Source organism: Cyprinus carpio, unplaced genomic scaffold (assembly GCF_018340385.1).
Source record: "Cyprinus carpio isolate SPL01 unplaced genomic scaffold, ASM1834038v1 S000006642, whole genome shotgun sequence".
NCBI classification, from domain to species: domain Eukaryota; kingdom Metazoa; phylum Chordata; class Actinopteri; order Cypriniformes; family Cyprinidae; genus Cyprinus; species Cyprinus carpio.
This window is the reverse complement of record NW_024879269.1, coordinates 48,428-120,516: the sequence shown is the minus strand read 5'-3', so window position 1 is coordinate 120,516 and position 72,089 is coordinate 48,428. Positions and strand designations below refer to the sequence as shown.

The following is a 72,089-nucleotide window of genomic DNA, read 5'->3' as shown; positions in this document are numbered from 1 at the left end:
AGCTCAAAGCTAAAAGCAAAATTTGATGGTGTCCTGAGTATTTAAAACTGGCCTTTTGGCCACACCTCAAATGTTGTCTTGACCAATTGGATATTGTCTTTTCTCGGTGTGTTGCATTGTTTGTCCCACCCATTCATAAATCATATGTTATCTTATCAAGCACGAGGTCCGAATTTTCCCGCTCTTGCAGGGTATAATTTGGACATGATTCCTATAACAAGAATATGATACATCTGATAAATAACTGATGGTCAGAAACGTTTCAAGCAAGAAGATTCGAACACACACATACTAAACATGAATATGATCCCTTAAGCTATTCAAGAGTTATTTAAAAAGACATACACAATAAGTGATTAGAAACATTATAATCAAATGTGTGGGTTCATGTATGATATGGAGTTGAGCAATGGACTGATATCCATTTAGAAGTCTTTTTTGAGTTCATTTTGGTGCATATATGCATTGGAAGGCATTCTCTGTGCCATTCTTGGGAGAAAGGATATGTCCTGTGAAGACCAGAGGGGTTAACAGGTCTCCTTAGGAATTTCAGTCTGGTTTTGCTAGGTGGGGGGGAAGTCAATCCAACGATCTTGTTTACTCTCATGGCTTTACATGTGAGGGTCAGACTGTCCATTTCTTCGATTACTTGCCCCAAATTAGACAATCTCTTCTTCGAATTGAAATTGTCAATAATTGTTCTAATGGTGTTAATGTTGAAAGCTGTTCTGTGAAAGAGTTGGTTGGTTATCAAACTGTGGTGCTAGGAGTTGATTTACAACATCCTGCCTTTCTGTGGAATTCGGCTCATGTTTCAACCAGGCTCCCGATCGAATCTTTAATTTGTCTGGTTCACGCTACATATCCCCCCTTCGATCGGCGAGGTGTTTAGCTGAAGACATCGTCGATCGCTGGAGAAACAAAGGCAGAAGAAGCAGACAAACACAGCAAACAACAAGAAAACACCTCCATGACAGTTACTGTACTGGTGCAGGCATCAGGTTATTTAGGTACACGTGGTTAAGTTCAATTAGTCAATGTAGTTTAGTACATTGAGGATAGTTTAGATCATTTTGGAAATCATTGTTTTATTTTGATTCGCCAATCAAATTTGTGGTTAACTTTGTTTGGTTCTTCTAGGTTGTCTTAATTTAAACATTTACCCTTAATTTTCTAGTAACATCATTTGCAATGAAATGAGTTGACCTATCGTGCATGGAGCTCTCTGGCTTCCATTCAGTTTAGAGTGGCTGGCGGATATTAGGTGTGAGTCAATCCTAATATCAGACCTTCAACCCTTGCAGGGTGTCTAGGTGTTTCACCTACTCAGGAAAGAGGGGAAGGAGAAGGATAGGTAAGAGAAGAACAAAACAAAACAAACAAAACAAACCTGCTGTGGGTTTTCCTAGCATGGTTTACAACTGCTGTTGAGCTAGGATGTCATGTGCAGCTAGTGTGTCATGCACCTTAACTTAGTGTCAGATGTTATAACCTATTGTGAGGATGGCTGCATGTTTCTTCATGGAGGTTATATGTAACTTTGTTACACTAAAATTTGGACATTCTACCTGTGGGAAGAATATGTTTGTTGAATGTGTTATCAGTAGATGTGGTTACCTCTGGGTGTAGGTAATGTTGTGTGTGTTAAAGGTGTAGTGTGTGTGTGGTCAGATCTGTTTCAGTCTGTGTTGTCTCCCCCCTTTGCTTGTATGTCACTGAAGACTGGCTCTCTGCATCCTTGGCTTGGATGAGGGCATGTCCATGGTCTAATGGGGGTCAGTCCAGCAAGGCAGGAAGTTCTTTGGCAGACAGTCGGAGGTAGTTTGGCATGGCTGTGTGAAGCTGGGTTGCAAAACTTTATCTCCTATGTTGCACTCTTCTTGTGATGCCTTCTGGCTGTGGCAGACTTTCTGACCTTCTGTGCTCTGGTGGTCGCTGTTGCACAGACAGGAATATGGTTCTTGGAGTTGGAGTTCATTTGACAGTTTGTTAGTGAGCGTTGGGAGACTGAGGTGATGTTCTTTAGTACCTCAGATTTTTCATCAACGGTTGGCCGTGAAAGACTTGCTCGTTCCGGGTGGTTGTTGAACAGGTGCTTGTCATCTCTGATGTGGTGTACCAGGTGATCACCGGCCCTTCCGTTCTGTCGCTGGTCACAGCAAGCATGACTCAACTTTGTGGTCATAAGTGTGAAACTGGTCTTGAAGGAACTCTTTCAGTTGTCTCATGACTTGTTCCATGTCTTCTGACGGTTAAGCTTTCATGTTCTTGTGAATACTCAGCACTGTGCATGTCTGAGTGGTGCTGAGGTGGGTTTCGTTGTCGCTTACCCACATGACTTGCTCTTGGATGAGTCAGGTGATTATCTTTGGATGTCTGGTTAGGTTTCCAGTTGTTCTTATCCTTTTGGTTTCTTGAGAAGCGTGGCTGGTCCCATGGAATTTTCCAGCGGTTGGGCTGAAAGCGGTTGTGGACATGGGTGTCACGTTCTCTGTGCTCTTGATGTAAGACTCTGGTGTTGTGATGCCACTGGGTGTCGTCCAGTGCAAGGCTTGAGTCTTTGTTGACAGAGTTCAAGATTGTGGATGTTTTGTTACCTTTCTTTGAGGCCATCTTTTGCTTGTTATAGGCCTTCTGTGTTAGGTCACGCAACTGTTGGATGGTCATGGAGTGTGGACAGGCCATGACACCTAGATGGTGGCTGACTCCAGGGTGCAGATTCTTTAGGAAGAGGCTTTTGAAGTTCACATCCTCTTCAAGGTCAGGCTTGTTGTGTGCACCAAAGTAGGCTTGTCGGAGTCGGTTGTAGTAAGCTTGTGGAGTCTCTTGTCGACCTTGTTTGGTTTCCAAGGCAGTCAACAGTCCATGTTCAGACTCTGGGTCTGTAAACTCTTTAATCAGGACCTCACGAAGTCGCTGGTAGTTTGACTTTGTTTGACTGGGCTGTCGATCTAGGAAGTTTCGTACCTCGGGACTGGACGTGGCTCTAAGGATGTATAACCTGTCTCTGTCAGTCACATGAGGTCTCATTTCCAGATGAAATTCGATATCTTGCAGGTAAGCCTGGATGTCGTGGCCCTCTGTGGAGTTCGAGTTGAACATGCTGAGGTTTTCAGACAGCTTGTTGAGGTCTTTGATGGTCATCCCGTGTGCAGCTCCAAGGTCTTGGACGGGAGGTTTTCTTTCGTTGGCAGGAAAGGGTTGTGTGGCGAAGGCAGGTGAGGTTTTGGGTTGTGGCCCTTCGCTCCTTTCATCATATGCCATTTCTTGGACGTGGGACTCTGCTTTGCTCAGCAGTGATGAGGCTAAGAGATGTTTCTCTTTCCTTGGCTCTTGTTTCTGCTTGTAAGCATATTGGAGTTCTTTTCTGACCATGTAGAGCTCATCGTTGGTATCGTCTAGTTGTTGGGTCAGATTGTCCATTTCAGTTCTGTACCTTTGAAGGTGGTCTTTCAAAGCACTGATTTCAGAATTCTTGTCTCTGATGTCATTCTTGGCTTTCTCTAGTAGCTGTTCGGCATACTGGAGTCTGTTTACCAGGTCTCTCTGGGCAGCTGTTGCATGTTGCTGTTCGAGCTGAGCTGCTGCCAGGGCTGCTTGGAGCTTCTTAACTTGTTCCGTTGTTTCCTGCTCCCTCTCGTTGGGTGCTTTGAGTTGATCTTGAACGTTCACTTCCAGCTTGTCTATGCAATGTTGAGCATATGTCAGCTCCTCTTGAAGGTGGGTGATGTGCTTGTCGCTCAGTTTCAGCTGGGTTGTGAAGGCATAGCTTAGGGTGCTGGTGATCTTGACTAGCTCCTCGTGGTTGTTGTTCTGGCTTGAATCTTGTGTCAGGAATCTTCTCATGATTAGGATTATAATTAAAAATAATAACAGTTCAAATGTCTTGGGGGTGAGGCTGTCTGTCATGCCTCTCAGCCAATTGTTCACATCTTCCCCATGGGTGATGGGGTCTGCAGTCTGCGGCATGTTGGCACGCTGGGGAGAAGAGAGACTGACACAGATCTGTGTGGAGTAAAAGCCTATGTGTGGTGGGGACAACTAAGTGTTGTGTCAGTGATTGTGAACCACTAGTGAAGAGTGGTGATGACTGTGTTGGTCTCAGGGCGTCTAAGTAGACTAGAGATGCGAAGACTTTGTCACTCTAATGAGGAAGAGGGAAAGAGAGAAAGAGGTGAAAAACAAATTCAAATGACAAGCAACAATTTTTGATTTTCAAATGAGGAAAAATAATTTTCCAAATTAAATGTTATCAAGAAGGTTAAACAATATTATTAAATCTCTTGTTTTGGACAAAAGAATACAATAATAATGCTGATATCTCTTTCCTTAGTCTGACAGGATTGACACCGTACACCTTACAGTTGGACCGCTCACCAGGGAGGCTGCGAAGGGATAGTTGTTCAACATGTATCTCTATTTAATTGATCTCAGCGTTGGATGAGATGCTAAAACTTTGATTGCGTTTCCAAATGTAGGGAGGTTAGGAAGAACAAAGGAGGGCTTGATTACAATCAAATTCATAAGGGTGATTCGTCTTCTTTGACACGATTGTGTATTTCATTCACTTAGAATTGATTGATGGTTCTTACATGTCCCTACAAATGTTAAAAGTGAAGAGGAAAGGAAAGGAGAGAGAGGACGGAAATGGTAAGTCTCAGTAGAGGTTATCTCAACTACGAGGAGAGCGTTGTTTTAGTTGCTGCACAACTAATCAACAAAATAAACTTTAAGTGAAAGAGAGTTGTCTTTCTAATTTATTTGAACTCGTAGTGAGGGATAACAATGTCTCCTTTTAGGGCTCAGGTGTGTCGTTCCCAAGTTAGGATACACAGAAATTAAAAAGTAATAAATGGGCAAAAATTAAATTAAATAAAGGAGAAAATCTATAAATAAAACAATAGTGGTTAAGTGTATAACCAAAACAGGAAGCAAGAAGGGTTAAACGCAATAAAATAAGTACAGGTCTGAATAGAATATATTCAGATGGGTAATAAATAAATTAGGTAGAATAAGTTTAAACTTTCAAAGTTCAAGTGTTGTTCGTACCTAAAATAATTAAGCCCAAAAAGAATACCAGAAGTAATGATCATATGAAATGATCTAAGAGGGAAATCTGAATGATTCAAAATCAATTTAATGTTTTAATTAAATTTGAATTTGAGAATTAATAATTGTGAGTCAGTATTTCCCTTTCTAGTAAAATGCCAATAAATGGTATCGTGAGAAAAGAGAAATAAGAGAGAGAAAGAGACCAACAAGTGTTAGTTGAGATGTTTAAAGGGTTAAATCACTTCAGCGTTGCCCACACAGACACAATTCAACCACTGGATGTTAATGCTAACGCTAACCTTTGAGGCTAGTGGCTTTAGCATAGATTTCAATGTAAATACAACTGTTTCGTTAGCTTAGCAACACCGTGGAGTTTGTTTACACTAGCGTCGATGCGCTGCGCGTGCGCAGTTCAAAGTTGCCCCGGAAGTAGGTTAAGACTTCCGTGTCACGGTCGTAACTGTGGCAACCAAAACAAACTCTAGTGGACTAGCACATGAATCATTGCATTGCAAGTACAGTTAAGCATGTTACATGAAATGTCGGCGCATTTCAACACTGTACAAATAACAACACCGCGTTTAGATGGTTCTGCGATGTGGCACTTAAACTCTCAGTTCGTATAGAGTTAAATTTAACTTAATTCAAATAGCAGCTTCGTGCTGTAGTTAAGGGAAAAGTGAGGGCGATCTCGGCGGATCTGATCCTCCGTGCCAGTTTCTCTGGACACACAAACACAACAGGTTTTCTTCGCTGTTGGGACAAACTTAAAATTTATTTGATCAAGCTTTTAAAACACTCCCATCACACTCGGACAAACGCAGTGTTAAGCGAGATTGCATTCACCTTGTGAACAGGGAAACATTATTCTCTAATATTAACCCAGGGAGTCGAATAGCATTTGATTCAGCAGTGGAACACGCACTGGCAATCAAACTATGAATAACGAGGTTTTGATAAATAGATTGAGGAACACGCTCAAAACTATTCTTTATTCACCGATTTATTTCCCTTTGAATTAACGTTACAGCAGTTTAGCTCCGTTCAGCGAACGGTGACTGAGATTCCCTGCCGGGAGTATATCTTTTGAGAGGCACTGGAGAATGCAGTGAAATCAACTTAGCTATAAACAATGCATTACAAAAATGAGGAACACGCTCAATTTCTACCTTATTGTACGATCTCAGACGATAACTTTAAGTTCACTTACTGCCGTTTAACAATGGAGAGGCGGACTTGAGTTACAGCCTCCTCTGCGTTCATTCTATTCAAGCGGTCGCGCGCTGCTTACGTCACGGATCACACACACACACGTCTCGACTCAGCTTCTCATCTTTCATCCGCAGCAAAAGAAAAGATTAAATAACTTGGTTTATGCTCACAATTTAGATTAAACTGCCCGAACATTCTCCACCATAATACTGTAAGGGAAACTTAGCTCAAAGGGAATCATTTAAGATTTTAAAGGGAATTTGAACAGAATCACTGTTTCACGGCTGATCAATGAAACGGCCAGCGATTCACTGAACGAGCCGTATAACATCAAATCTGCGCTGGATATTAATATCCAAAGTATAGGGACAACACTATTAATAAGCACAGTAACAAGATCGGCAGTTTAAGACATTAACTTGTAAGCACAAAACACAAGATACTTCTCTTTTCAATATAAATAAGGCTTTATTAGATAAATCTAAGACATATAAACTAATCTAACACATAAGCACACGCACTCACACATTCACACAAGTTGCAGGAGGATAGAACGTTAGGAAAGAATGAGTTTAAAAGAATGAAAATGTGAAATCCCAAGTTTACAGCAATACGTGAAATTGCATAGACATGAACAACCATTAATCACTTAATTAACCCTCGCACTGAGTTCCTCAATGAGGTTAAAATTATATTAGATAACACCAGTACAGATGTGAGTCTGGAGGTTACTTGCGTTGCCTGTTTAACGGGGTTCCCTTTGTTGTCGCTGAAAAGGGGGTTTCCCGAAGTTGCTGATTGGCTGGAAGTTCAGTAGTCGTTGAAGTGACGTCTTGGGAAGCCCGTGGTTGGGCGTTGTGGGCTGGTTGTAGTTTCAGACGGGCACGCGAGGTCAGACTCGGAGACACGGCATTACAAAACTTAACTCAGAACACGAACTCTCAAATGGAAAAGAAAAGAAACTAAAGTAAAAGAATAGAAGTAAAGTTTGACGAGACTAGGTGGTGTTTCTTCTCATCGTGTCTAAGTAGCAGCAGGTGTGCAGGCCGAAGCACGCTGGAACAGCGCTCGAAGAACGCTAAAAGTGATGACAAAGCATGACTAAAAGCAGGCTAAAAGCCGGCATGACTGATAGCAAAAGCTAAACGCAAGCTCACAGCTAAAAGCTAAAAAGCATGACTAAAAGCTTAAACTACAAGCAAAGCTAAAAGCAAAAGCTAAAAGCCGGCATGACTGATAGCAAAAGCTAAATGAAAGCTCAAAGCTAAAAGCAAAATTTGATGGTGTCCTGAGTATTTAAACTGGCCTTTTGGCCACACCTCAAATGTTGTCTTGACCAATTGGATATTGTCTTTTCTCGGTGTGTTGCATTGTTTGTCCCACCCATTCATAAATCATATGTTATCTTATCAAGCACGAGGTCCGAATTTTCCCGCTCTTGCAGGGTATAATTTGGACATGATTCCTATAACAAGAATATGATACATTTGATAAATAACTGATGGTCAGAAACGTTTCAAGCAAGAAGATTCGAACACACACATACTAAACATGAATATGATCCCTTAAGCTATTCAAGAGTTATTTAAAAAGACATACACAATAAGTGATCAGAAACATTATAATCAAATGTGTGGGTTCATGTATGATATGGAGTTGAGCAATGGACTGATATCCATTTAGAAGTCTTTTTTGAGTTCATTTTGGTGCATATATGCATTGGAAGGCATTCTCTGTGCCATTCTGGGGAGAAAGGATATGTCCTGTGAAGACCAGAGGGGTTAACAGGTCTCCTTAGGAATTTCAGTCTGGTTTTGCTAGGTGGTGGGGAAGTCAATCCAACGATCTTGTTTACTCTCATGGCTTTACATGTGAGGGTCAAACTGTCCATTTCTTCGATTACTTGCCCCAAATTAGACAATCTCTTCTTCGAATTGAAATTGACAATAATTGTTCTAATGGTGTTAATGTTGAAAGCTGTTCTGTGAAAGAGTTGGTTGGTTATCAAACTGTGGTGCTAGGAGTTGATTTACAACACTCCTGCCTTTCTGTGGAATTCGGCTCATGTTTCAACCAGGCTCCCGATCGAATCTTTAATTTGTCTGGTTCACGCTACAAGTCCTAACCTACAGGTATAAGGTATTTTTAAGACCGTTAACATAATGCGCACACACTTAATGGTCTGACATTGTGCTAAGGTCTTTATTATCTATAGGTTGTCCTGTGATAGGGAGGTTGTAAGACTGATGCAGGGGCGCACGCTGGGGAACAGTGCCACAGCTCTGTACAGGCACCTGTGCCTCAGGCATAAAGAACATTTCCTGGGCCAGTCATCAATGCACCTGTCTGTGCTGAGGAATTTTGTGACCCAGAACACTGATCTCAGCAGTCTTTTTTGCCCCACAGATGGTGCTTGTACCTACAAGTCCTTCTCAAAAAATTAGCATATTGTGAAAAAGTTCATTATTTTCCATAATGTAATGATAAAAATTAAACTTTCATATATTTTAGATTCATTGCACACCAACTGAAATATTTCAGGTCTTTTATTGTTTTAATACTGATGATTTTGGCATACAGCTCATGAAAACCCAAAATTCCTATCTCAAAATTAGCATATTTCATCCGACCAATAAAAGAAAAGTGTTTTTAATACATAAGAAGTCAACCTTCAAATAATTATGTTCAGTTATGCACTCAATACTTGGTCGGGAATCCTTTTGCAGAAATGACTGCTTCAGTGCGGCGTGGCATGGAGGCAATCAGCCTGTGGCACTGCTGAGGTGTTATGGAGGCCCAGGATGCTTCGATAGCGGCCTTAAGCACATCCAGAGTGTTGGGTCTTGCGTCTCTCAACTTTCTCTTCACAATATCCCACAGATTCTCTATGGGGTTCAGGTCAGGAGATTTGGCAGGCCAATTGAGCACAGGAAGAGCACAGTTTTTTATGTTTTTATTTATTTAATTTATTTTTTTTGTGACGCCGATACAAGTACGACTATGTTCATTCAGCTGTGTCTAGTAGTTGCTGTACTGGGATATCTGGCACGGTGCCAAACACTGCATACAGGTGTGTCAACATGGACGCCAATCAGCTACACCAGAGACGCACTGCTTGCCCTTCACCATGACGGGCCACCTCCCTTGAATCTGCCTGTTTGCGTGAGGCCGTCATCTGAACGCAATAGAAGGCATAGAAGGCATAGGAGACGGGGCCAACGAGGCGGAATACGGCAACGTCTTCGACGACGAGGAAACAGACCACCCTTACCAGCGATGATACTGTGCAACGCTAGATCATTGCACGGTAAAATGGAGGAACTTCGAGCTAACTCCAAAGCGATGTCCCGGACGCTGCTCTGGGGTTGGAAGGATTCTCGCTGGTGCGGGCGGACAGGAGTGCACAGTCAGGGAAAATCAGAGGCGGCGGTCTGGCGGTGTATGTGAGTAACGCTTGGTGCAAACAGTACACTATTAAAGACATAATCTGCTGCCCGGATGCTGAGGTTCTGTGCTTGAAAATGAGACCTTTTTATTTACCGAGGGAGTTTGGTAGCGTCGTTGTTTGTGCGGTTTATGTCCCTCCTAGTGGAAATCCAGCAAGAGCAGCAGAATGTATAGCGGACTGTGTTCACCAACAACTACAGTGCTCTCCAGAGGCTCCAGTATTCATTTTAGGTGATTTTAATCAGTGCAAGCTTGAACTGTTTTTGCCTGGTTTCGAACAATATATCAAATGTGGGACAAGAAAGGACAGAACTCTAGACAAGTGCTATGGTAGCATTAAAAAGGCTTATGAGGCCAGAGTGAAACCACCGCTGGCTAACTCCGACCACAACACTATCCATCTAATTCCTACATACAGGACTATGCTCAAGCGCAGTAAACCATGTATGAGGGAAGTAACTGTATGGTCGGACGACGCCACAGAGAGACTTAAAGGTTGTTTACTCTGTACAGATTGGAATGTTTTTTATGATCCGGACATTGACACAACTACTGAGACAATAACGGATTATATTAATTTTTGTGTGGACAATGTACTTCCTAAAAAGAATGTTATTATATATCCAAACAACAAACCCTATATAACTAAAGAAATTAAGAATTGCATTAACAGGAAAAAGGCTTGCTGGGTTGAAAATAATACAAAAAGAGCTTAATCATCAGTTAAAAGAAGCAAGGGGACGACAGAAAGACCTTATTGAGGGTCAGTTTTCCACTTCAAATTCGAAAAAAATGTGGAACACAATGAAGGCTGTTACTAATATGGAATCAAATAGACCATTTATTAGTACGAGTGATGATTTACAGAAAGCTAATGAACTTAATAAATTTTACCTGCGGTTTCAAACTCATGATTTTTCTGATAAATGCAGATCTGTTATTGGTTCTCTGATGGATGTTATGGGCAGCAGATTACAGGTAGACAGTTCTAAGGTGCAACTGCTATTTCATCAGTTATGCACAAGGAAATCTAAGGGACCTGATGGGATCTCCGCCCAGCTTTTGAAAACCTGTGCTGCAGAACTTAATCCAGTGTGGTGTACACTCTTTCAGCGTTCATTGGACACAAACATAGCAACTGCAAACCAAAAAAAAACCAACAACACTCCTATTCCGAAAAAACCACACCCGTCCGAGAATAATGATTTTAGACCTGTAGCATTGACATCAATAATAATGAAATGTTTTGAGAAGTACATTGTGTCAATATTGAAAAGTGAAGTAATATCTAAACTAGATCCGTGGCAGTTTGCATACAGACAGGGCAGGAGTACGGATGATGCAGTAGGAAGTATCACCCATCTAGTATCTAAACATCTGGACCACCCAAAGGCATACGCACGCCTACTTTTTATCGATTTTAGTTCAGCTTTTAATACTTTGCAACCCTATTTATTATTGGAGAAATTAAAAGAGATGGATGTAAATCCTTTTATTATTAAATGGTATTTTTATTTTCTAACGAATAGAACACAACAGGTTAAGGTTAACAAGAAGATTTCCGACCCTCAGGATATTAGTACAGGAGCCCCGCAAGGGTGTGTCAGCTCCCCAGTTCTCTTCACACTGTACACAAACAGTTGTGTGAGGAATAATAGTAATAACTATATTGTGAAATTTAGTGATGATACTGCGATTCTGAGCTTATTATATAAAGATCAAGACATTTCGTCTTACTGCTCTGAGATTAATCAGTTCATAGAGTGGTGTGATGCCAATCACCTGATTGTAAATGTGAAGAAAACTGAAGAGATGATATTTGATCCAAAGTCAATCGGAAACCATAGCCCTATATATATTCATGATGTTCCTGTCACACAAGTGTCCTCCTAAAAATATCTTGGTGTTTACAATGATTGTTCTCTAACATGGCAGATTCATATAGATACTTTGTGCACTCGGCTACAACAAAGAATGTATTTTTTGAGAAGGCTCAGATTTTACGGTGTCAGTAGTAAGATTATGATGATGTTTTACCAGGCTGTATTGGAGAATGTGATCAGATACGGAATACATCTTTGGTATGGTAATTTATCAGTACATCTGAAATCTAGGCTTGGACATCTTATTAAAACGGCCATGAAGATCATGGGCAGAACACAACCTTTTTATCTCCAGACCCTATATGAAAGATCTATACTGAGGGAGGCAAACAAGATTCTGGATGATACAACACATACCTTGTATTCTGAGTTTGAATTGTTGCCATCGGGGAGAAGATTACGAATGCCTAGCTGTAGATTAAACCGTTTCAAGAACTCATTCATTCCTTCAGCTGTTAAGTTATTAAATAATATCAAGTAGAAATTATTATTCTAAGTTTAATATTTGTGTAAGTTTATTTTTTTTTTTCTTCTTCTAATTGTGTACTTTTCTTCTCTATTATTATGTTATGTGTTTGTTTTATATTTTTTGTCAATGCAGTGGTTGTATTCGTGAGCCTAAAACAAATTTCCCATTGGGACAGTAAAGTATACCTAACCTAACCTAAATACCATGGTCAGTAAACCATTTACCAGTGGTTTTGGCACTGTGAGCAGGTGCCAGGTCGTGCTGAAAAACGAAATCTTCATCTCCATAAAGCTTTTCAGCAGATGGAAGCATGAAGTGCTCCAAAATCTCCTGATAGCTAGCTGCATTGACCCTGCCCTTGATAAAACACAGTGGACCAACACCAGCAGCTGACATGGCACCCCAGACCATCACTGACTGTGGGTACTTGACACTGTACTTAAGGCATTTTGGCATTTTCTTCTCCCCAGTCTTCCTCCAGACTCTGGCACCTTGATTTCCGAATGACATGCAAAATTAGCTTTCATCCGAAAAAAGTACTTTGGACCACTGAGCAAACAGTCCAGTGCTGCTTCTCTGTAGCCCAGGTCAGGCGCTTCTGCCGCTGTTTCTGGTTCAAAAGCACACGCCTGTGCACGGTGGCTCTGGATGTTTCTACTCCAGACTCAGTCCACTGCTTCCACAGGTCCCCCAAGGTCTGGAATCGGTCATTCTCCACAATCTTCCTCAGGGTCCGGTCACCTCTTCTCGTTGTGCGGCGTTTTTGCCACACTTTTTCCTTCCCACAGACTTCCCACTGAGGTGCCTTGATACAGCACTCTGGGAACAGCCTATTCGTTCAGAAATTTCTTTCTATGTCTTACCCTCTCGCTTGAGGGTGTCAATGATGGCCTTCTGGACAGCAGTCAGGTCGGCAGTCTTACCCATGATTGCGGTTTTAAGTAATGAACCAGGCTGGGAGTTTTTAAAAGCCTCAGGAATCTTTTGCAGGTGTTTAGAGTTAATTAGTTGATTCAGATTATTAGGTTAATAGCTCGTTTAGAGAACCTTTTCATGATATGCTAATTTTTTGAGATAGGAATTTTGGGTTTTCATGAGCTGTACGCCAAAATCATCAGTATTAAAACAATAAAAGACCTGAAATATTACAGTTGGTGTGCAATGAATCTAAAATAGATGAAAGTTTAATTTTTATCATTACATTATGGAAAATAATGAACTTTTCCACAATATGCTAATTTTTTGAGAAGGACCTGTATTCTATCTTGACTGCTGTCAGTGTAAGCTAAAGACGTACTGAAACACCTTCCTGAACTAAAGGCCCCGGTCACCTATGTCTATGGCTCCAATTTAAAGATGGATTCAGCCAAGAAGGTAACACTTAATTTAGTGTTACATTTAGTGTTATTTTTCATTGCAAAACAAAAATGTTTTGTTTCTTTTATAATACTTCTCATCTTGTAATTTAGGTCACCAAGAAGCTAGTTGGTGATGCTGCTGGCACCGTTGTGTAGTTGACGGATGTGGGGAATGGAATTCCTCATGTGTCCTCACAGAAGAGGTAAGGGCCTGCTTCCCATGTGTTCTGGACTTGTGGATCGCTACTGCAAAGCTGGAGAAGCTTTTCCGCAAGTCCTTTATGTGGAGTGGGACTGCAGCTACGCAGGAGGTAAAAGCAAGATGGCAGTAATGTTTAGCCAAGTGAAACCAGCTGGTGGTCAGGCTGGATGTGTGGCATTTCATGAAGCGTATCGCAGTTTTGGTCAGCACAGACAGCCGCCCACTGTACCCATTTTTGTGACGCCTCTCGGCCTCTTCGAGTGGGATGCTGGTGATGTTAAAAGGCTGAAGAAGGCCTGTGGCTGCAAACCCACTGCTAAAAAGCTGGCAAGGCACTGTCGGCCCAGGAGACTAAGAAGCTGACTGAACAGCTCCTAAAGGACTTCATGGAGGCAACGGACACAATGTGAGTCAGGCTCTTTGACAAGGACAGGATGAAAGAGATCTGGCGGGCACAGCAGCGCCACATTGACTGTATCCAGGACCCACCAGGTGTGCAGCTGTACAGGAAGAGGGCAGGTGACCAAAGAGAGGGTAATTCTGCACCAGTATCGCCGTGCACATGGCTCAATGTCCTTGGAGTCCTTCCACCTGCACCTAAACCGCTTTGTACCATTTTTAAGTTTTGTGTTCATGGTGCCAAGTTCTTTCTGCCTGCTTTAAGGAACAAGTGCAAGTGACCTTCACTTTCAGATATACCTGCTGGAAGGGCTTGTACAATGGAATGAGGCTTGTGTGGTTTCTACTGTTGAAGGTGGCAGCAGAAAGGATATCTGCTACGGTGGCCAACTGCAGCAGTACACCAACATCCTGAACCAGCAATTTATGGGCCTTAATATGGCAGAGGACTACATCAGCCCTGGCGAATACACAGGTAACATGTTTGTGCACACATGACACTTGTGTAGTAGCTGTGACACCTGCATTTCACCCATGTGCTCATCACACTTTGATTGTCTACAGGTGAACTCACTAGTGTGGAATACTTGTATTCCCAAACAAATAAAACTTGAGGAAGACTTCAGTGCGCATACTGATATTGCAGATGGGATTCATGATGAAAAGCCTGGAGAGTGATCTGGAGAGTGATGAGGGGTTTTAGGATATGGACTTGGATGGTAAGCCCCTCGAAATCATGGAGCTCGCTTCCCCAGAACCCATTTAGCATCAGGCAGAGGCCATACAACTTCCTGGTCAATCATCGACACTACTGCCTACTGCAACTGATACAAAAAAAAAAAAAAAAAAAAAAAAAAAAAAAAAAAACCTTTTTGTCCCATTCACCAAATACTGCAGCTGCTCTGCAATAACCCATGGGAGAGCAGTAGTTGTTGAGGAGCACTGCACCAGTCTAGAGCACATGAGGAACCCTCTGCTTTCATGAGGGGGACACAAGGACCTGCCTAAATTCACTGCCTATGTCGTGACCCATATTGCTGTGCCACCAGCCTCACCAGCAAGGTTCTTTGTGACCCATATTTGGATGAAAAGAAGTATTAATATTAAAAGTCCAAAACTTGTCTGTTTATGATGGAAAAAACAAAATTACCCAAAATGTCAACTGAGTCATCTTTCTTTTTGGTGGAGTCCATTTTTAGGATGTGGCCATAGATGAAAGTCACTCATCCCCTTAGTTCCAGAAGCCATATCAGGACATTTTTTGCAAATACTGACAGCAGTCATGCTGGATGAAAAACAAAATTATATTGAAATTATATTGAAAAAGTATTGAAAAACAAAATAAAGCATTGTAAACACTTGGAGATTTACAACACTATAAGTGTGTCCCATCAGGCAATCAAAAGTTCTACACACAGTTGCAGTCTTCACACCCACTTGAACCAGATACAGTTTTTTTGTTTCTTTGTTTATCTTTACACATAGCAGAATGACAATTAAGTTCACTTGAAAGCTCAAGTCCTTATGAAAATATTCACATCTTGGTATGTTCAGATAAGATATACATGTAAAATTAGAGGAACATATTCTGTTTGTGCCCTCTTGACTTCATTCTTTGCTTGCCCTTGCATTGGTACAGCTCCCTCCAAAAGCTGAAGGGCCACATCTCCCTCATCCCACATGAAAATGCAGGCAGAAAGATTTGCCATCAACAGCGCACAGAGCAGGTGGCCATCAGTGTCATGAAGTGCAGCCTATCAAAACGAACCACCAGATCATTCATGCTGCTGAACATGGCAGCTGCTCTGTTTTTGTTCAATTTCATTGTAATATCATAAAAACAGCTACAACAGCTGCAGCAATAATATTAATATTAACAATAAGCAAAATAAATTGACAATGTAATATTTTCAAATGGAGAAAATAAATAATTGAAAAAGGTCTGCAGCTAATGATCAAGTCTCTCATTGTTGCCTGACAAATTTTTAAACATGTTTGTGAGTTGAGATGCAGAACATGACAAAGGTTACATATGACAAAAGGGCTGCCTTTTAGCCACTTAAAAGATAAGTTCACTTCCAGAATAAAAATTTCTCATTTTTCCTTACCACTATTTTTTTGATAGTTGTTTAATGATTTTAATGGAACCGCAATCGGAACCGGAACCGTTAGGCGGAACCGGAAAATTCCCAACCCCTCTCTGCTATTTTCCATATAGCTGCAGTTAAGCCATGTACAGGAGCATAGAATTGCCATGTGGCCACAGTGTGATTCACAATTCCTCACAATAGAATTATAAACCCTGAAATTTGCACTTTATCATGCTCATTAACAAAAGAAGAAAAAAAAAACACATTGGTATGGAAGCATTTTGAGCCAGATCACACCTCATACTCACATTCTCATGCTTGCTCCCTGTTACTACAGGACTAAATTTGCATCACAATTGTAAAACTTCCTCATCTTTGTTTGGAGCATGGTTACACTGACACGTAGCCTCTGCCAAATACAGACACATCGATAACACCATTTGAGCTTCACACACAAGAGTCAAATCTACATCGGTCTGATACTGCCTCATATAATGTTAAGTCTATACATCTAGACTGTATTATAATTGTGAATTTCATCCAATTATTGTTTGTTTTGGTTTATTTGGGTTTACCTAATCACTTTTTATCTCACCAAGTTTCAGATGTAAATTAGTATTTCTCATTCTTCCCCAAGTCCAAAAATTTAAGTTGAAATATGTATACTTTTGAAACATTTCTGAAACTAATTTGATTGTTGTTTCTTTGTATGCTGTCCAATTTTAGTTGAAACGATTGTTTTAGGACATTTAAATCTCTGTATTTGGTTAAACTGAATATTTTGCTAACACTCTTAATAATGAAGGGGGGTCTGAAATCAATAATTGTTGATTTTGTTGTAATGCAATTTATTTTAACGTTTCCAAAACAGTGTAAGAGCTTTTTAGATCATATTTTGTTCTCACCATGACCATCTTTTTAAGTACATCGATTTAAGGGCTTTTTGTCAGAGACAAATTCAATCTGAGCACATCAAACCTCTGACCAATGATAAATGCCATGTATACTTTTGCTGTTTGTTGTGCCATATGCTCTTCTGAAATCACAGGATTCCTGCAGCATAAGTTCACATCCTGTGTACTGCCTCAGAAAGAGGGACAAGTGGGTTCTACCATGTTCAGTGCCTGCTCTTGGGGAGGTGTGAAGTATTCAATGGATGATTTGCATATCTATGAAGGGTGCAACACCATTTGATGAAGATCTCTCACACAGGACTGAAAGGAGAACAAAGACTGACCAGCTGCAACTGCAACAAGTCTGGACCAGAAGTCTGAAGATGACATCTGCACACAACAGAAATCATGTTTCTATGGACTATATGTCACCTTTTGCCTCCTTTAGGTATGCCCAACGGTGCCAAGGGGGTACTTTGTAGGGTCAAAAATTATCAAAGTTTTCCTGTCCCAAACCTATCTTGAGTAACAAAATGGCTATTTGGCATTTCTGAAGGCACAGAAGTGCTGATATTTGATATAGAAGTGCTGATTTGGGGAAGTCATGGCCTAAGGGTTAAGAGAGTTTGACTCCTAACCCTAAGGTTGTGGGTTCGAGTCTCGGGCCAGCAATACCACGACTGAGATGCCCTTAGCAAGGCACCGAACCCCCAACTGCTCCCCAGGCACTGCAGCCTAAATGGCTGCCCACTGCTCCGGGTGTGTGTTCACTGCTGTGTGTGTGCACTTTGGATGGGTTAAATGCAGAGCATGAATTCTGAGTATGGGTCACCATACTTGGCTGTATGTCACATCACTTTTATATCGATCAAGGACTGTAGGCCAGCATGTGTATACATCGGGGGTTTGCTAATTGTCACACCTTTTGCCCAGTGGGTGAAGTTGAATCTGCTGATTGGTCAGTTTGAATGTCTCACATTTGGTTTTTAGTCACACGGTCAAGGAAGGGATAAAAGAAGACGGTAACTGTTGCTCTGTCTCTTTCTCTTTGCTGCCTCTTTTCTTTGCTGGCATTCTCTTCTCTCCCTCTTTTTTCTCCCTCTCTCCATCTTCCCCTCTCTCTTTCTCACTCAGGTAATATTTTACATACATGCTGGGTACAATTAACTGTTTACGTTTTACCATCCTTCATCTATTTTGTAATCAATTCAAGTGTAACCATAGCAAAATACTGTAATTAAACCATTTTAATTATTAATTATGTGCTAGCTAGTCTTGGTTCAAGGTTTATATTAAAGTGCTACCTATTGCAATACAATATAGTCACTTAATAGCAACGCTCTCCCACATATTTACCTTTTCTAACTGCACTTATTTCCGTCATTGGTATAAGTGGCAGTGGGTGGTTATAGACTAGAATTGTACAGTTTTATACCATCGTGCTGACAACATTTCTTTAGTCATTCGGCAGTCATACAGCCTGAACCACTGTAGGGACACCACCCTTACACCGTGCTCAGTAGTAAATCTCCATCACCTGCTTTCAGATTAAGTGGCATTCACTACACAGAGCCGTAGTTCACTGACAACTAGACAATATCGCGTTCATAATCGCATTCAATTTTGAACGCGATATCACCTAGCCTGTTAGTGAACTATGGCTCTGTGTAGTGAATGCCGCTCAATCTGAAAGCAGGTGATGGAGATTTACCTCAAATCACGGGACCGGCTTTACTGACAAGATGTGCATGACAATGACAAATTGCACAGCCCTACAAGGTATACAATTAACAAAAGGTTAGCATTTAAAGGAACATGCACTAAAACAGCTGAAAACAGAGCTGATTTTGACAAGGTAAAAAGGGTGCTGTTTTACACTACCATTGAGCAATTTTACTGAAGTATGACCCTAAAGAATCATATCAACTTGTGGTAAATGGGCATCTGATGACCCCTTTAATATTTATGTATGCAAAAAGATATATTCATATTGGTCAATCATACAGTTATGGTTCAGAAATTAACAAGATTAGAATTTTTCTTCAAGTTTGTTGTTTGCATTAATTTACCCTTTTTATGATGTTTCATCATTTGTCCAAGAGGTCTGAAATTTAGGGAGAAGGATGGTAGCGGTGATGACCTCAGCATCTTCAAACATGTGCTCGAATCGTGTTTGGATTCCTTGTTGAAGGGCGTCCACAAGTGGTCCACAGTACCTGAGAGAATGGTTGAGTCGCTGAAGTTTCAAGCTTAACTGATGAACACTTGGCATCAGCCACCCCAGCTGTGTATTTGTTTCTGCTTGCAAGATGTTCAGTACTTCTGCAACTGGATGCATTGTGCTGGCCCGCTCCATCAAGAACAGCATTTCTGCTGGATTAAACCTACAGGAGAAACTGGAATGATCAAAGAGTATACATCAACCCCAAAGCAAAGTTGTTTACAACAATAAAGTGGAAAAACACTTACACTGGTACCTCAAGAGAGATGCATATATTCCTAAGTGCGCCTTCTCCTGCTTCTTTGCAAATTTGGAGGATTCTGTCAACAGCCATAAAAGTTGAATTTTTGTAGTGTTCATTTGAGAGAGCTCTTTGGGCATCAACACTTGAGTCTAGGTTAAATATGTGGCAGGCACATTTTTGATGTTTTAGTAGCTGGAATTCAAAGCCATCATCTTGGTCCAGAAGAAGAGAATCTTGGGATTCCACATCATCAATTCCCTCACCACAGCCTTCAGAATCAGTGTTGTCATCACTTTCACACTTGCCTGCTTCAGTTTTAAATTAATAGTTTTCTGCTCCTAAAACTCTGAGCCTTCAGAAATTGGGACCACTGTCTGTGGTTGTGCAGACAACCTTGTCGCGTATTTCATACTCTGAGTGGATATCATTTAAAGCACTAGCCAGTACCTCAAAAGTATGAGAGCCCTTTAATCTTTTGCAGGCAAGTGCAGCAGAATATCTTGCCAGACTTTTAGGATTTATCCAGTAAGCAGTTACACCAATGAATGATTTTCTATGTGCAGTTCAACAATCTACTGTGCTTGCAATTACAGATGCACTGATCTGATACTCAGTACTTTTACTTGCTTACTGCTGGAAGCATGGGTGAAGGTCCTGATCTTTCTCTTCTGTGCTGTCAATTTAGAGTAGTTTTTGAGGTGATTTGGGTGCATTCTCTGTAAAACACAAAGAAGAAAAAAAACAATAACAAATAAATAAACATTAATAAAAACGTCTTTATATTGGTATGCAATATAAATGTAACTTATTTACACTTTTGCACTCTCTGCAAAAGGGTTGGCATTATTAAAAACTGAGCCATTTGCAGCCAATTGCACAGTTTAAAATGTTAAACACTTGTTGATTTTAGAGGTAAAATATAATTTAGTGACTATCGAACATGAATTTATATTTCTCAATGACAAAAACACGGAACTGTAAGGCTGACATGACAGTGTGGATTGATTTGATAGTCATTTTCAATGATTTACTTGCATTACTTTTGCATTAAGTACAATGTGATTTTCGGTAATCCAGATCTTGTTGCAGAAAAACATTTTCTCGCTTGGGCAAGCAATTCATGGATATCTTTTCTTGCGCATGAATTAAACCACAATGAGATCATGGGACAATAATGTTGATTCAAAAGCAATTAAGCTAATGTTATAAGCGCCAAAGTTTCCTCCCCCCTCAACAACTGCCACAAATGGCAGACAATTACCATAGCAAATGTTTTAGTTATGCATTAAGTTATAAATTATGCATTCCTAACATTTTATTATGTAAGCCTTATATCATCAACTGCATGCATTAGCGAACATAGGCCTAATACACAGAAAAGCAGCTTGCCAGTCAAGGTCAAAATGTGCAAAAAAAAAAATTGCAGTAAAACAAAAAACTAACTTACCTCAATAAGCTTCTTTACGTTTGATGGCGAATTTTTGAAGGCAGGCATTTCCTTGGTGAGTGGGAGATAAAGATACATTTCATCTTGTATGAATCCTTGCTAATATCACTACAAGAAAATAATTTGCTAAGGTAAAGCCACGGGTGCTCTTGATCCTGTAGATGATTTTGGACTGTATTCACAGCTGAATCATGCTCCTTCATTTTCTTCCACATATTGTTTTAATTTCTCTCAGGTCAAGGTGCTGTGCATTGTGGTAATTGATGCGACATGACGTCACTTTCAAAGGACCAATGAAGATGTCTGGCCAATTTCATTGAATGTTAAAACGAAGCTCATTGGCAGAATAAATAACATTTAAATTAAACTGGGAATCAGCGCAATTCAATTGGTTTGTTATTAGTAAGGGAAGAACGGCCTTCTTTCACAGCAGGCTGTTCCTCTGGGTTCCCTTTCGCATGTGGGCATACAAGCTGCTGTGGTCCCAGCATAAATGCCATCGCCTTGGGATCCAGCTAACAGCTTCTGGCATGTAAAAGACTGTCCGGAGGGTCTTGGACTTAAACAGGTGGTACTTTATGGCGACTGAATGCCGGTCCTGTAAAAAGAAGCTGGCAGCCTGGTCACAAGACATTCTGGACCAATAGGATCCCAGCCACTGTGAACAATTTCCTGCAGTCCTAACCTACAGGTATAAAGTATTTTTAAGTCCCTTAACATAATGTCCACACACTTGGGGAAGTTGTGGCCTAGTGGTTAGAGAGTTTGACTCCTAATAGGTTGTGGGTTCGAGTCTCGGGCCGGCAATGCCACGACTGAGGTGCCCTTGAGCAAGGCACTGAAGCCCCAACTGCTCCCCGGGCGCCACAGCATAAATAGCTGCCCACTGCTCCGGGTGTGTGTTCACCGCTGTGTGTGTGCACTGTCTAATTAAAAAAAACACATCAAGAATACATACAATTACTCACCACACTAATATTTAAGTCACGTCACTTTCATTTTGCTATGGTCTTCTTTATTATCTATAGGTTGTCCTGTGATAGGGAGGTTGTGAGACTGATGCAGGGGCGCACGCTGGGGAACAGTGCCACAGCTCTGTACAGGCACCTGTGCCTCAGGCATAAAGAACATTTCCTGGGCCAGTCATCAATGCACCTGTCTGTGCTGAGGAATTTTGTGACCCAGAACACTGATCCCAGCAGTCTTTTTGACCCACTGCCACAGATGGTGCCTGTACCTATTCCATCTTGGCTGCTGTCAGTGTAAGCTAAAGACGTACTGAAACGGCTTCCTGAACTAAAGCCCCCGGTCACCTCTGTCTATGGCTTCAACTTATAGATGGATTCAGCCAAGAAGGTAACACTTGATTTAGTGTTAAATTTAATGTTATTTTCATTGTAAAATAAAAATGTCTTGTTTTTTTTATAATACTTCTCATCGTGTCACCAAGAAGCTAGCTGGGGATGCTGCTGGCACCGTTGTGTGGGTGACGGATGTGGGGAACGAAATTCCTCATGTGTCCTCACAGAAGAAGAGGGAAGGGCCTGCTTCCCATGTGTTCTGGACTTGTGGATCGCTACCGCCGAGCTGGAGAAGCTTTTCCGCAAGTCCTTTATGTGGAGCGGGACTGCTGCTACACAGGAGGTAAAAGCAAGGTGGCAGCAATGTTTAGCGAGTGGGACCAGCTGGTGGTCAGGCTGGATGTGTGGCATTTCATGAAGCGCATCGCAGTTTGGGTCACCACTGTACGCCCCATTTATGTGACGCCTCTTGATCTGCATCTTCAAGTGGGAAGCTGGTGATGTTAAAAGGCTGAAGGAGGCCTGCGGCTGCAAGCCCACCGCTAAAGAGCTGGCAAGGCACTGTCGCCGCCGCACTCATGGGGCCCAAGAGACTCTTTGACAAGGACAGGATGAAAGAGATCTGGCGGGACACAGCAGCGCCACATTGAATGTATCCAGGACCAGGTGTGCAGCTGTACAAGAAGAGGGCATTTGACCAAAGAAGGGATCATTCTGCACCAGTATCGCCGTACACATGGCTCAATGTCCTTGGAGTTCTTCCACCTGCACCTAAACCGCTTTGTGTCAGGTATGTATTTTTCCTTAACAATGTGAGTTGTTTGTTCATGGTGCCAACTTCTTTCTGCCTGCTTTTTTAGGAACAAGTGCAAGTAACCTTCACTTTCAGATATACCTGCTGGAAGGGCTTGTACAATGGAATGAGGCTTGTGTGGTTTCTACTGTTGAAGGTGGCAGTAGAAAAGATATCTGCTACAGTGGCCAACTGCAGCAGTACGGCAACATCCTGAACCAGCAATTTATGGGCCTTAATATGGCAGACGGACTACATCAGCCCTGGCGAATACACAGGTAACATGTTTGTGCACACATGACACTTGTGTAGTAGCTGTGACACCTGCATTTCACCCAAGTGCTCATCACACTTTGATTGTCTACAGGTGAACTCACTGGTGTGGAATACTTGTATTCCCAAACAAATAAAGCTTGAGGAAAACTTCAGTGTGCATACTGATATTGCAGATGGGATTCATGATGAAGACCTGGAGAGTGATCTGGAGAGTGATGAGGGGTTTTAGGATATGGACTTGGATGGTGAGCCCCTCAAAATCATGGAGCTCACTTCCCCAGAACCTATTCAGCAGCAGGCAGAGGCCATACAACTCTTGGTCCATCATCGACACTACTGCCTACTGCAAGCAATACAAAAAAAAATGTTTGTCCCATTCACCAAACACTGCAGCTGCTCTGCAATTACCCATGGAAGAACAATAGTTGTTGAGGAGCCTATATCTGTAACCCACAGTGCTGTGCCACCACAATCACCAGCAAGGTTCTTTGTGACCTAAAATTGGATAAAAAGAAGTATTAATATTAAAAGTCCAGAACCTGTCTGTTTACAATGGGAAAAAATAAAATTACCCAAAACGTCAACTGAGTCATCTTACTTTTTGGTGGAGTCCATCTTTAGGATGGGGCCATAGATGAAAGTCACTCTTGCCTTTAGTTCCAGAAGCCAAGTCAGGGCATTTTTTGCAAATACTGACAGCAGTCATGCTGGATAAAATGCAAAGTATTGAAAAACAAAATAAAGCTTTGTAAACACTTCGAGATTTACAAGTGTGTCCCATCAGGCAATCAAAATTTCTACACACAGTTACAGTCTTCACACCCACCCAAATACAGGAAATGTGTCGTGTAAGTAAACAAGTAGACAAGTGCAAGACTGCGTGGGTATTTGCACAGGCCCTGACTAAGGCAGACACACATTGGGCCTCATACATCAATCTTACATAGAAACGAGCGCAGATCCGTGCACACAAATCAACTTACGACAGTTCACGTGTGATTCATGAAACATTCGTATGCCACCAATCTCATCATACGAATGATCGCACGTTGATAAATGTGGGGCCAGAAAACAATCATCATTTGAATATCATGCCCCTAAGCCTTGCGCCTAGAGTTTACGACACGGAGAAACGAAACCCAGCCAAAAAGAGGAAGTACTTTCATGAAAGAGAAATCGATCTTACTCCAAAAACACCCGTTAACCTTGTAATTGCTAGCAATTAGGCTACATTAATTTATGTAATTTATATGTACAGTGGTGTGAAAAAGTGTTGGCCCCCTTCCTGCTTTCTTATTTTTTTTTTTACATGTTTTTTTTACATGTTTTTTACATGTTTGTCACACTGAAACTTTAATGTTTCAGATCATCAAACAAATTTAAATATTAGTCAAAGATAACACAACATGCAGTTTTTAAATGAAGGTGTTTATTATTAAGGGAAAACAAAATCCAAAACTACATGGCTCTGTGTGAAGAAGTGTTTGCCACCCCCCGCCCCCGTTAAAACTGTGGTTTATCACACCTGAGTTCAATTTCTCTAGCCACACCCAGGCCTGATTACTGCCACACCTGTTCACAATCAAGAAATCTCTTAAACAGGACCTGCCTGACAAAATGAAGTAGACCAAAAGATCCTCAAAAGCTAGACATCGTGCCGAGATCCAAAGAAATTCAGAAACAAATGAGAAAGAAAGTAATTGAGAACTATCAGTCTGGAAAAGGTTATAAAGCCATTTCTAAAGCTTTGGGATTCCAGTGAACCACAGTGAGAGCCATTATTCACAAATGGCAAAAACATGGAACAGTGGAGAATCTTCCCAGGAGTGGCCGGCTGACCAAAATTACCCCAAGAGCACAACGACGACTCATCCAAGAGGTCACAAAAGACCCCACAACAACATCCAAAAAACTGCAGGCCTCACTTGCCTCAGTTAAGATCAGTGTTCATGACTCCACTATAAGAAAGAGACTGGGCAAAAATGGTCTGCATGGCAGAGTTCCAAGACGAAAACCGCTGCTGAGCAAAAAGAACATTAAGGCTCGTCTCAGTTTTGCCAGAAAACATCTTGATGATCGCCTTTTGGAAAACTCTGTGGACTGACGAGACAAAAGCTGAACTTTTTGGAAGGTGTGTGTCCCATTACGTTTGGCGTAAAAGTAACACCGCATTTCAGAAAAAGAACATCATACCAACAGTAAAATATGGTGGTGGTAGTGTGATGGTCTGGGGCTGTTTTGCTGCTTAAGGACCTAGAAGACTTACTGTGATTAAATGCAACCATGAATTCTGCTGTTTACCAAAAAATCCTGAAGGAGAATGTCCGGCCATCTGCTTGTGACCTCAAGCAGAAAGCGAACTTGGGTTCTGCAGCAGGACATTGATCTAAAACACACCAGCAAGTCCACCTCTGAATGGCTGAAGAAAAACAAAATGAAGACTTTGGAGTGGCCTAGTCAAAGTCCTGACCTGAATCCTATTGATATGCTGTGGCATGACCTTAAAAAGGCGGTTCATGCTCGAATTCTGCATAGATGAGTGGCCCAAAAATTTCTCCACAGCGTTGTAACAGACTCATTGCAAGTTATCGCAAATGCTTGATTGCAGTTGTTGCTGCTAAGGGTGGCCCAACCAGTTATTAGGTTTAGGGGGCAAACACTTTTTGGGCCATGTAGTTTTGGATTTTGTTTTCCCTTAATAATAAAAACCTTCATTTAAAAACTGCATGTTGTGTTTACTTGTGTTATCCTTTACTAATATTTAAATTAGTTTGATGATCTGAAACATTAAAGAGTGACAAACATGCAAAATAAAATAACAAAGCGAAAAAACTAAACCTTGCGATTTTTTTTTTAATTTTGGGGTCCATTCGACTCGGCATGAGCCAAGGATTCAGAGGAAAAAAGAATTTTCCTTCTGTGTCTTACGGTTCAAAGGTTATTAGCATAAAGATATTGAAACTTTGGACAAGTGGTGGCGCTAGAGAGTTAGAGACTCCAAATTTGCTATGGTTAATGTTGACATTGTCCTCTATCAGTGTGCCAAATTTCACAACTTTCCCACAAGCGGTTCTATGGGCTGCCATAGACTTGCTCCGGAAAAAAAAATCACGCTAACGGATTCAATAGGTGCCTAAGCACCTTCGGTGCTTGGCCCCTAATAAATGTAAATGTTAACAGAATTTAGAGACTTTTCAGAGTGGATCTTGTTAAAAGGTACATCAAGTGTTGGATGTTTAACATCCCTGAGCATCAACCTGGGGAACAACAGCTTTACGAGACTAATGAGCACTCTGTGTCTTCATCTCAGTTTCTTACTTAAGCTTTACTACATAAAGAATTTATGTATGCCTCTCATTTAAGCAAGAATAGCTGTTAGGTTTACCTCCGTGAAGTTGACACCCCATAAAAAGGAATAAATACCCAAAACTATGCCATTCGTTTTTGCTACGTTTGTGCTGATTTGTGCCGCAAAAATGAACGTTTGTGCTGGTTTGGTGTTTGAGATATTAAACATTCTTTTTTTGACCATGTGACGTCACTCTCCACCCCATGTTGCCCAAATCGCTCCAAACCAACGCAGTTCGTTTGTGCTCGATTTGTGCTTGTTTGTGCCGTTAAATCAAACACTGTATCTCTTTTGCTTCGGTAGATATAACCAAAATATTTTCGGAGGCCGTGACGTCACTCTCCACCCCAGTTCGTCTAAATCGCACAAAACTAGTGTCATTCGTTTGTGCTCGATTTGTGCCGGTTTGTGCTGTTGAAATGAACGTCAAATATATTTCTCCTTCTTAGAAATAACAAAAACAATTCTGGGAAGTGACGTCACTCTCCACCCCATGGCGTCCAAATCTCTCCAAACCGGTGCTATTCCTTTGTGCTCGATTTGTGCTGGTTTGTGCCGTTAAAAGAAACCCTGTAACTATGACCTCTTCTTTAATATAAAAAAATAACCTTTTTACGAACAGTGACGTCACTTTCCACCCTATGGCGTCCAAATCTCTCCAAACCGGTGCCATTTGTTTGTGCTCGATTTGTGCTGGTTTGTGCCGTTCAAATTTGCATTGTATCTATTTCCCGTCCTCAAAAATAACAAATACAAAACAGGCCAGTGACGTCCCTCCAAACCGGTGCCGTTCATTTGTGAGGTATTTGACCGCCGTGAAGTTGGCTCCCCACCCAATGCAAAACGTCAGCAAAATAGTCTCAATCGTTTGTGCTCCGTTTGTGCTGTAAAAATGTTCGTTTGTGCCGCTTTGGTTTTTTAGATTAAAAAAAAATTTATAGGTCAGTCTGAGGTCACTCAGCCCCCCCACATACTCCAAATTCAGCCAAATCATTTGTTTGTGCCTCGTTTGTGCTGGTTTGTGCCGGTAAAAGTTCCGTTTGTGCTGCTTCAGTTTTTACAATATTAGACATTGAATTATAGGCGATGACGTCACTCAGCCCCCCATATAGGCTACTCCAAATTCACCCAAAACAGGTTCAATCGTTTGTGCTTCGTTTGTGCTGGTTTGTGCCGGTAATATTTTCGTTTGTGCTGTTTTCAGTTTTTTAGATATAAAAATAATATTTATAGGTCATTCTGAGGTCACTCAGCCCCCCCACATACTCCAAATTCACCCCAAATAGACTCGTTTGTTTGTGCCTCATTTGTGCTGGTTTGTGCAGGTAAAAGTTCCGTTTGTGCTGCTTTGGTTTTTAAAATATTAGATAATGAATAATAGACGATGACATCACTCAACCCCCCCACATGCTCCAAATTCACCCAAAATAATCTTCTTTGTTTATGTTTAGTTTAGTTTAGTGCCGTCAAAATGTTCGTTTGTGATGCTTCGGTTTTTTAGATATTTTTAGTGATCATTCTGAGGTCACGCTCCAAATTTACTCCAAATAATCATAATATTCTTATAATATTCACTAAATAATAATATATTTTTGTGCTGCGTCGGTCTTTTAGATATTAAAATAATATTTAGTGATCATTCTGAGGTCACTCAGCCCCCCACATGCTCCAAATTTATACCAAATAATCTTGTTTGTTTGTGCTTCGTTTGTGCTAGAAATATTTTTGGGTTTGCTACTGTTTTTTTAAAGATTTTTTTTTTCATAGTCAACTAGTCCCATGTTTATATTAAATTGATTAATATAAGAACCTATTAAACAATCCTAATATCTCAAACAACAAACCAGCACAAACGTTCATTTTTGCGGCACAAATCAGCACAAACGTAGCACAAACGAATGGCATAGTTTTGGTGATTATTCCTTTTTATGGGGTGCCAACTTCACGGATTGTAGGTTGTAAATGTTTTCATTTTTAAAGAATTTGCCACTGATGATTCAAACGCGAGTTTTGAGCAGTGTAGAGTAGCGTTTGTTGTTTGTTGTTTGGTGTTTCTCAGACCAAAAATGCAGAAATGGTTTTGCGTTTACGCGGCGCGTAAAAACACAGTATAAGTCATTATAATCAGTAATTATGTCCCCACTGGATACAACAAATGCCTCCTTTATAATGGGTTTTATTGGTTTTGTCTCTGCGCTCCGGGACACACAGCATCACAATATGTTAAGGGGCGTAACATTTCCATCAAACGCTTGAGGTATTCGGCCAATCACAACACACTGGATAGCTGGCCAATCAGAGCACACCTCGCTTTTCAGACCGATGAACTTTGTAAAAATCAACGCGTTTCAGAAGGCGGGGCATAGAGGAGAAACAATAATGTACAATATGTGGAAAATAATGTGTTTTTGAACCTCAAACTGCATGAACACATTTCATTACACCAAATACACAAAATAATGTTCTTTTTTAGCAACGTCATATAACCCCTTTAAGCAAAGCAATGCAGCTGATGATATGATCATCAATAATACATTACAAAAGCCCAAACACAATTAAATATATTCAATTAAGTGTTTATTCAATTAATCCCAGTCCTCGCACCCCCCTGCTCTGCATATTTTGCACGTCTCTCTTAGTTAACACACCCTGATTAATGAAGTGAAGTTTACTTCACTTACGAACATTCATTCATGGATTTGTGCTGCGCTGCTGCCTGCAGCGTCTTCTCACACAGACTAGTGTGACATCATATACCTCCGTTTGAATCATCAGTGGCAAATCCTTTAAATATGTAAACGTACTCACAAGCTTTGAGTCAGAAGCGCTAGACTGTCCTTGCAAAGTTGGAATTGCCCCACTTTATAGAAACAGACACCGGCATTGTAGGCTACTCTCACAGGACACAGTCCTCGTCCTCCGTAAAATGCACTGCACACATCTGAACATCTGAAATTGCATCATATAACCCCTTTAATTCAGTAGATATTTCCTACTAAAATCTAAAAAATAAAAAAATAAACATTATTTATAAAATTAATATTGTTGAATTGTATTCATTCTTTAAAACCGTTCCAGCATACAGCACAAATTTGAATAAATATAATAACCTTAAGTTTTTCATAATAAAAGCTTTGTTTGTTGGATAGTCAAGTTGTCAAACTGAAAACTGTATTACACACGTTATTGCACATCATGCATGCAGTTCCTTGCAAATGTGTTCTTGCCACAATCTCAAAATCACTGTAATGATAACAATAAGACACTCAAAAACTCCTTTTGCATGTCCATTAAACCAGGATATTTTTTTATTTCCCACAAAATTTCTAAATATTATTAGCCATTTTGTCATCTTCCTTTCTTTATATTTTTAATTTTAAATAAACAAAATCAGAACAAACTTAACACTGTGTGGTAGGGCTATCAAAATGGCTGATTTGGAAAGACACAGAGGAGAGGAATTGTTGAATAAAGTCGTTATTTTTTTGTTTTTGAAAGTGAAGTGAAGTGAAGTGACGTGACATTCAGCCAAGTATGGTGACCCATACTCAGAATTCGTGCTCTGCATTTAACCCATCCGAAGTGCACACACACAGAGCAGTGAACACACACACATACACTGTGAACACACACCCGGAGCAGTGGGTAGCCATTTATACACTACGGCACCCGGGGAGCAGTTGGGGGTTCGATGCCTTGCTCAAGGGCACCTAAGTCATGGTATTGAAGGTGGAGAGAGAACTGTACATGCACTCCCCCCACCCACAATTCCTGCCGGCCCGAGACTCGAACTCACAACCCTTCGATTGGGAGTCCAACTCACTAACCATTAGGCCACGACTTCCCCACAACAGTTAACTTTGAATAAACTACTTTCCACTGTAGTACTGTAATATTATATCCAAAGTATCTGCCTATTTAGTATAAGTGGCAGCAGAAGATTCCCCCTCTCAAAGGTTCACCTGCTCAAAACAATCATTCAAGTCCAGAAAAGATGCTGTCTCAAAGATCATTTTTTGTTCAATCATTGATCAATCATTCAATCATAGTCTGTGAAGGTTGTTCCAAAAAACTGGGGAAAAGAAAATGGTTGAAAACAGCACTTCAGCCATAAAATTAATTAATCTCCGAGATTTAACGGTATACTCCATCGCAAAATGAAAATTTTGTCATTAATCACTTACCCCCATGTTGTTCCAAACCCGTAAAAGCTTCGTCCGTCTTCAGAACACAATACTTCGTGTACAAAAAGTATTCCCATCGCTTCATAATGTTATGGTAGAATCACTGATGGCAGATGGACTATTCTGATGATGCGTTTCATACTTTCCTGGACCTTGACACTGTTATTTATTTGGCAGTCTATGGGACAGTCACAAGCCTCCCGGATTTCATCCAAAATATCTTAAATTGTGTTCTGAAGACGGACGAAGCTTTTACGGGTTTGGAACAACATGGGGGTAAGTGATTAATGACAAAATTTTCATTTTGCGATGGAGTATACCGTTAAATCTCGTAGATTAATTAATTTTATGGCTGAAGTGCTGTTTTCAACCATTTTCTTTTCCCCAGTTTTTTGGAACAACCTTCACAGACTATGATTGAATGATTGATCAATGATTGAACAAAAAATGATCTTTGAGACAGCATCTTTTCTGGACTTGAATGATTGTTTTGAGCAGGTGAACCTTTGAGAGGGGGAATCTTCTGCTGCCACTTATACTAAATAGGCAGATACTTTGGATATAATATTACAGTACTACAGTGGAAAGTAGTTTATTCAAAGTTAACTGTATTTTTCTAGTAGCGCCCTCTACTGAGCAGTATTGTTAATTCAAGTTAACGTCACTGATTTAACTTTCAGGTACTATAAATGATTATGTACACATCTTTGACCTTTAACCGATTGTGTGCACATCTTGTACCCAGGAGTTGTTTCTGCTCTTTTAAGGGTGCAGCTGCCAGCATTGAGTCAGTAAGGGACTGTAGTCGGTACTACCTAAAAATGAACAGTAAAAGAAAGACTGCTGTATTTTTCTATTTAATGCTCAAATGGTCACATTGCAAGGGTAAAAAAAAAGAACTTTATGTAGTTGTCCTTAGTTTGAAGGGTTTTTTGTTTCTTTTCTGTTGACACATAATTTTTAACAGTGTTCTTGTGTTTACAGAGACAATCAGCAAAGTTCACACTGCGAGACGGGGAGGATCCGGGGCTCCTGGACTGTGTTGTACTGGGGTGCTGCTCCATCATAAATAAATGGTGAATAAAATGCCTCCACACTGTCAATTCACAAAGTTTGATATAGGTGCATGTTTTAGGCACTTTCTATGGACGTCAAAAAGCCTTTTTTTAATACAGCTTAATCTTAATTACGTTTAACGATTAAAAATCATTCAAAAATGAGGAACGCTTCACGAATTTGCGTGTCATCCTTGCGCAGGGGCCATGCTAATCTTCTCTGTATCGTTCCAATTTTAGTATATGTGCTGCCGAAGCAAGCACGAACAAGTAGCCTGGACGTCTGCTATATATAGCAGTGTCTCCGGGAAGGTTTTCACGAAGGTGGTGAGTGATTAAACCATGATTTAGTCATTTACAAGGACATTACAAGCACATTTGATGTGCTGCAACATACAGATCTCAGTATTCACATTCATTTCTGATCCTTTAAACTATATATTTGGTGTAATTTATGTTTTTCTGCCAAGAAACAGGCAAACGTGTGGACCAGGGGCCCCGCTAGACAATAGGATTGGCTCTCAGTGCTGACGCATTCAGGTCATGTGATATGTTCTCCTCCCCCAGCACTGCAGTTCCCATCCCCCAAAGTCAGGACTGCTCTCGTGACTCGTGTGAGAGCATTACACCAGAAGCCAAAGCTTCCAAGGGCCTTTGTTTTACATTCAACTTCTTTTGTGAATTTAGAGGCGACAGTGCCTCCATCTGCCACAAGAGGAATCTTCTCATCTGCAAAAACAATGTTATATAGCCCTGAGTTACAGCACAATTAACAAACATACAAAAACAAACAAAAAAAAAGGCACACCAGTGTGTCTGAAATGTACATTAGCAAAGTCTTTCACTGAATCCTTAATGTGAACCTACTTTTATTTTACTGTTATAAAACCTACACATTACTACAGTGAAACAAAGACAGTTTTGTCAAAAGGAAAGTGAGCTAACATGTTAGCCTTTTGTCACGGTTCATGTTCCCCAGCTCCACACAATCCTCATCCACATTACATCTGCCTCCCTCACTCTCTTTAGACCATTACATACAGAGGCAGACAAAACATCTTCCACAAATCTACAGAAGTATGATCTGGGGTTCCTAGAAGCAGTGCAAAACTTCATAGATTGTATTTGGCTGTTAATAGTTTTAGCTGTAATGTCTCAGTTCACCGCTAGAGGGTCTCAATATAAGCTGTGTGTTTCTCCACCACTAGAGGCTGTTAATTCAAAGGTATGTCTTTTTCTGCCACTAGAGCCTTTCACACTGCAGGTTGGTCCCAGAAACTTGCTGGAGTGCCCTGTGTGAACTGTAATGAAGCAGACATCAGGTAGTTCCTCACGTCGTATAGTCACGTGTCTTTATGGGATGTGTGTGAAGGTGTGAACGCACACACAGATTCTGGAAAATCACTGGCAGTGTGAATGAACCACAATCAAACGATCCCGGGACAAATCCCAGGACACATTATCCGTGTATTTTCCTGAATTTGTGTGTGAACTTAGGTGTCTCTCGAGTATAGGTTATGCCATTGTTGATAAGAAGCGTCACTTTGGTCTTAATTTTCGGTATCAGAATAATAGCATAATTGTATCTAATTCCATAATTTAACCTTTCCCTGTTCTGCAGTGTAATCACTTATGTTTGTGGTTTCATGCATTTGATCACACTACTCTAAAGGGGTTATATGACGTTGCTAAAAAGGACATTATTTTGTGTATTTGGTGTAATGCAATGTGTTTATGTGGTTTAAGGTTCAAAAAAACATTATTCTCCACATAACGTACATTATTGTTGCTCCTCTATGCCCTGCCTTCTGAAACACGTAGATTTTTACAAAGCTCACTGGTCTGAAAAGCGAACATGAAGTTGTGATTGACTGAATGCCTCAAGCGTGTGACTGAAATGTTACGCCCCTCACCATACTGTGATGCTGTGTCCCGGCACGACGAGACAAAAACAATTAAAGCTGCAAGCAGCGATGAAAGGGCCCTCGCACCCGGGCTCACCACCAACCGGTGGCCATAGGAGAACAGCGAACGTTGGGCCATATGCTTATAAAAAGGTAAATATTTGTACCACATTTCCTGCTGCCAACTGGTGGCACTATGATTATAACTAAATATCGGCATGTAAATGTCTTCAGGCCAGGACTCTTACCAAACATGCAAAGTTTCGGGCAGATCAGACATTGCATGTTTAAGTTAGTGTAAAAGAAGTAATTTCCTGTTGCCAGCAGGTGGCGCTAAGACTATAAACAAATATTGGCCTAAAGATGAGTTCAGGCCAGGACCCATATCAAACACAAGATCTTTGGGCAGACCCAGATATTGCATGTTTAAGTTAGTTTAAAACAAGTAATTTCCTGTCGCCAGCAGGTGGCGGTAGGATTATAACTGAAATATTGGCCTTAAAATATGTTGAGACTAGGAATCTTATCAAACATGTGAAGTTTAGGGCAGATCAGACATTTCATGTTTAAGTTAGTTTAAAATAAGTCATTTCATGTTGCCAGCAGGTGGTACTATAATTATAATTGAATATTGGCCTTTAGATGTGTTCAGGCTAGGACTCTTATAAAACGTGTGAAATTTGGGGCAGATTGGGCATTGTATGCATGAATTACAACAACTTCCTGTTTCATAGTATTAATAGCATCCTTTAGCACATAGTAAGTGTTGCTAGCATGTTTGAGAATATTTCTAGCATGATTAGCACACAATTGTTTGCTAATACGGGTGTTGCTAATAGTGCATAAAAGTATTAAAACATGTCACTTCCCTGTTGTCAGTAGGTGGCACTATAACTATAACCAAATATGAGCATGTAGATATCTTCAGGCCAGGACTCTAATCAAACTTGTGAAGCTTGAGGCAGATTGGACATAGTATGTACAAGTTACAGTAATGTTCTACTTCACTGCATTAATAGCATGCTTTAACACTGAGCTAAGTGTTGCTAACATGTTTAAAGCATGATTCTAGAATTTTGCCAGCCTATTTAACACATGTTGATGATTTTTATTATTTTGCAAGGAGTCCATAACAGTGTTAAACATGCCACTTCCTGTTGCCATCAGGTGGCGCTATGACTATAATCAAATACAGGCATGTTTGGATTTGGAGTGAAGTTTGGGGCAGATCAGATATTGCTAGCCTGAGTTACAGCAACTTCCTTTTTCACTGCATTAGTAGCATGCTTTAGCACTTAGCTAAGTGCTACTAGCATGTTTTAGTATGTTTTTAACATGTTGCCAAGTATATTTAGCACTTCCTGACACTTATTAATATGTTGCCAGGAGTCCATAACAGTGTTAAACATGACACTTCCTGTTGCCAGTAGGTGGCGCTATGACTATAACCCAAATAAGGGCATGTTGATGTGTTCTGGACAGGACTCTTGTCAAACGTCTGAAGTTTGGGGCAGATTGATCATTGCTTGCCTGAGTTACAGCAAATTTCCTTTTTTACGGCATTAGTAGCATGCTTTAGCACTTAGCTAAGTGCTACTAGCATGTATAAGTATGTTTCTAGCATGTTGCCAGCATATTTTAACACTTGTTGACACTTTTTAATATGTTCCTAGGAGTCCATTACAGTGTTAACCATGTCACACCCTGTTACAAGCAGGTGGCTCTATGTGTCTTTTAACTGAATTTGGGAATGGGTGTTTGTTCAGGGCATAACACCCCTATCAAACATATGAAGTTTGGGGCAGATCGGACATTGCTTGCCTGAGTTTCAACAACTTCCTGTTTCATAGTATTAATAGCATGCTTTAGCACTTAATGTTGTCAGCATGTTTGGGAATATTTTCCTAGCATGTTTAGCACACAATGGCATACTTTTTTGTTTGCTAATATTGCATATCAGTGAAAAACATGCCACTTCCTCTTGCCAGTAGGTGGCGCTATAGCTATAACCAAATGTGAACATGTAGATGTCTTCAAGCCAGGACTCTAATCAAACTTGTGAAGTTTGAGGCAGATTGAACATTGTATGCTTGAGTTACAGTAATGTTCTATTTCACTGAACTAATAGCATGCTTTAACACTGACCTAAGTGTTGCTAGCATGTTTTAGCATGCTTCTAGAATTTTGCCAGTCTATTTAACACATGTTGATGCTTTTTATTATTTTGCAAGGAGTCCATAACAGTGTTTAACAAGACAATTCCTGTTGCCAATAGGTGGCGCCATGACTATAAATAACAAACCGAATACGAGGCATGTTGATGTGTTCAGGACAGGACTTCTGTCAAACGTTTGAAGTTTGGGTCAGATCGACATTGCTGGCCTGAGTTACAGCAACTTCCTTTTTTCACTGCATTAGTAAGATGCTTTAGCACTCAGCTAAGTGTTGCTAGCATGTTTTAGTATGTTTCTAACATGTTTCCAGCCTATTTAACAGTTGTTGACACTTTTTAATGTTCCTAGGAGTCCATAACCATTTTTAAACCATGCCCTCTTCCTGTTTCCAGCAGGTGGCGCTATGACTATAACTGAATTTGGTCATGAGTGTTGTTTCAAGTGGACTGAACACCTATCACACATTTTGAAGTTTTGGGGCAGATCGGACATTTGCTTGGGCGCTGAGTTACAGCAACTTCCTTTTTTTTCCTGCATTAGTAGCATGCTTTAGCACTTAGATAGTGGTTGCTAGCATGTTTTAGTATGATTCTAGCATGTTTCCAGCCCCACTATTTAACACTTTGTTGACACTTTTAGTAACCACTGGGAGTCCATAACGGTTTAACCATGTCACTTCCTGTTGCCTTGGCTGGGTGGCTATGATATGTGGTTGGTCAGCAGGTGTTTGTTCAGGACAGACACCTATCACATGTATTTTGGGGCAGATCGGGACATTCTTTGGCCTGAGTTGGTAGCGTAACAGCACTTAGCTAAGTGTTGTAGCATTTTAGTATGATTCTAGCATGTTTCCAGCCTATTTAACACTTGTTGACACTTTTATTATGTTCTTTGAGGTCATAACGGTTTTAATATGTCAAAACTCTGTTGCCGAAGCGGGTGGGCCTGTGACTACTTATATAACTGAATTTGATTAAGCGAGGTGTTTGTTTCGGGACAGAACACCTATCACGTGTGTGTGAAGTTTGGGGCGAATCAGGACATTGCTGGCCTGAGTTAACTTTCCTTTCCGCTGCATTAGTAGCGGTAGCTGCTTGGCTGGTTGTTCAGGACGAACACCTATCGCTGCGAGCTGTGGTTTGTGGTAGTCGGTTGCATTGCAGCCTGAGGAGTGCAACTTCCTTTTTCACTGCGTGGTAGCGTAGCACAGCATAGCTAAGTGTTGCTAGCATGTTTAGTAGTTCTAATAGCATGTTTCCAGCCTATTTAACACTTGTTGACACTTTTAATATGTTCCTAAGGAGTCCGCTAACAGTTTAACCAATGTCACTTCACTGTTGCCAGCTTGAGTGGCCTTTATGACTATAACTGAATTTGGTCATGAGGTGTTTGTTCAGGACAAGAACATATCCACATGTGGAAGTTTGGGGCAGATGTCGGACATTCGCGGCCTGAGTTCGGGATATAATTACTGATTATAATGACTTATAAGTGCTCGGGCCCTAATAAAACCCATTACAAATGAGGCATTCGTTGCATCCAGTGGGGATATAATTACTGATTATAATGACTTATACTGTCTTTTTACGCGTTACGTATCACGCCACGTAAACATAAAACCATGTCTGCATTTGTGATTGTAGAAACGACAAACAACAAGCGCTACTCTACACTACTCAAAACTAGCGTTTGAATCATCAGTGGCAAATCCTTTAAATATGTAAACGTACTTACAGGCTGTGAGTCAGAAGCCCCAGACTGTCCTTGCAAAGTTGAAATTACCCCACTTTATAGAAACAGACACCGGCATTTTAGGCTACTCTCACAGGAAACGGTCCTCGTCCTCCGTAAAATGTGCTGCACACATCTGAATATTTGGGTTGAACTGTTCTGGAACAGTGTTGAACCACTGATTTCTAGTCGTGTCTTCTTTTGGAAGGCCGAACAAAGTAGCTTCGCTTTCACAACAAAACAACGTCTCCATAACATGGCGCCGGCGGCAACAGCGAGAATAAAAGTTATGCCTTCTTTCTTTGCGTGAACATTTGGGTGGCATTATGCAAATCTTCCCACATCGTGACTAGACTTGTGCCGGTATTCGGTAATGCGATATATCGCGGTAATTAATATGCACGATATTGTTATCGTGGGCACTTCTAAATACGGTGAATAATTATATATTACAAATTTTTCAGAATTTGGAATGCATTTTAAGAATATTTTTCCCATCAACTGCTCAAAATGCACAACACCGCTGTATGCTGCTTGAAAGAAGCATGTGCTCTGATGTAAACAAGCACGGATGAGAAGCACATAGGGGAACATGTGAGAGACGCGCTGAATGAGAGCACATTCACTCTCTGACAGCAGATGGCGCTAAAATGCAGCCCTTAGCCTGTAAACCCCATAAATAAAGCAGCTGCTTCTTTCTAAACCATATTTAAATAATTTCAAATAGCCATTCAGATTTGTGGATTTGCTATGGTGTTCATCACAGAGTCAAATACTTAAATTTTTAGACTTAATAGGCTATTTATTTTCAAACTTTTTTTTTAATAATCTGGACTACAACATGCCCTAGATATTGTTTGAAAGTGTTTTGATTCTTTATTGTTCATTCACACTTTACATTAGAGCTTCTTTAGTTAACAAACTGCCAATGAAAAATTCTTCTAAACATTCATTAATCTTAGGTATTCCAATATTTAATAACACATTGTTAAAACTGAAAGTTGCAACTTTATTATTTAATGAGCTAACATGAACTAAGACTTGTATTTTTTTAACAAAGATTAATAACTTCTATAGCAAATGTAGCTATTGCTCATTGTTTAGCTGTGCATTTACTGAATGAGCACTATGCGATGTCCAAACTGATTACACTATATTTTATGTATTGCACTGTATTTTATGTAAAATCATTTTCTATTTTTAAACTGTCTTAAATTCTTTTTATTAAGTCAATTTTTAAATCATTTTCAAAGTTCTTAAATTGCTTGTTTTATTTTTGTGTTTATTTTTCTTCATGATTTTTTTTTTTACTTTCTTTTATGTAAAGCACTTTGAATTACCATTGTGTACAATATTTGCTATATAAATAAACTTGACTTGCCTTTGCCTTGAATGTTAATGCATTAACTAAGGTTAACTAATGAGGTCTTATTGTAAAGTGATACCTATTGGTCTTTATAGTTCTTTTGCACTTTAATGTGTAAAACTTTTAACTTTATATTATTTTCTGTATTGCTTTATCGTATTTAAATGTTCAGTTATTTCTGTTATAAGAAAAAAAGTTATTTAATCTGTTATACTGTATTATGCCCACTTTTTTGAAACTAAATCGCAATACCGTGATAATACCGTATACCGTGACAAAAGAATTATCAATTAATCGCAACAGGAAAATTTGATACCGGCATATCCCTAATCGTGACGTAGATATGTTGGGGGCATATTAGAATGAGCCGTTTTAGGTAGGCGTGGTTGACTCTTAACTTTTATAAAGAATATCTCTTTGGATTTGAGACTTTAGTCTTTGCAACTTTACAGATCTTCTTTATGCACCAAGAGCTTGTAACACTCCAAAGAGAAAGAAAATATTTAAATGGCATCATATGAACCCTTTAACAAGTCACACTTGCAGTGTTCCGAGTCAAAATGAGCGGCCTACAATCAATTGCTTATAAATGTCTCATTATGCTAGATTATGACCAAATGTTGGATTCAATCTTTTTGTCAACTTGTTTTCTTTCATTTAGGACTGGTTTTGTGTTTCTATTTGCATCTGGTTAATCGTTACCTTGCCGTTTAGAGTAGGATGAAATAGAGAGCGTGTAATACTCGCAATAGTTTGTATACATGAGTGTGTGTGTTGTAGCTTGAGTATGCATGCATACACACATGCACAGGTCCAAGGCCTTTATTTTTGCAAGCACGCATGTACAAATATGAGCATAATCAACATGCTCCTGAACACTAGTTGTTTCTCTTACTTTGAACTATTTATTTTTTAACAAAATAAAAGCACTTCCAAGCAAACTTTGAGATACACTAATTCAAAACACACAACTTCTCATAATTCTAATGTTAATAAAAAATATTACCTAAAAAATGTTTAAAATAAACAGTGAAAATTTTCATAATTTATAATCTCATAGTGTGCAAATTATTCATAAAAAAAATATTTTTTCGCTCAAAAAATGAGGTGCCCCCTCTCTGATATGTGAGGTCTATGATTAACCAGATGCAAATAGAAACACATAACCAGTCCTAAATTAAAGAAAACAAGTTGACAAAAATATTGAATCTAATATTTGGTGATAATATAGCATAATGAGATATTTATAAGCAATTGATCGTAGGTCAGTCAAAAATGAATACCACGAGTATGACTTTTTGCAATTTTGTACAAAATAAAAGCATTTCAAACCAAACTTCCTGATTAAACAAAGCACACTAGTGTGATAAACCTAGCAAATTTTCTTAATTTTTTTTTCTCTCATATTGCGAAAATTATACATTAAAATAAATGCTTTTTTCACTCAAAAAATTAGGTACGTTAGGCCTACCTTCTCACAGATAAATGAGGCCTACGATTAAACAGATGCAACTAGAAACACAAAACCAGTCTTAAATGAAAGAAAACAAGTTGACAAAAAGATTGAATCCAACATTTGGCGATTATATAATATAGCATAATGAGAGATTTATACGCAATTGTTTGTAGGCCGCTCATTTTTGACCGTGAACACCACGAGTGTGACAGGAATCCGAACACAACCAGAGGGTTAACTTAAGTTACGCAGTTAGCAGGACATTGTAAAACACTACAACAACTGCTAGTGATATAAATAAGTAACTCCGAATAAGTACTCACTTGCAAAGAGTCACACTGAAATAGAGCAGGCTTAGTGAGTTTTCAAGCGCTCCGAATCCGATGATGTTCAGTCTCAGCTCGGCGATTTTATCAGTCAGTCAACCAACGAAACCATTGCAGTTTCGGAAAAAAATTTGCCAATAGCCAATTAAAGGTTGCATATCATGAAATCTGACTTTTCTAGGTTTTAAGTGCTATAATCAGGTCTTCAGTGCATCTTTCAACCAAGGAAACGTGAAATAGGTTAACCCTGTAACTTTGTTTTGGTAAGGATTTTCTGCAAGCATCTTCACTGCCTTAGTGACTGTGCCAAAAGGATATCATCATTATAATATTATCGCCCCTTAATCTGTAAATTTCCACCCATGGCGCAGTCATTTTGATTTCGCGAGCGACTGACTCTAATGCCATGGGGAAAGTTTGAGCAAAACATGCTAACTGTTCTGTATTTAGCTGCACAGACAACATAACACTATTTAAAGACCCAGCCTCAGAGAAGACAAGAGAGCAGTGGAACTTTACTGTATATTGCTGCTGGCACACACATCCAAAAACATCAAAAACACTCCACACTCATTCCCCAAACTTTTTCTAACTTCTGTGTTTTAAACTAAACTTGTGTTTGAATGAGAACTTAGTTTAGTAACGTTACTCACATGCTATGACAGCCGCTTTCTGTCCGTGTGCTTCAGATGTGTGCTCTCAGAAAACCTTAATATCAGAAGTTTAAACTCGTATGGTTGAAAACGCATGATTTAAAGCGCGATAAACATGATAATCAGAACCAAAACAGATGTTTTTAGCAGGTCTGAGCTGTAATGACGCAGCTCTATTCTGAAAAAAGGGGCGGGGAGCAGCAGCTCATTTGCATTTAAAGAGACAGGCACGAAAAACAGTGTGTTTCTGCTTCCACTCAAAATAGGAATTTTTAAAATGATATAATAAAGGATCTGTGGGGTATTTTGAGCTGAAACTTTACAGACACATTCTGGGGACACCAGAGACTTATATTGCATAATGTAAAAAGGGAAATGTGTCACCTTTAAACAATAGCATGTGAAACATTTCGTGCATCAGCCAATAAAACAATGGTGTCTGAAAAATTCTCAATCTTCAAAAAGCAGCAATGAAAAATCCGAGAAACTTTTACAACATCTTAATGTAATTCCACTTTTTCTCTATGAAAACGATTGTAGTTAAGAACTGTTATGTTTACATTTAAAGTTTACTAATAGCTGATCAGCCAAAAATTGAGATACACTAATTCAAAACACACAACTTCTCATAATTCTAAATGTTAATAAAAAATATTACCTAAAATTTTTTTACAAATCTGCACTAGTAACCTTAGGAGTATCTCAAGTTAATAGCAGATCACAACACTCATTAGATCCATTCTATGCATAAAACAAATTAAATTGTATTCACAAAACCATTCTAAAATATTCTTTCCAGCATTTAGCACAAACATTATTTGAATAACAAAGGATTTTTAATATTTATTTAAAGCTTTGTTTGTTAGATTACACATTTCAGTTCGTACCTTACCTCTGCAAAGTGGATAAATCTTTTACACACGTTCATTAACTCAAAGCTTATTTTACTAAAAAGTTATGTAAAGTTCTTGCAAATTTGTCCCTGCCACTAACTCAAAATAACTGTCATAAGAATAAGACACTCCGAAACTTCTTTTGCATGTCCATTAAGCCAGAATCATTTTTATTGTACACAGAAATTAAATATTTTTAAGCCTTTTTTTGTCATTTTACTTTTTTTTCTATTTTTCTTTTTTTCATATAAACAAAATCAGAACAAACTTAACACTGTGGAGAGCAAAAGGACATTTGCAGTGTGCGAACCATGCATTAAATAGCTTGACTCTGAAGTGCGGTTTTCTTTCCCCCGTTCTCTGGAACAACCCTCACAGACCTTCAGTGTGCATGCCTGTAAAATTTAAATAAAATCGGTCAACATTTGTGTGCGACACTCGTATGTGCTACTAATTGGCCTTGCATGATTAAGACCAAATATTACGACAGACAAATGCGCGTAGATTACCTGCCTTACAAAGCTCCCTCATTTTGCCAACAGTTCCTTGGCTTGATGAGCCTGAAGCACAGCTACAGCCTCTTCAACCTAAACAGTGCAGAAAAGTGCAATGATCAAACAAAATCTGATCTTTGAGACTAAATGTTGAGTACATGTTTTGAGCAGGTGAACCTTGGAGTGCAGGGACTCTGGAGCCTCGAGCATGTGCAGTAGTTCAGAATTGTCGATCTCCAGCAGCATGCCTGTGATCTTTCCTGCAAGAGTCGGATGCAAGGCCTGGATAAGTGGATACAGCCGCTCGCCTGCATGGGATGCAAACAGTTCGGTCATTTTACTCATGTTACATTGTAGTAGATAGATTGTGTGCTATATTCCAAGTCTTCTGAAGCCATATGATAACTATCTGCCACTTTACACTAAATAGACACTGTAAAGTGTCGACACTGTAGTTTTTTTCAGTACTTCACTGTAAAGGGGAATTCATTTGTTCTCACTGAATAATAGCAGTACTACAGTGAAATGTCATTTACTAACGGTTAACACTACTATTCTAGTAGCGCCCTCTACTGATCAGTATTATTCTGATCAGTATTGTTCAAGTGATGTGTGCACGTTTCGTACCCAGGAGTTGTTTCTGCTCTTTTAAGGGTGCAGCTGCCAGCATTGAGGCAGTAAGGGGTTCCTGGCCTCTCACATGAACCGCCGGCTCTGTAGTCGGTACTACCTAAAAATGAACAGTAAAAGACAGTCAGTTATATATTTCTCTATTTAATGGTCCTTAGTGACAAATCACATCGCAGTGGCCTAAAACTGGACTTTTACTCTATGTAGTTGTCCTTAGTTTGAAGGGTTTTTTGTTTCTTTTCTGTTGACACATAATTTTTAACAGTGTTCTTGTGTTTACAGAGACAATCAGCAAAGTTCACACTGCGAGACGGGGAGATTTGGGGCTCCCTGGATTGTGTTGTACTGGGGTGCTGCTACATCATAAATAAATGGTGAATAAAATGCCTCCACACTGTCAAGTCACCAAAGTTTGATATAGGTGTGCAGTTTAAGGCACTTTCTATGTACGTCAAAAAACGACTTTGTTAAAATCCAGCTTAATCTTAATTATGTTTAACGATAAAAAATCATTCAAAAATGAGGAACGCTTCACGAATTTGCGTGTCATCCTTGCGCCCCCGTGCGAGGGGAGCGCGCCCGCGGGGGCTTCGGTTCCAAACTTCTGTTTTCACATGTTCCACTTTTCCTGCATCCTGATTGGCCCGTCGTCTTCTGGCTCGTCATTGGGTCGGAGCTCTGTTCCACTTAGCGAGCTTTCCACGATATGGTCATGGCGAGTATGTAGCCTGCCGTTGGTCTTCGCGAATGTTCCACTTTTTCCAGCAGCCCGATTGGCTTGTGGGCGGGACCACCTTGCAATTAGAGGCGCGTGCGACCATCAGTACCATTCATTGCTTTTTTGAATGTGATCGATCGGTGATTCATAATTATTATCATCACTTGGAGACAATCCGTTCATTTAAATTTGAAAAGGTAAGAGGTAAATTAAGTTTTGCTTAATTTTGCGTGTGGTTCGAACTCTGTACTGTAAGTTACTTGTGTGAACTGTGATGTAACTCATATACCAAATTTTGTTTATACCACAAACATGATTCTACCCCATAGACAGTTAAAAACTATCGTTGTTTAAAAATCAATGCCGTAGTATAGCGTCGGTAGTTTCGTGGTTATTGTGGTTATTTTAACGTGTTTTCACCAGTGCTTAGTTACATAGTTGGTTTATAGAACTGGTACGTTACTGTAGTAAAGCCATGTTAATATTTCGCAGGGCTGTTGGTCGCTCTTCGTAAGGTTTGATGTTGCTCGAATATTGTTTTGAACTAAATGCATAATGTATCTGCAACTTAAGCATAACTCATATTTACTTAAAGCAGCAAGTTTATAAAATAATGAATGCTTTAAAGCAGCGTATAAATAATGAAAATAACGATGCCAAATAATGAATAAATCCCTTAACCAACATATTCCTTATATATTTGATGGTTTAATTAAACTTGTAGGGTCATTAAAAGAGAAGATTGTGCAAATGTCCCGGACCTCACTTTGGCATTACGTTAAATCTGGACAAGTGTATTGTTGTGTTTGAACAGCGCTGTGTAAGTTGATTTTTTTCTTTTGGTCTGTTAGAGATTGGATTACAGTGTCCAGTTCCGCAGGGAGGCCTCTGGTGAGCTTCCTCCCCCAGTTCCCTGGATGTGGCCGTGACTGTTGCTGCCTGCCACAGGTGGAGGAAAGGCGGCAGCAATGTTTAGTGAGTGGGACCAGCTGCTTGTGTCAGGCTGGACGCGGTGGCACTTCCATGCGAGGTTTGCCAGTAGGAGTGACTCACATTACAGCCACCCCGCTTTATGGCCTCCCTTCATGAAACGCCACCGCTTGCATCTTCGCATGGGATGCTTCGATGTGGGAGAGGCTAAAGGAGGTCAAGCGGCCCACAGGCCGCTACAGCCCACCCCTAAAGAACTGTTGCAAAGCAGTTGCCGCCACGCGACGTCCGAGTGTGTGCCCAGGAGACAGAGCCAGCTCACTTGAGAAGCTGCTTAAAGACTGTTGAGGTGGAGCTACGGAACACCATGTTGCGATCAAGCTCCTTGACCAGGAGAAGGATGCGGGAGATCTGGCATCCCAGAGCACCCAGCAGCGCCACCCATGCACGGTGCATACCAGAGACTCCGGGCCAGAGTGTACCAGCGTGTACAGGAAGACGGGAGGAAAGTGACCAGAGGATGGGGTCATTCTACCCAGGTAATAGCTGCGCACGGATGGCTCGACATCTCTGGAGTCGCTCCACCCAGAATTCTGAATCGCTTCGTTTCCAGGTTTGCATTACTCAAAAATACCGCTGAGTTGTTTATATTGCGTGTTTGTGCACGGCTATATGTTTTTTTTTTTCATGGTGATTATTTCTGACTTGTATTTAGGTACAAGTGCAAATGCATTACATTTCAAATGTACCTGTTGGAAGGACTGGGTGGTGGAACGAGGCAACGGGGGTCGCTGCCAGCTGGAAGGTGCCAGCAGGGAGAGCATTCCTTGCTTATGGCGGGGCCAGATGCAGTTTCAACGTACTGCAGCCAGCCAGCAGCTTCTGGGTCTGAAACTGGCTCAGGATTACACCAGCCCCGTGAATATACAGGTATCGCTCACACGGCAGCCATTCTACTTTAGTTGTTTTTCACCCATGTATTATCAAAACAGCTACGCGATACACTCTGTATTTCTACAGGAGCACAGCTCTTGGTGGTGTGGAATATTTGTGGCTCACTAAACCAAGCAAGACATTTGAGGAAGACCTTAGGTGTAGATCCCGTAACATTCTCACGGAATGTGACCTCGGAGACTATACAGAACGCCGCAAGGGTGATCTGGAGAGGGTGATGAGGGCTTTGAGGTATCTGTGCCTTGATGAGTCCACTGAAATTTTTGAACCTCGAGGGCAAATGGACTGCCATGCAGTTATCCCTCAGAACCATAGAGTTTCCAGTGGCAACCTGGCCTGGTCAGTCCCCTCCGACCACCAGCACCAGAGTCTTCTCTCGTCCTGCCTCTGGCCACTCAGAGCCAGGTAAATGACTTACCCATAAACACACCGTGTACTACTGAGATTTATTATAGTGTTTGATGAAATTGATATTTCATTTGGGGTTTATTTAGTAATAATAAATGGCTGACTTCAAAAAATCCTTTAATTTTGGCAAGTTTATTTTGACATGGATACCAGAGCTGTTTATTCATTACTTTCACGTATTTCAGATGGAAAGTTTGTAATCAAGATGGCCAAGCTTGGTTTCATGACTCCACGCCATTAGGCTTTGGCTCTATTGACAGTCCTGGTTTGACTCCGCTTCATTCAAGGGGTTTCACGCTACAGGGTAAGGTGGATGAGATTGTCATCTCTGTGGATCAAACCTGTCAGATCATGACAAGGGCACTCTCATCTATCCCACCCGCCACCGCGGACCAGAGCAAAAGTCCTGAGGCATCGCTTCAAAGTCAGCTATTCAAAGACCAGTGCACCCCCTGGAACCGGAAAGTCTGAAGAGGTATTGTTTATTTTTTCTCGGACTTTGTTAGTTATTATCATTTAAATTTTCAAGTTCTTTCTTTTTGTATCTTGGCTATAATCATAACCAGTCTCTGAGGAACTCAATATTATCCACCTTGGTTTAACTGCCATTCGTCAAAGAATTTATTTAACTCTGTACTTTCATCCCTGCAGATGCTATCCTTGGCAAGGTGCACTCAGCCGTCAGTGGCCCAGCAACATCCCGTGTATGGCATGCCCATCTGCCTGGCTCGGCGCTCTAAGTTTACCCTGTCGGTTCAGACCACATCGGGCCAGTCCGGGTAAACCGAAGGGCTGCCATCGCTAAGGGCTTACAGGAGGCTCCCAGACATAGTCCTGGGGCAGCGCGCCGGAACCACGGCATCTGCACAAAACTAAAACTCACGAGCTATACCCAGCCATACTATCTCCCAGTGGTAGGTTCAGTAATTAACTGTTTCAGCCAGTGTCTGTTTTCGCATATTCCATAGTTAGCTTATAACAGGTACATACTATTTCTTTTTTGTATTTCTTTTTGCAGGAGAGGCACAATGCCCGAATAGGAAGAGTCAGGAGAGGGAGGTCTTGCAGCAGGACATTGAGTCCTTTTACTGCTCCTGATTGGTGGCCCCTGAACAGCTCCCCCCGGTACTGCCAAAACTACCGGATAGCAATCCATCCTGCATGGACACTCATCCTTTGAGTTTAAAATACCACAGGATGCTTCTGGCACAGGCAGCATCGCGTTCTTCGAGGCCAGCTTCCTCCAGGGGGGTCAAGTCTCTTCTCTGCCTCTGGCGTCTGTACCTGCTGCTGCTGCAACCATAACATCTACCACAGCTACCGCAGCATCCTGCCCACCACACCTGTTGGTACAGTGCTCATACCTGTTGTGGGAGCACCTGTACCAGTTGCAGCAGCAGACGCACAAGAGGGTGCCCAGGACCACAGCGTTGCGACCAAAGAAGCTGGTTTAGAGGCAGTCCGGCTGCAGCTGCAGCTCAAGGTTGGCCACTAGGAAGAGAAAATCACCTCAGCAGTTCCAGTCTGCCAAAAGTGTTGGCAGCCTAAGACTAAAGAATTTGGTCACAGCCAGTTCAGGGGTGTCCACTTTTGTGCAAAGGTTTCTGGGAAGCCACAGGCACAGTGGATGAGTGAGGTCAAGAAAGGAGAGGATAAAATAATCAAGGACACAACACATATCGTTTTACTTTATTTTAGTTCATATATGTATACAAATGTTCTGTTTTCCCTTTTTTCTAATGTCTGTGTAATATTTCTGCTTTTATTAGATAATTGTCCAGAACTTATAGTATAACAAGAAACATGGACTAAAAAGAATCTTTGAAAATATCATGTATAATCATGTATTTACAACACCACAGTAATTTAGTTGCATACGAGATAAAGAACCTGTTTTAAATTAATTTAAAAAGTTACTCTCCAAAAAGCATCCTGCTTATACATATACATGCCATGGTTGTTTTAATATTTTTTTGAAAACTACAGTGATGATTTCTACACTTACCCTCACTTTCAGTTACATTTATTGAAATACTCATGGATAGGAGGATTGGAAAATGAAAACTACATTTAATAGAAGTCAAAGTAGTTTAAAGTCAAAATTTTTTTTTTTTTTTAAATATGAACAAAATACTATCTAAATTATAACATTATACAAATACTATTTAAATCAACAATCGGTTTAATATATTTTTAAAATAATTTATTATACATTTAAATATATCCTTTATGCATATCAGATGAACAAGAAATTTTATGAAATTGACATTAAAACGTTTTTTTTGTGATTTATTTTTTTTAAGATTGATAATATTTAACATTTAGGATTAATAAGGATTAGTATGAAAGCATCTTTACAAAAACAATAAACTGCCTCATATAGTGTAAAATATAAGTTTCCTCAATGCCATTGATACATATGATATAAACAAATATAAACGTAGACTAATCGAATAATTAAATGAAAACTACAAATTGTAAACATTATATTGTAAATAAAAATATATGTATTACATATATAAACCAATAATAATATCAATAATATTAATAAAAAATATCAATAAAGTGTTTATGTTTACATATCTGCTCTGCAGACTTTGAGTATCTCGTTAACAGCAGACCACAGCACTCCAATTTAATTCAGCAGATATTTTCATGCATACAACTGAAATTGTTAAATTAAACGCGCAAAACCATGATAAAACCTTGATATTCAGCACAAAACAATTAACCATACATTATACAATTTAAAAAAAAGCTTTCTATGCTGGATTGTATATTTCAGGAAACTAAACAATTTATACACATTTATTAACTTTTTTATTTTAATAAAAGCTCTGTAAAGTCCTTGCAAATGTGTACCTGTCACAAACTTAAAATCACTGTAATAAAAAGACACTCAAAAAACTCTTTTTGCATGTCCATTAAGACAGGATCATTTTTATTGCACACAAAAATTTCAAAAAATATTTTTTAGCCTTTTTTTTTGTCATTTTACTTTTTTTTTTTTTTTTTAATAAACAAAATCAGAACAAACTTAACACTGTGGAGAGCAAAAAGGACATTTGCAGTGTGTGAATCATGCATTAAATAGCATAACTCTGAAGTGCGGTTTTCTTTTCCCCGTTCTCTGGAACAACTCTCACAGTCCTTCAGTGTGCATGCCTGCAAAAAATTAAATGAAGTTGGTCAACATTTGTGTGTGACAATTGCATTTACTATTAATTGGCATTGTACACGATTTATATTAAGATAGAAAATGCAAGCAGATTACCTGTCTTTACAGAACTCCATTACTTTGCAGACACTATCCTTGTGGCTTTGATGAGCCTGAAGCACAGCTACAGCCTCTTCAACCTACACAGTACAGAAAAGCACAATGATCAAACAAAATCTGGTCTTAGACTGATTGTTTGGGTAATGTTGTTTTGAGCCGGTGAACCTTGGAGTGCAGGGACTCTGGAGACTCGAGCATGTGCAGTAGTTCAGGGAGTTGTCGATCTCCAGCAGCATGCCTGTGATCTTTTCCCGCAAGAGTCGGATGCAGGAGCCTGGATAAGTGGATACAGCCGCTCGCCTGCATGGGATGCAACAGTTTGGTCGTTTTCATGTTATGATGTAGTACATAGATTGTGTGCTTTATATTCCAAGCCTCATATGATGAAAGCACATATGATAACTATCTGCCTGCTTCACACTAAACAGACACTGTAAACTTTAATTTGTAAGTGACCACTGTGTGCAACCCATACCCAGGAGTTGTTCTGCCCTTTAATTTGGTGCAGCCAGCAGAGTATATCTCACATGAACCTACCGCTCTGTATTCTTGTACTACCTAAAGAAACAGTATAGAAAACATGATTCATCACTGCGTCCCACTATTTCATGAAGTTGTCGTTTTGTTGCTTTCTGTTGATAAAAAGATTGATAAACTAACATTTAGGATTAGTATGAAAGCAGTTTTGCAATTAAACCAAACTATTTAGATATAACAATACGAGTACATACAAATAATAATAAAATTAGCTGATTTAAAATCACATTATAAACACATGACAGTGGCTACTTAATACCCAGCTACTTATCAGTGGCTACTCTTTATCTGCAAATCTTTAATGGTGTTCCACCATGCGTGATTTCTTTACTTTAAGCAGCATGAGCCTGCACACCCAACAGCAGTTTTGGGGTCGCTACCATGGTTCAGGGTCGCGGAAGGGGCTCCTGGCCTCTCACAGGGTGGGTCACAGAGAAGATCCATTGGGTTCCTTTGCGCAGGGGCCATGCTAATCTTCTGTATTGTTCCACTTAGTATATGCTGCCGAAGCAAGACGAACAACTAGCTCTAGATCGTCTGCTTAAACCATGATTTATCCGGGAAGGTTTTCACGAAGGTGGTGAGTGATTAAACCATGATTTAGTCATTTACAAGTGGATATTACAAGCAATATTTGATGTGCGCTGCAAACATACAGATCTCAGTATTCACATTCATTTCTGATCCTTTAAACTATATATTTGGTGTAATTTATGTTTTTCTGCCAAGAAACAGGCAAACGTGTGGACCAGGGGCCCCGCTAGCCAGGATTGGCTCTCAGTGCTGACGCATTCAGGTCATGTGGATATGTTCTCCTCCCCCAGCACTGCAGTTCCCATCCCCAAAAGTCAGGACTGCTCGTGACCGACATGAGAGCATTACACCAGAAGCCAAAGCTTCCAAGGGCCTTTGTTTTACATTCAACTTCTTTTGTGAATTTAGAGGCGACAGTGCCTCCATCTGCCACAAGAGGAATCTTCTCATCTGCAAAAAACAATGTTATATAAGCCCTGAGTTACAGCACAATTAACAAACATACAAAAACAAACAAAAAAAAGGCACACCAGTGTGTCTGAAATGTACATTAGCAAAGTCTTTCCACTGGAATCCTTAATGTGAACCTACTTTTATTTTACTGTTATAAAAACCTACCACATTACTACAGTGAAACAAAGACAGTTTTGTCAAAAGGAAAGTGAGCTAACATGTTAGCCTTGTGTCACGGTTCATGTTCCCCAGCTGCACACAATCCTCATCCACATTACATCTGCCTCCCCTCACCTCTCTTTAGACCACATTACATACAGAGGCAGACAAAACATCTTCTTCCACAAATCTACAGAAATATGATCTGGGGTTCCTAGAAGCAGTGCAAAACTTCATAGTTTGTATTTGGCTGTTAATAGTTTTAGCTGTAGTGTCTCAGTTCACCGCTAGAGGGTCTCAAGTATAAGCTGTGTGTTTCTCCACCACTAGAGGCTGTTAATTCAAAGGTATGTTTTTTTTCTGCCACTAGGTGTCTCTCGAGTATAGGTTATGCATTGCTTATCAATAAAAGAGTCACTTCTGTCTTAAGTTTCAGTATTTTACTGCATAAGCAGATAATTAGCGAATTTGGATCTAATTCCTTAATTTAAACTTTACCTATCCTGCTAGCTTGTTGTAACTCTATTACAACAAATTAAGTCTTTATTTGTTGTTCTCATGCATTTGATCAGTCATAAAGCCGGAGTTAGAGTGGGAGGTGTTTATGTTCGGCTGGGTTGTTTACGCTGTCGGGGCATTCTAACGGACTTCATGCATCACGGTCCCATACAACACCGAATTCTGTATGCACCTTATTTATGCATAGTATATACACAAAAGCAGATATGCCCAGAATACAAACGAAACACGATAAATTGCAACGCTACACTTTTTCCCCCTCTTTAGAAAACCACTAAAAGACAGTACTCAGTGCGGCTTAATATATTAAGAAATTAATATTGAAGCACCAGACCAGAGATATGCATAAAGTTCTTTCATGGGGAGGCTTAAGTGTAAAACATCTATCACTGAGGAGTAATTTCCTCTCCAATCACAGCAGTTAAGCTAGTAATAAGTACTCGCTTTGGAAAGAAAGCTGCATTGAAAATAGAGCAGCTTTTACTCCAACGAAAGCCTTCTCAAGTGCCTGGGGCCCGATGCCGCCTGGCCCCACTTGGCTACCGTAAGTCGCTCAACCGAGATGTTTATTTATGCAGCACGTGGTTGTAAAACCAATGAAACCATGGGAGCTTCGGGAAACTATCCCTGCGCTTCCATTTGAAGGGCTCATGCCCTAATCCTCTTCAAAGGGTTTACCGTCAGAGTGAGGGCATCAAATGTTTGAAGGGTGTAGGGGACCAAACAACTGTTTCTGAAGTGCCCTTCTATGCCATCAATCATCATCACGCGCTCCATAACACGGAGCATCAATCAGCTATCATGCAAAACAATCCACAAAAAGGATCACGGGAGCCCGAAGTGTCCATCAGTTGTACCCTTTGAAATCCTTCATTCCGAAGGGCCCTTTGAAGTGCCCAGATTTGAGCACTTCGGTTTGGAACGACACTTCAATATGGCGCCATGATCATTTTCACTCCAAAGTGCCCTTCGGAAGGCAATATCCCGTTTGGAACGCACCAATTTTGTCCAGCAGCAAATTAAACGATGGCATCCGGAACATTTTGTCCTGCTACCAATGAAACCTGACACACTGACATATGCCCCTTAACTCGGTGCTTAAAGACAATTTGGCTTCCGACTTTTATTGACTCCACTTTTGTAGACTGGACATTCATGTGCTATCAATCTGTAACACCATCTCTTGCTACATGTCTTGAATGCACTGATTGCAGTGTAGGTCATAAATCCCATCCTCTCCAAGTAAATGAATGGGATGTAAGCCTAACTCAAAAAAAAAAAAAGTGTTACACTTCCTATAGATATTTCCAAAGATAGTTTCCATCATTTAGGTAGTTTTTATCAAGTTGATGCATGTTCAAGTGTTTGTTTTTACTAATAGGTTTGCTTTTAGTTATTTGATGCTATAAAAAACAGGGGATGTGGGCAAACATTGTGAGCTTGTGGATTAGGGGTTTGCAGGACTTTGATACGGCAGTCTCCAGCTCATGATTACTACAACGGCAGACTCTGACTCCAAATGACATCATTAGCACAATATACTAGGGACATTTTGGCTTCAACTTTCTACAGTTAAAAGGCAAGAGAGACACAATGTCAATCTTTTTTTTTTTTTTTTACAGTCTATGGTTCTAGTCCATTACACTCAATGTCATATTTCTCTTCAAACTGTCCCTAAAGTAGCTCTGGTGTTCTGACGATTTGCAACAATTTGCCAAAAAAATGCTACCCATCTGATTATGCTTTTTAACTATACTACACCTACCCCAACCCCGAAAACCCACCCCTTACAGTAATTATGTGTTGTTCAGTGTGAGAAAATTGACAATATTGATGTGTGCATGTGCAGTAAAGCCCTGGTAGGACAATCTGATGGGTAGGATGAAGTTTCAAGACACCGGTTTCTGAAAGGCAAAGCTTCAAGCACCCCTCGACAACCAAGTTCAGCTCTGAGTACAGAATGAAAAGATGATAGTGTGCATGTTACCTGGTGAACGACAGTAGTTGGAGCACTGATGACCTGCTGCACATTTCGGACACACCTGCCGAGTACTTGTATTGACTGACTCCTCTGACTACAGCTCCGGCTCCTGCAGTTCTCCCACCTGCAGTCTGTGTGCCAATGTTGGCTAAGTCAAGAGAAAAACAGGTACAACAAGAGATTATTCAAATTCCAGCCAACAACAGAACATTCAGGATGACATTAACATCCTGCCAACTCTATCTCATATGATTGCTATAGAGATACACAATGCATTAAGGCCCATTTCCCACCTTCTTTAAAAAAAAAATAAATAAATAAGTATAGATCTTGTATACAAACACACCTTCAGACAAGTGTTTTTTTGCATCTTTGTGAGGACTTTCTGCTGACATTGTTAAACACACGCACAAAGCCTACCCATTCGCTGGGTGTTGTTAACAATGTGAGGAACCTGAGTGGACGCCATGGACAGGACTGTGCTGATGGTGGTGGAGGGCTCCGCGGGCAACCGCTTTGTCTCACAAACTGAGCTAGTGAATGGAGCTAGTGCAGCTAATAACAGAAATTAACTCATCCAAATACAACACAAAAGCACACTGAGTGGTTTAAACCAAAAAAAAAAAAAAAAAAAAAAAGTGTATTTGAATGATATTATGAGATAATATTATGTGACTTTACCCTTGAGTCCATAGGAGCTTGAGTGGTCCAGCTTGGCACAGGCCGCAGGTTTGGTACGGTGTTGTAAAAAGAGTTTAACCTGATGCTAGAAATGCAGATATGTATAGAAGTTCACACAGCAGAAGTAATGCAGAATGCAATCATCATGCATATAAACCCCTTCCACCCACTTGTGGCACAGAGGTCATGTAGTAGCCGGAGCTCTGCTGGTAGGTGGTGGGTAATGGCAGGGCTGGGAATGGCACGAATGCTGGCTAGTCTCTGCAGCTGTACTGATTGGTGAGGATTGCCGCTTGCGCTCCTCTTTTCTCTGGGCAAGAGCCACATATAGTGGTTTTAGTGCTAACGATACGCCATTCATCTCAGTCACTGCCTTGGTGGCCTCTTCGGGAGAGGAAAAACACACAAAGCCAAAGCCTCTACTGTGGCCTCCATCTGTCATCACCTATCCCAAAATACAAGCAAGACTTTATTCAATTTATCTCATCATAAAATTGCACAAACAAATGTGAGAATTTCCATTTGTGTCAATAAGAACTACCATTTTCATGCAATACATTTTTAGGCAAAACCTGCATCATTTTAGTATCATTTAGATTAATCAGTATTTGTTTCTATTGATTTTCTTTTTAGTTAAATAAATACGTTTTTTAAAGTGTAGTTTTTATTCACTTTAATTTCAGTTTAAGTTTGATTACATATCTACATTAAGGTAAATTTATTATCGGTATTTTTATTTCAAGTAACTGAAGTTTATGGTTTTAGTTTAAGGTAATGATAATCATGGGTGAAACAGGTTCTTCAATGAGAAGAGGGCAAAAAAGTGAGTTGGATTTTATTAAATATGAATGGGTTGGTCGGTGAAAATTGTTACAATGTAGCTAAAATAATGTCTAAAAATCTGCTAAAATAATGGCCAAATATCTATTTGAAAATGTAATTTTTCCAAGTTAATACAAAATTTCAGATTTTCCAACATTAAAATGTGACCCAAATTAATTTTATAACTGTTAAAATATATATATTTTTATGATGACCCTAAAGCAGGAAAGAGAAGTGACTATACAACTGACATCACACACTCATAACTATTGTTTATAATGTCTGACTCCCGTAACTAATGTCTGATTTGAAGAATTTTATATTATACTACTATCAAACTTGTGAATTATTTTTATTATATTTTGTAGTTTGTTGTCCTGTTAGCATTGACGTTATATATTAAGTTGTGTATTCTGATGCACTTCACATTACCTTTGCACTGGTGATAGTTCCATAAGGAGCAAACTCTTTCCTCAGCTTCTCATCATCAATGCTGTCATCAAGATTTTTTACATAGAGATTGACTCCCTAAAATCAAAGAAACAATGCATGCATTAAAACATATTCTTGAAAAATCAACATACAGTTGAGCATATGCAAATCCTTCTCAGATGATTAGGATGATACTGAATTTTGGCTGTGTTTGCAGATTTATACAAGTTACCATACAGGTAAGCGGAGTTGGGTATAACGCATTAAAAACAACAATGTTACTGTATTCTAATTACTTTTCCTGGTAAGCGAAAGTAATGTAATGCATTACACTTTTAAATTTAGGAAGTAAAAAAAAAAAAAAAATTTACTAATGTCAATAAAATTACATTACTTAAGTTACAAATGTACTGTTAAAAATATGAAGTAAAAAAAAAAAAAAAAATCATGTTTTGTGCATCAGTAAGCATCCCTTTAATAAATTACTTGAGACTGCGATCTAAAATGCAGACCAGTCCTACAACATTTAGGCCCCGTTTACACAAAGGTGTAAACGAGGTGCGAAACGTTTTGAGATTGTCCACTTTCAGAGGCAGTGGTCAGCGATAGAAACGGATTACTTTAAGTGGTGAAGGCGCTGTGATCGAACGCGCTCAAAGCAGCCACAAGATTGCGCCTACTGACCTACTACACATGTAATCACTCACCCGAGACATACACGGACACACTTTATCAAGTGACGGCATTAAACACATGAAATGAAAGTGGCTGCCCTCCACATTTCTCTCTTTCTCCTCATTCTCATTTCAAAAAAGCGCAATTTTTCCTCAAAAAAAAAAAAATCCTCCATCCATCTGAAACATCTGAAAAAGCCCATACAAACACATGAACACACATAAGACAAAACTTTGTGCAGCATGTGTTTGCCTATTACTTTTTAACAGCAAGTAAGTACAGAAAAAGCAGACTTGTCAGTGATACCTTTAGCCCTCCCGCTCTGTTTTTTCACCAAAAGGCAACCTCTTGGTCTCGCTCTTGAAACCAACACCGGAAGTGACCAACAGTAATTCATTGACTGGCTGCTAGAGGCATTCCCATAGACCTCCCATGTTAATAAAATGTCTAACTTTACAGGGAAGGAAAAAAAAAAAAAAAAATTACCACCTGGTACAAAATGTATCTATAAATCTAAAATTCTAACTTCACCACAAATCACAACTCTGTGTGTGGGGGGGGGGGTTATAACTCATCCGTTTAAATTATACTAAGCCCCGTTCACACCGCCAGCGATAGAGAGATATAATCCCATTCATTTTCAATGGAGAGCTGGTGACTTCCGGCAACACGAGCGACAGTGACCGTATGGACGAAGAAATGTGGGCATATTAAGCGATGCGAGTCAAGCGACAAAAGTTCAGAATTCGCAACTTCTATGCAAATAAGCAGCGTAATTTACGCTAAGCGACATACCAATGGATTGCCGAAGTCAGTGGAGAGCATGTGATTCATCTGCTGTAGTGGAGTGTTACGGGGTAACCAGGCAACCAGTAGTGAGAATGCCCAGTAGTGACCTCAATTGCCAGCCACAAGCTACAAGCAGCGAAAAAGTCGCTGGCTGTGTGAACGGGGCTTTAAAGATCTGCCTAATTAGGGCATAGCCACTTGACAGGTGGATTGCCGCTCTGCCCTTCAAAAGGCTGTGAGTGAAAGTGAGGAAAAATGGCTTTAAAGATTTGTATTTGTCCAGAAAAATTAATAGGTAGGACACCGGAAATCTGCATATTAGATGTTTTTATGAAAATGATTTCAGACTTTATTTCTCGCTATTTTGAAGTTATTGTACTTTGCCTTTGCATTGTCTGCAAAAAAGTGAGATGGCGGCGGTTGGCTCCACCCACTTTAGGCTTCAAAAATGCTCTTCAGAAACTTACAAGTGACGTCACTGACACTACGTCCATGTTTTTTACAGGCTATGGTTTTGACGCAGACAGAGGGATCCGCCCATTTACCCTCTCCTCTTGACAATCAGCACCACGCGGGGAAATATGGTCAGAAGTGGTCAAAAGTGGACAGAAGAGCCGATTAAAACGGCAGGTGTAAACTGGTATGTGTCTTCATTGTCCACTTGTGATCCGATCGACCTAAACCCATCTTAATACCAAATGTAAACAGGGACTTAGACGCAATGAAAGTTTATCATATTTCAAAATGTTGCATTCGACTTCACATATTTCAGTCTGGCATTAAAGTTTGGCAAAAGTTCAACAAGTGAATATGTACAAGTTTGTCACAGTAACACTAATACAAGTAAAAATAAATGACTAATCAGAATGAGATCCTCCTCTGGATTAAGCCGCGTTGTATCGCATTCTTCTTCTGGGGTAAAATCCAGGCTTATTCCTCACAGCGTATCTTCTTCCAAAAAGCGTAAAAAGTAGCCGAGATGAACTTGAATCTTTCTTTGTTTCACGGAGGTGGAAGTGGACATTTACATGTTTGCGCATCTCAAGAAGAAGCCTGGTTTAAGGCCGATGATTAGCTTATAAGCGTGCAATATGCGTGGGTGTAATCACATTATAGGTAAGCTCAGAGGGGAAAGACTGTACCCCACGTTGGTTTCACACTGATTATTTTAATCAGAATTTGTTTTCGACATGACTTAAGAAATAAGCTTCTAGTTGACTATTTATATAGTACATTTAAAAAAGCCACAAGACTGACCAAAGTGCTTAAGTAGCTAAACAAAAAGAAACAGCATCATAAGAGCATTAAGAACACACAAAATAGACTAAAACAAAGAACCAAAATAAAATAAACCACAAATACAAAACATAATAGGCAGGAATATAAAACCTAATAGGCCAATGAAAACAGATGGGTTTTTAAAAGAGAGAGACTTAAAATGGTCAGACTAGAGGCGTATCTCGGATCTCCACTGGCAAGTCATTCCAGAGGAAGGACCAATTACACAGAGAAGACACCGTCACCTCTACGCTTATATATGGAATGTGGGATTAAAAAGAGGTTCTAGTCACCAGATCTTAGGCTTCTCGAGGGGGATGCACTGATGCAGATAGGTAGCGGGTGCTTGATTGTGTATTGATTTAAAAACAAATAAGATTTTAAAATGTATTCTAAATTGAATAGGCAACCAATGAAAGGGCCTTTAAAGTGGGAGTGGCGTGGATCCCTTTTTTTTTTTTTTTCTTTTTTAAAAAGAAATCTAGAGGCAGCATTTTGGACCAGTTGAAGATGGGAAATTTGAGCTTTAGAAATGCCACAGTATAGGAGTTACAGTAATAGAGACATGATGTAATAGAAGCATGCACTGCCATCTCCTGGAGTCTTATCAGTGAGGAAATGTTTTGCAAGTATAATGGAGCTGGTGAATACTTGACCCAATCACAGTGGAAATTTGTTTATCAAATTTTAATGGGTCATCTAAAAATAACTTGCAAGATTCCTACGTACCTGTGAAGGCCTAAAATGCCGAATGGGGATCCCCAGTCCAAATTAAAATCTTTCATATTTTCTAGGTGCCAAAACAATAAATTACTTCAGTTTTCCTCCTCATTTAAGGATAAAAAATTTTGAGAACCAGGATTTTAATCTAATCTCAGACTGGATAGAAGAGAGCAGTTATGGCCAGTGGATCATTTTTCCTAAAGGTAAATAGATTTGAGTATCATCGGCATAAAAGTGAAACCACACTCCATGTTTTCTAAAAATAGAGAACCCAGAGGTAGCAATGAAAATGGGGGGAGGGGCAAAATAGAGCCTTGCGGGGAGAGGCCACAGGAAGAGAAGCAAGTATGGAAGATAAAAATTCTCCTAGCCTAACCATATATTTCCTGTCAGATAAAAAATGACTGGAACCACTTTAGAACTGTGCCAGAGAGAGCCACCCAAGATTTCAGTCCATTGATTAATACCAAATGGTTAATCGTGTCGAAAGCAGCTGATAAATCCAAGAGAACGAGGACCACAGAGTCACCCATATCAGTGGCTAAAAAGATGTCATTTAACACTCTCAAAAGAGCAGATTCAGTACTGTGGGCAGCCTTAAAGCCAGATTGAAAGTGCTCAAACAGATTATGTACAGCAAGGAAAGATTGAAGCACACCCTATTAGTTTTGTTGATATTGCAAGTGTACACAAGTAATACTTATGTAATTTTTCAGTTAATATTAAATTAATGAAAGAACTGAGATTAACTTTGTAGTGTATTTTTTAGGTTTGATAACTTGAAAGTAATTAGTAATCTGATAACTTTTTAAATGCAGTAATCAGTAATGTAATCAAATTACACTTTTAAAGAAGTAACTAGTAATTTGTAGTGGATTACTTTGAGTAACTTACCCAAAACTGCAGGTAAGCATGTGCACATGTACCTGGTATCGTGTAGGCGTCCTCCTACCTTTATTTGCTCAAACTTGCGCTTGAGTTCTCCCCCCCTGCCTCTCCAGTCTTTTCTGAGCTCTGCCCACATAAAGGACTCTGCCATCCAGCTCTTTGCCATTCATTTCAGTTACTGCGCTGCTACAGAGAAAAAGACTTGCAGTCTTCATATCTACTCACACATACTGCACAATTTGTTTTCTTACCCCTCCTGGCATCTCCAGTGGTTTTCAAAGTTGGCAAATCCAAAGCCACGAGAGTGTCTACCCTTTCATCCGTCATCACACACACGCTAAGGGTCTTACCTGTGAACCAGAGCCAGCTTTAAAAGAAGCAGAATCAAAAATCCTAGTGAAAAGTGCTTGCTGATGAATTATAGATCTTAAGTCAAAGTTTAAACCCCCCTGCTGCTTTAACACTATATTTCCAATGAATGTCTTTATAGAAAAAAAACATTCCTATTTGAAACTGCTTACCAAATTCAGAGAAGATGCCGTTCAGTTTCTCACTGTCAATATCTTCACCGAAGTTCTTAATATACACATTGGTGAACTCCATGGCTTTAGCTCCCAACTCTGCCTCACGCTCCTTAATAGACTTAAAATGCCCTACAGCAAACTGCAAATGGCAATTAAAGTTTATTTACTTTTAATGCATAGCAATACTGAGATTGAATTATTGCAGACAGTACATCGAAAAGAAACTTGCAAGAGAAAAAGCAGATACAAAATACTCAAATATAAAAACATTCAAAACATATTCAATACCAAACAAAAAAAAAATAAAAAAAAAAAAAAACAAATACATATACATCTGTCCATAAATATACAAATAGGAATGGTAGAACTAAAATAACATTTTGTCCTTGCTTTCAATCATGTCAAATTACTTCGCTTCCGAAGAAGTGGACCCAGTTTTTTCACCCTTGGTTGGTGGAAAAAAAGATCATGGAGAGGATGAGGAAGCAGTGGTAAGCCAAATTAGAAAACACTATGAATGTCAATTCTATAATAGAAATAAAAAAAAATTATATAAAAAAAAAAAATTTTAATATAGAAAACATAGATTGCCTGCAAGGACAAAACACAAAGCACAAATAATAAATAAATAAATAAAATACACATATAAGCAGTTTGACCTTTTTTTGACTCAAAGGCCCATTGTTACCCAACAAAATGTTTGATATATCCAATACACTAAGATATTTGTGCCACTCCTGTTTTAATGAGGCCAAAGCAGCTCGTTACTTTTTGTTGATAGGCCTAATTATTAAGTCATTTTATAAAATTACAATTAATTTCATAATTCCAGAAGTTCTGTTACAGAACTGTATGTTCTTTAATAAAAACAATAGTTACTGAGGGGAAATAAAAAGATTCAGTTGACATCTTGATTTTGTGTGTTTGCTGAGAGCCCTAGTTTTTCCCTTGCTCCCTGGTTGAGAACCACTGGTGTCAGTACTTACACTTTGATGTCGTTCGAAGCATGCGTTCATGGTCTCAATGGCTCTGTTGGCTGCTTCTTGAGTCTCAAAGTGCACAAACCCATAACCTTTTGAGCCATTCTCATCGCAAACCACCTAGGATGAGAAACGCATTAGTTACATTGTTTGTAAATTATTTCAATCAACTTGCAGATAAAGCTGCCTTTAATAATCATTAAAAAAAAAACACAGTAATGAAAAAGCATGTACCTTACATGACAAGATGTTTCAAAGGCAGAAAAGGTGTCATAGAGAGCCTTGTTGTCAATAGACTCATCCATGTTCTTGATGAGAGATGTTTCCCACACCAGACTTTCTCAGACCTGGATCTGGCTGTGACCACATGATCCTGATTGGGCGACCCTTGATGACTTCATAGTTCATTATGTGTCAAGGGCACATTCCGCTTTAATGTGGAGAAAAGTGAGATTTACCATTTAGAAGTGCTTGAATCACTAAAAGTGCTGACTAGTTTGAAGTAATTCATTATTATTAAAATGCATTTCATATGAAATACACTGCCAAATTCAAATCACTTAAGTTCTTGTTTCCGAAATTCCCAGAACCGAGCTGGAATTAAAGAGCATTCTCAATTCAATTCGCAACACCCTAGTAGAGTGTGCTCACCATCAGCAGGCTGCTGGAAATTGATGTAAGCATATCCGAGGGATCTCCTCGAGTGTAATGACATCCACGGCACACCACGGATGGACATGATCTGACCAGCAGGAGAAAACTTCTGGTACAGCATGGCCTCAGTGATATCAGGATGAAGGTCACCTGCATAAGAGAGGCTAACGGGTATGCTGGTCCACTGCTATTCATCCTTCAGGCGCCCAGTCTGCAAAAAGAGCACCTTATGATCAGAGAAACTTGATAAGAAGAAAAAAAGTTATTCTTTTTGTCCACACCATCAAGGCTCTTTTAAATTAACAAATATGGTAACACTTAAATAACAATGAGGAAATCACTTGTTACATTTTTCCTAATTGATAAAAGTACAACTGTTAGTTGTTAGTTCAGGTCCATTAAATGAAATGAACTGATACATCTTTTGTTTTTTAGCCTAATAATGTATTAGTAAATGTTGAAATGAATACTACGATAACTAAATACTTTGGAAGTATTTTTCATTGTTGTTTCTTGTTAACTAATGTAGTTCACCATGTTAATCTTACTGTGAAATTGGTTAGGGGGGAATGTAAGATTGGTAGCAGCACAAGTCGCTGGGCTACCACTGGATTCCAGCTGATAACAAGGCTATGAAGGCTATGCCCTCAGGCCTCGCTTTGGATTAACTTTTCCGGTTCGATTAATTCAACTAGAGATTTATTAAAACGCGAAAAAGAACAAGCATGATTTTGATGCTCCGTGGTAGAGTTTCCACTTGGGCCATTTATATGGGCCTATATGAAAAACATCCCATATCTGTGAATCCTTATCAGGCTTTTCGCCAGCAACTGTGTGGCTGATGGCCCAAAAAGGAAATCAAAAAATAAGCTACCTTAAAAAGTGCATTTGCATTAACAGAGAACCCCTCTGGAAGTAAAACAATGTTCGGTTACAGTTACCTGGTAGTAATGTGGAGCACATAAGCATATCACCCCTTCAGTGCTGCGTAAGCGGGCTCCACCCCGTTGGGACTGTTTCTTTATGCGACTTTTAAATTATTACCGAGGACAACCTGTCATTTGTACGCGCAAGTCCCACCGTGTAACAATTAAAATCTATCTGTGCAAGAAGAACTGCTTTTCCGCGTGTGTTCCGCGAAGAAAAATAGTTTCCTTCATGTGCACTCGAGTCCCACTGTCCGATTGCATAATATTAAGATTACCAGCTGCGTACGGTAAAAAACTTCAAATCTGGCGACCCGAAAGATTAGTCCTACTGTGCTTAAATGCTGCAATAATAACGGGGCAACATCAATATACAGTTCCACAACTTTTAGCGACTCAGAAACCTTTCATCACCAAAAGTTGCCTAAAAACCGTTTTTTGATCCGAGCGTCCAGGGGATGTTGGTTCTTCACCTAAGGCAATGTCTAACTTAAAAAAGAAAAAAGTTCTTCACCTAAGGCAATGGTGAAGTGGTATCAGGAATTACCACTTCCTTGATTTGTTAAAAGAAATTGTTAGTGGTCCAAGCTATATCAACTATGTAATATCCTAATAAAGTCAGAGAAGACTCACTTTAAAATAATAAAACAGATACCTGTAATGATTCTTATTAGTACTAGCCTAAGTTTAAGCAGCGGTTTTCGCCTTGATGCAGTTTCTGTTCAAGAAGAAAATGAAACAATTGTACACTTATTTTTCAGTTGTTATTATATCAAATTATTTTGGTCCCGAGTTTCTTGGTTTCTTTTTGAGTTATTTTATAAGTTTGTCACAATAACTGATGTAATGGTCTTGTTTATGGATTGTGATACTAGTTTATTGGAAATGGATAATATAATTAAACTTCTTTATTCTATTAGGAAAAAATATCACATTACAAAGCAAAAAATGCATAATGACTGCACCAAATGGTTGACTATTTTCCACTGATCTGAAGATTTTTACCACTCTCTAACTTCAATAGAGAATAATCGAAAAAGCTCTAAAGACATCTAAACTGCTGAAAATGATACTTAATGTATTAGAAACATGATTGATATGTGATACAGGATGCAGAATTTCGATCTTATTGTTTTACACAGATTCCAATGTCTCTGTATTCCCCCTTTTTGTTATCTCAATAAATAAAAAAATGATAAAATATATTATATATATATATATATATATATATATATATATATATATATAACAATATATATACATATATATACATATATACACATATATATACATACATACATATACATACATATATATACACATACACACACATACACATATATACATATATATACATATTAGAGTTGAGATAACCTCCAAAACCAAAGGAAATAACTTTTTATAGGTCATTATCATCAAATGTTTCTAAAATGTTTACATTCAGAGGCAGATTGCCGGCAAACAACAGCGATTTTAGGATAGTTTGTGGTTTGATCTTAGTGACTTAGGAGTCTCCTCTTCACTACTCTTAACCTTTCAAAGATTTAAGAGCTAGTGTTAGAGCTAAAACGCTTTGTGAAATACTCTAGAGCAAACATTTAGTCCTAAATTTAGGATTGACACGCCCACTATTTTAAAGATTTTCTCCTAAATCGGCGAGTTTTGAGCTACTTTTTAGCCTTAAGATGTTTTGAAAATTAAAAAAAGGTTGGTTTTTTTTTTAAAAAAAAGTGTTAAATCATTTGTTTGGTCACGAGTTGTAGTTTTCCTTGTTCAGCAGCCGCGGCGTTGATAGGTGGTGGCATGACCGTGACGAGTCCCGTGACGTCAGCGGGCCTGAAGGCGGAAGTAAGACAATCAACACCTGAACACGGAACAGCGACGGACGTTATTATCAGTAGTGTCTAGAAACAAACAGACTCTGGAGGGATTTTCCAGTTTTCGCGGAAATACAGAACAATATGTCCGTATTCGGCAAACTGTTCGGCGGCGGGGGGGAAAGGAGGCAAAGCCGCCCGAGCCCACAAGAAGCGATCCAGAAACTCCGTGAGACAGAAGAGATGTTAACCAAGAAACAAGAGTACTTAGAGCAAAAGATTGATGCGGAACTATTAACGGCAAAGAAAAACGGCATTGAAAACAAAACGAAGGTATGTATTTAAAACCGAGCCGTCATGGGGAGAAGGATCATAGTTGTCTTAAATAACTTTTTTTAAAGGAAGCTCATCTCTTCTCTCTCGCCCCACCTGTCGTCGATTTCAGTGATGTTAGTTAGGTAACGTTAGCTACACCCATGCGTCACTATGAAGTCAGTTTATTAATATAACACTTATGTCAGGTGGGATACGCTTGTCCAGAACTAAATTCAAGAGTTGGGGTTAAATTAAGGATATCACTTAGTTAGGTCTGATTGGTTGCCATGTGGTGTTGTGAAATAACCATTGACATACTTAATTGAATGCATTGTTTACTATAACGAAACATCCCACATGCTGGGAATAGCTTGTTTGTGTATGGTTCAGTCTTAATCTTGAATCAACCTTGTTGATTAGCTTAGAAAAAAAAGTGATGTCATAGTGTGAGTGTAATCTGTTAACCCTTTTTTTTTTTTTAAAGCTGCTTTACAGGCCCTGAAAAGAAAGAAGCGATATGAGAAGCAGCTGGCTCAGATAGATGGCACTCTCTCCAGTTCATTGAGTTCCAGCGAGAAGCATTGAGAATGCTCAATACAAAACACTGAAGTGCTTAAAAACATGGCTTGGCAGCCAAGCCCATGAAGACAGCTGCTACAAAAACATGTAAGATGCCCGATAGTAAAATTTCCTGTACCGCCAGAATACAGTTAGTGATGTGCAAAAATAGAAACTGATTTAATATTATTGGTTGTTTTTAGGGATATAGACAAAAGTGGATCGCACCTCATGCAGGACATCACAGAGCAGGAGCTGGCAAACAGAGATTTCCGATGCCATTTCGGAAGCCTATAGGTTTTGGAGAAGACTATGATGAGGTGAGTTGAGACAAAGGGAGCGAACTTGTGTGATGTTTGACAACACATTGCTGCATTATTTCAAGAATTTGAATCAAAAATAAAAAAAATACATACATTAAGTATGACATTCAGAGTTCCTCAACGGAACTTGTTAGGATTTTAAAATATCAAGCAAAGAAGCATTGTGACTAAAAAATTATTTAAGATTCTGCATTATTTTAAGAAACATTGTGATGCTGATCCTGTGACTCAGATGTTTTTGCTCTTTGGATCATCTTGTTAAGAACATCGGCAGGTTTAAACATTTATATTAAACATTATTGTAAATTTTGGACTTACATTTTTTAGAGAAGTATCTAACTCTCTGATTAAGGTGAAATTGCTTGATAATACGTCTTACATGGATGTATCTCTTCAAATGCAGTTTTTACAGATGTTGACCGAACAATGCAATTCCTTTCCTTTCTAGGATGAGCTTTTGGCTGAATTAGAGGAGTTGGAACAGGAGGAACTGGACAAGAACCTGCTGGAAATTGGTGGCACAGAGGATGTCCCTCTGCCCAGTGTGCCTTCAAACCCATTACCCAAGAGAAACCTGTTGGTTTGTTTCATGCTGTTCAGTACATATCAACATAATACTAACATAGAATTTGTTGTTATATCTCACAAACTACTTTCAGATTTTTACTTATGAGACAATACGCGGTGAAACTGGACTTGAAAAGTGGATTACACTATTAGAAAGATCGCCTCGAGAGTGTTCCCTGTGGAAACCCTTATAACTATTTGCCTTTGTGTTTCTCCAGCCCAAAAAAAAGAGAGAAGAGGAGGATGAGGATGACATGGCTGAAGAACTCAAGGGTGGGCCATGTGAATGTACCCAATCTGACAGACTCTTGTTGCTCATCGTGGTTGGCCTGGGCAGGCAAACCCGAGAACCCTTTAGAGGGTTAACACTACAAAACAAATTTTACCATAGCTCTTGCAGAGTGGATAAAACAAGCCCAGAAAAAAAAAAAAAAAAAAACACGATTATACAACTACAAATGGATATAAAGCAGGTTAATCTGACAATAAAATCTGATGACATAACATATTAAGTGAACCTTAAATGTTTGCCCTTGGTTATTTAGGTGTAATGCATTGGTGTTTCCTTTCTAATTTTCCCTCTTTTGATAGAGGTGTTTTTGACCTCTCTACTACTCAAGAAAACTGCTTGTTTTTGTTTTGTCATGAGATAAGCATGTTTGCCACAATACACAGTTTCATATACATGATCAACACGCTCTCATCTCATATGATTTATTAAATATATTTGGTATTGTTGTTTGCTTCGATCTTCGAATCTCTAATGTGTTCTGTTAAATTAATGTTATTCAGCACTTCCAACAGCATAAGCTTTTTGACAGTTTGTTGACAGTGACCATATTATGGTTTGGAGACAATAACAAACTGAAATGAGCTAACATTACTAGCTTCATTATATATATATATATAAAAATTGACTGCCCATCATGTGTTTTTTGTTTTGTGCTGCATCCAAACAGTTGCAGAAAATGACCTATTAATAACAGATCTTTCCAGCTGTGCTCTCTTCAGGCCTGATTCATTGATGTGCTGAGGGTTTATCAGACAGTAGATGGTGTGTAATTATACAAAAACTACCATATTTTTTTTTCCCCGTATGGAGCATATATACTTTTGAAATGCAAAAATGCTGTATCTATTCAGGTTGAGGCATATGTGTACATTTGTATGTTTAAAAAAAAAAATGAGATGGCTTATTTGAGAGATCATTAAACTTGGATTCTTTTCTCTGGTGGTGTTAGTCTTCTGTAGTATATATAGCTTAGTTCTCTGTTCAAATTATATATGAAACAACTTCTGTCCTGCCCTTGCAATCAAAAGCATATAAAGACGTGTCTGCTGTGTTATGTGCCTTAATGAAAGGCATGCTGATGCGATTTGAGTGGCAATCCTTTTAAATGACTGTAATGAAATGCCTCATGGCTGACTGATGGAAATTATAAGAAAGAGTGAGGCATGGTGTTTGTACTGCATCTAGCTGCTCATTTCCACTCTTTTCTTCAAAAAAAGTTGATTTTGTTGTTCTTTTCTGTTACATTCATGCTGATAATGGGTTTGGTGGAGTCATGATTTTCAATAAAAGCACATGGCTGTTTTGCTTCCTGAAAACAAATCTTGTTTATTTGATTAATTCACATTTCGATTCGTGGTGTTCTACATATATGTCTGTAAAGAAGCCACAAAGCAAACAACAATAATAATTATTGAGTATAAATGTAACTCGGAACATAAATCTTGTAATCGATTGAAAATACATCAGCAGCGTCATTTGCAAAGTCGCGTAATGTTGTCATCGCGATGATGTAATCAGTGGTCGTCAGGTACGCGTGCGCGTTAAACTCCCCTATTGCTGATGCAAGACAGTGGATGAGCAGCAGCTAGTGTTAACCGTGTCCAGCGAGGTTTAACAGGACGAAAACAGCAATATTAGATTCAGTCATCATGTCCGAAGACGGTATTGTGGTGGACTATGTATATTTTGTTATTATTGACAGCTGAGTGGAAATATTCAGTTATCATGTTGTGACTTTTTGGCATAGATTATGAAAGAGTTAACGTCGTGCTATTGTCGCTGTACGTTTGCTATCATTGCATTATTTCTATTGTATAAAATACAAAACTAGAAGTAAATAATACTCAACATTGCGCTGAGCAGTAAAAAGAAGCTGAGCTCAGTAGTTGTGTCCTTTCAGCACATTACTGAGGCATGTTTTGTGCAAATGAACCTGGTGTGTTGTGTGTCCTCAGATTTTATTCGACCCCTCCACATCAAAGAAGAAAAAGGAAGAAGAAGAAGCCGCTTTCGGCACTCGAAACGAGGATGGAGATGAGAGGCTCAACAGACTGACAACAGAAAAGGCTGAGCCTGAAGCAGCAGGAGGAGCGCGAGAACTGGACCCCGAAGATGATGAGGAGATCAAGAAAAAGGGTGAGAAGGGGATGCAAGTATGATCATCCATTGTAGTGTTTTGCACTCTTCCTGCTTTATCTCTGGGCCTTGGGTTTAGTCGAATGTGATTCTCAACAAATGTTTTTAAATCACAAACTTGGAACATTTCAACACTTTGCGATGTGGGATTACGTCAACAGTGCGGTTTCTGACACTCACTTTTTGATCTTCACAGAGCCTTCGGATGATTTGGATGATCTGAACTGCTTTAACCAGAAAGAAAGAAGAAAAAGCCGAAGGTGTTTGAAAATGACGTTGAGGAGGGCATGAAGGTAATTGTTTATGTGGAGATTGCCAGGGAGTGATGCAATGCACATGAAATGTTTTCACCACTTATTGGAAATTCCTGTGACCATATCTGTGTCATTATTACATTTGGCCCACTTTATCTTTAACTACTGTGCTGACATTTAATGATTTATCAATGCACATCATTATTTTTAAAAAGAAATTATGTGCCCTTTGCTAATCTTCTTTAAAAAACATATTTTCTTTTGTTTACAAAGGTGTTTCAACAAGCGAAAAAAAAAGATGATCACAACTTGCTGTTTCATACCAACTTTAATTTGGTGTGTTGCATTTATTAATTATTATTATTTAAAAAGAGGTGGTTCCCGCTTTGTATGGTTTATCTACTAATAGCTTTAACTACTATGTACTGACACTTATATTAATCATGATAAAATGCACTTACTTTGTAGATACATGCTTTTGCCTAATTGCAGGAATACCCCAAAAATATGTATAATGTCTGTAAGTGATTTCCCTGTAGTTGGCCAGTTTACATAAGCCTATACATACCGCTAAACCTGTCTCTAACTTCATTCATTTCCTACATTAGAAGTAAGTTTTTGCAGTGCTAAGATGCCAGTACATTGTGCCTGGCTGTGAGTGTATAGTAGTTGGAGCACATATAAAGTGGGTCCATTACATCTCTGGTATTGTATTTTTTATTTTGAGCTTTGTCTCATATAATGATTCCTAATGTGGACGCCCATTGAGCTTGTTTTTCTTGTCTTGGATGGATTTCTTCACAAGAGGCTGTTGGCTCTTTTCATCTCTATTGTGACCAGGAGCTGAAAATTGAGGAGAAGACCAGCAGGAAATGATGCAGGAGGATCTATGAATTTGATCTGATGCTTCCAACTAAAAAAAAGAAGTCAAAAAGTGGAATTTGTTGAGGAAAGTGATACTGTGAAAAAGGTGATGATGGTAAGGAAGACATGCTTCATTTAATTATCAATTATGCAGCGCCTAGTTATATCTATATCAGTTACCAATATCAGATACTATATGAAAAAAGATTTTAATGGCGATGATTAAATATTAGATAGTGTGAATTCTTCACCTATATTTTTCTACAGTCATTGAGGATGATAAAGCACAGATGGCGCACTACGTCGGACCAGCATGGGCCGGGTACAGAAAGAGATTACACCACGTATGAGGTATGATGATTATCCTTCTTATTCCTCACACATCTGATGTCGCCTACTACCCCAGCCTAATGGCATAGATTTTCCTTTGATTTGGAGTGTCTTTGTATTTCCATGTCTGCATCTTCCTACAGTTGTTGAGGCGGGTGTTTAACATCATGAGGGAGAAGAACCCTGATATAGTGGCTGGGGGAGAAGAGGAAGTTTGTGATAAGAGAGCCACACCTGGGTGGTCCGAGGTTGGGACCAAAGAGAAAGACATCTTTTTGTCCACTTTACTGGCGTCTGTAGGCTGGCCAGGTATCAGCATTTGGGTAATCCATGTCTGCTGTGTTTTTGTTGTTGTTTTTTTTTTTTTTTTTTTTAAATAAAATAATACAACAGATGATATATCGGTCAGTTACAAGGCTTTCTGCTTTATCCCACCCGCTTATTCAAAAAAAAATACATTAAAAACATGGAAATACTAAAAATTCATACATACAATGATGATGCAATGTTTTTTTAATTTCTGAATTAATTTAGAGTGACACAGCTGTCCTAATATCACAAAGTAAATCCTTATTAAAATTTAAAATTAACATTTGACCAACATATGTCTGCCAAATCAAAATCAAGTGCAATAAAATACAAAAAAAAAAAAAAATCAATAAAATTTGAATAAAAAAAATCAATAAAAACCCCTCATTATGTGTGTCAAGATAAATAAGTTTATTGAGATATTTTTAAAAATAACTTTTGTCAACAAGCTATGGTTACTACAGATTATGAATTTGTATTTATTATTATGTAAAGAATATTTTAATTAATAATAATTATAAAAAAATAAATACTGAATATACATAAATAACCAAATAAAAATAATAATGGTTTTTGTGTGTATATATAATATGTATGTATATGTGTGTGTGTGTGTGTGTGTGTGTGTGTGAAGTTTATTTGCAAAGACATAACTAGTTTTTTTGTTTATTTGAAAAAATCATGGGTTTTTTTTTATGTTATCATGTTTTATTGTGTTAGTTAGCTGTATTTTGAGTTTTTTTTTTAACCTAACGTAAAATAACTCAACTGCAGTTTGTTTGAAATTATTTGGAATGCACAATGAAAAATTGAAATAACCGAGTTATTCGTTTTTGCAAATAAACTCTGTATGTATGTATGTATATGTACAGTGCCGTGAAAAGGTTTTTGCCCCCTTCCTTTTTTTTTTTTTGCATATTTGTCACACTTAAAAGATTGAGATAGTCAAAATGCAGTTTTGAAATAATGATTTCATTTAT

At 39.3% G+C, this 72,089-nt stretch overlaps 1 long non-coding RNA gene, 1 other non-coding gene and 2 pseudogenes across 2 annotated transcripts; 1 reads left to right on the top strand and 3 right to left on the bottom strand.

Annotated features, from left to right (window-relative positions):
- Positions 1 to 19,066: 19,066 nt before the first annotated feature.
- Positions 19,067 to 21,244, bottom strand: LOC122144318. The gene is made up of 3 exons (XR_006159653.1): positions 20,918 to 21,244; positions 19,475 to 20,186; positions 19,067 to 19,389 (listed from the first exon to the last, which is right to left on the bottom strand). It is a non-coding gene; the product is annotated as an uncharacterized LOC122144318 (long non-coding RNA).
- Positions 21,245 to 32,032: 10,788 nt separating this feature from the next.
- LOC122144320 lies at positions 32,033 to 32,139 on the bottom strand. Its single transcript, XR_006159654.1, has one exon. It is a non-coding gene; the product is annotated as a U6 spliceosomal RNA (small nuclear RNA).
- A 10,379-nt stretch (positions 32,140 to 42,518) lies between these two features.
- LOC109102985 lies at positions 42,519 to 62,613 on the bottom strand (annotated as a pseudogene).
- Positions 62,614 to 65,156: 2,543 nt separating this feature from the next.
- Positions 65,157 to 69,375, top strand: LOC122133893 (annotated as a pseudogene).
- The last annotated feature ends 2,714 nt before the right edge of the window (positions 69,376 to 72,089 follow it).